General features: G+C 55.9%; 1 protein-coding gene across 1 annotated transcript; it reads right to left on the bottom strand.

Annotated features, from left to right (window-relative positions):
- Nucleotides 1–40,197: 40,197 nt before the first annotated feature.
- Nucleotides 40,198–69,387, bottom strand: MAP2K3 (mitogen-activated protein kinase kinase 3). The gene is made up of 12 exons (XM_003996355.4): nt 69,161–69,387; nt 54,091–54,157; nt 53,659–53,707; nt 52,506–52,619; nt 52,210–52,329; nt 50,770–50,886; nt 49,455–49,506; nt 47,901–48,028; nt 47,359–47,436; nt 43,041–43,180; nt 41,855–41,900; nt 40,198–41,226 (listed from the first exon to the last, which is right to left on the bottom strand). Exons 1-12 carry the CDS (start codon nt 69,207–69,209, stop codon nt 41,143–41,145), a joined length of 1,044 nt encoding a protein of 347 aa, XP_003996404.1. The 5' UTR covers nt 69,210–69,387; the 3' UTR covers nt 40,198–41,142.
- Nucleotides 69,388–70,173: the final 786 nt, after the last annotated feature.

Genomic DNA, 70,173 nt, shown 5'->3' with positions numbered 1-70,173 from the left:
ATCCACACAGAAGGTGGCAGGGGCCCAGGCTGTTCCAGTGATGGGGTGGGGACCGGGTCGCTGGCCAAGGCAGTTCCAGCAGCAAGTGTGCAGGAATCAGAGAACAGAAGGCGAGAGGGCAAGAAACGTGAGCCTTCCTGAGCAGCGCGGGGCCCTGGCAGACGGCACCTGGAAGGGGGACTCGTGTGCCCGGCATAGCCACTCACACCACTCAGCGCCCCGGCCCCACTTTAAAGACGAGGAAACTGAGGTTTAGTGGGGTCATCCAGCTGCTACCAGGGGGCAGAAAGAAAACAATGAGCCAGACCTGATACCCTGGCCGGCTGGCTGGTTCATCACCTTCTGGAGCAGCAGGCGCGTGGGGCCCCTTTCTGCTCCCTCCGCCCCTGAGGGCCGGGCCAGAGGCAGTACAGCACAAAGCAGAGGGGGTCTGATGGGGGACACGGAGGCAGGGACATCCCCTGGGGTCCTTCCCCCAGGACCTTCAGAGAGGGTTTTCACGGCTGGAGCAGAGAGGAAGTTGCACCCCATTCTCCCATGCCCACCCTGGGTCTCCTCCAAAGTTCCGGGACTGAAGGTAGGAAGGAGCCCCCCGGGTACTCGGCGTGGCCCTCAGAACCTGAGGCAGCTTCGGTGCTATTTCCCCAAATGAAACAGTGACTCATCCTCGTAGAATACGTTCAGAGGTCAGGAAGTCCAGGTCCCCAGCCCGCTCCGACCACCTCTCAGCCAGCATGACCGTGGAGACCAGTGTAGGATAGACTAGACCCTGCCTGCCCTCTGCCTGGGGTCACGCCGAAGCCTGTGTGCAAGGGCGGGGGAGGCGGCTGGCGACAAGACCCTCCCAGTCTGGCCCCAAGCCCTGTGGCTACTTCGCACTCGTGGCTCCTCGTCCACTCGGCTCTAGCCACGCTGGGCTCCCGGAGCGCCCAGATGAGACGCGGCTCCCGGGGCTGCCGTCTCCCTGAGACCGTGCCCTGGAGGGCCCACCGTGGAGCCCCACAGCCCGAGCCCCCGGCTTGGCCTCAGGGACGGGGGGATGCGATGGGCCCCCACCGGGTGCATGGTCAGCACTCCAGCCACCCTGGGAGCCTAGGGGAACCCTGCTTCGAGAAGCCTCCAGGCCCCAGCAACGCAGCAGCTCCACCGCTCATTTCGCCTCCCAGCGTCGGACAGGGACGGGCACCAAGGGACACGGCGTTTGTCTCCTTTTTTCCGGCTCCCTTCACCCCCAGGCTGGGGGGCCCCGCTCTTGGGGAAGGAGCCGTAGGGAAGTTGTTCACTGCTACAGGGCGGGGGGGGGGAGTCGCTGCTTGGCTCATCACTGAGACCTTGGGCGTGAGCAGAGGTGCAGCACGGGCAGCCCGACCCCCACAGGCACGCAGTTAGACACGGAGATAGTAGTAAGTGCTCCTCCCCTTCGCCCCCTCCCCTCCCTGTTGGAGGCCTTGCCCTGTGACCTTGGGTGGACTTCCTCTCTGAGCTCGGGGCTTCTACTGGGTCCTCCGAGGGAGCTCTGCCAGGATCTCTGAGGTCCTGGGATCTGGGGGCTCCCCTCTGTCTCTGCGGGGGCCATACTGTGCTGACTGGTGAGCCGAGAGGGAGGAGAGGGATGCTCTCAGTCCCCGCAGCGCCCTCCCGGGGTGCCCTCTCCTTGGCCTAGTGGCTGACGTGGGACTGCTACGGGGGAGACCGTCGGGGTGTTTGTGGAGCGAATGGGCGCTGGAGTTGGGCTCAGTGAGGGGCAGGTTTCCCAGAAGCAGGCTGGCAGCCGCGAAGAGCCTGGGAAAAGTGATGACAGGTGAAAACATCTCCAGCCTTGGCTTGGTGTTGAACTACCGCTACCTGGTACTCCACTTCCCTCGTGTCAGATGGGAATAATAACCCTCCCCTACCTGCCTCAAGGGCGACACGGGGGAAAGGAAAGCCCCGGTCCTCCTCCTGATAGCGCCATTGCGCCCCTCCGAGCCTCAGTTTACCCAAATGCTGAGCGAGAATGGACCCGTGGCTTCTGGCCTCTCATTTGGGGCCTGGAAAGCGCCCCCCACCCCAGGCAGGGAGAGGGGCCTGAATGATGGGGGAGGCGAGGCCAAGCCCCAGCCCAAGCCCAAGCCCAAAATAGCCTGGGATGGCAGGATGATGGAGGCGGTGCCGGGCTGGGTGGCAGGAGCTGGTAATTGATGGCTCCGCGCCGGTCGTGAATAAAACATCAGCCTCCGCTCTGTTCTGGGTTCATTATTTGCTATAAGGGGGACAGGCCTCGTTTGTTAGGGTCGCCCCTTCTCGCCTCCCCCCGGGTCCTCCCTTCTCCCTCTCCTGACTTGGCTGCCCAGTGCCCAGAGGACAAACTGAGGCGCTGTGACACGGCCTGTCCTTATCCCCTGCAGCGCAGACAACAACCCACCCTGCTTCTTGAATCCACCCTGACTTCCACCCCTGCCTGCCTTTGCCGGTGTTCCTCGCCCGCCCGGCTGCTTTGCCCTCTCTGTCGCACCTAAGGGAATCCTTCATGCATCATAAGGCCCTGCTAAAAACAAATCTTTCAGGAAGTTTTGTCTGTCCTTGAAATGCACCCTGGACATGTGCGGGAGCCCTTACCCACCCTGAGCATGGTCAGTGCTGTCCTACCCGTGTGACGGCCGACTGCCTGGCCAACGGTCCCTCCCCCCAGCCCCCTACCCTCTACTGGGCCAGCTCTAAACAGGACAAACGAAATACAATCTACCCTGAGGGGCCATTTTCACCCTCAGGTTGTCAAAGACCTCAACACGGCAGATGGAGGTGGGTCCCACATTCATCGCTGGTCAGATGGCCGCCAGGGAGTTTAGGCAAACTTGCCAGAAACCGCTGGCCCCAGGCCCACTGAAGACAGCCCACGGATATCATGCTCACTACAACCTGTTCGCGAGAGCTGAAGGCCACACACCAGGATGCCCACCACGGGGGGCGGATGTGACAAAGGTAGGTGACGTGTACCACAGAATGTTATAGGGCAGAGAAAAAGAACGACGTGGCTTGATCATCCTGACGTGAGGCACCGCTCAGATATCTCACTATCAAAGGAAAGCAAGACGCAGGGTGGCACTCACACATGCTACACCCTCTGTTAAAAATAAGAACCACAGGGGCGCCCAGGCGGCTCAGTCGGTTAAGCGTCCAACTCTTGATATCGGCTCAGGTCATGATCTCACGATCGTGAGATTGAGCCCCACGTCAGGCTCTGCGTTGACTGTGGAGCCTGCTTAGATGCTCTCTCTCTGTCCCTCCCCGACTCGTGCTCTCGCTCGCGTGCTCTCTCTCTCCCCCAAAATAAATAAATGAACATTAAAACATTTAAGAACCACAGGAAATACTTCGTATCAATTCTGTGTGTGTGTGTGTGTGGAAGCCTCTGGAAAGCCACACAAGAATCCAGGGGTTGCCTCTAGGGAGGAGAAGTGAGAGGATGGGGACAGGGAAGTGCAGGTGACACCCACACCGCACCCTAGTGCTCTGGGCACCGTGTGTTCAGTACAAATTTCCTATCAGCACACAACCCACGGACCCGTTGGCCCAGGGATTTTACAACGACGCACGAACCTACTGGAAGTAATCGGGGCACGCGGGAGTTCTCAGGGCGCTTCAGCAGCATCGTTTCCACGGCAAGTGGTGGAAAGGGCCCGACGCCCGGCAGGAAGGGCCAGTGTACAGCACGTGTGAGGCCGAACCTGCAGCAGCCAGGACAGCCATCCACGCAGAAGGGGCTGATGGTCCAGAAGGCACCCCCAGAGCCAGCGACCCGGAAAGCAGATGGCAGACGGCACGAGGAATAACAAGGCCTGTGTAACGCCAAGAGAAGTATCTGGAGGCAACATCCGATGGTAGCGAAGCTTGTCCCAGGTTTTTGACCTCTTCTTTTCGCTGGTGGGGTACAAGGACCTACCCTAGGCTCACTGCCCCCGCACAGGCCGAGGCAGGGACCCCATAGCACCCCTGAGCCTACCCTGACACAGCCTGGGCTTCGTGGGGGCGTGGTTAGCGATATCTATGCGCTGTGTCCTGTGTGCCCGCACGTGCGTGTCCTCCCTGCTGGCTCCTCCGGGACAAGGCCACATCTGATCATCACTGTCCCCGCCACGGGGCTGGACATCAGGGAAGGAGCCAGCTCAGGCCACCTACCGGCCCATCCTTCAGGCTGCCACCCCTGGAGCCAGCCACTGGGTTCACATTAGCTGAGACAGCCCCCCCCCACCCCTACCCCTGCACAGCTGAACCGGCCCCCTGACCTCTGGTGACAACGGCCGTCATGCCTCCTGGCCTCACACCCACACCGAGAAATCCATGAAGGAGAGAACCAGGGCTCACGAGGAACTTTGAAAGGCTGGTCACCCCCTCACACTGCACCGTACCCCCTGCATCCACAGACAGGGCCCCACACGGTGCCGTCTGAGGACTCGGCCCAGAGGAGGCTCGAGTTCCCACCTGCTGCTGATTGCTGTGTGGCCTCGCACAAGGTCTGGCGTGACCATGGGCAGAACAGGCGCTTTCAGTCTGAGCACTCAGGCCTCATTGTGCCCCACATCCTGAGCTTCTGGGGAAAGAAGAGAAATGGGAAGGAGCGAGAGCCTGGGAGGCATCCGGAGACCACGCACGGTGAGGGCAGAGGCTACGTGACGGCAGCAAAGTGGCTCAGCTTCTGCGGGCAGCCCCTCTCTGAGTGTGTGACAGGACCCCATGAGCTCACACGCCAGGGCTTTTCGAGATTCCCGGAGCTGCCTGTGCGAGAAGGCCCTGCCAGATTCAACCACGGGCCCTGGGATGCGGAGACGAGGCCGTAAAACACACCCTCTGAGCTCCCCAAACACCTGGAGCTGAGAACAGACGGGGTTTAAGGAGTAAGTCAGGCCCGAGAGGTATGAGGGTTTTGAGCCTATAGGAACAAGAATGCAAAGGAATCCTGGGTCTGAGGCTTGGAGCCCCTCCCACCTGCTACTGAGGGAGGCAGGAGGTGAAGTCAGGCCCTGGTGGCTCGGCCAGTCCTCTCTGCCCCAGACACTGGGGGCCAGGGGTCTCCCACCCAGCCTCCTTCGTTACTAGGTGAGCACATGCTCCCGTTCCAGACACCGGGACCCGAGGGCATGTCTGCTGGAGCTGTGGCAAAGGGAGCCCTGTCTTCTCAGGAAGGATGCACCCAGAAGACGTGAGGCACCACTCATTCCTCAGTACTCGCTGAGCACCTGCTGTATACCAGGGCCGCTGGGTCAGGCACTGTGGTGAACAAGGGGGCCTGGTCCCTGCCACTTGGCACTGGGTAAGGACGTAGGGAGGTGATCCCAGTTGGTGATAAGAAGACTGCTGGTAAGCCCCCAGGTGCGAGCAGATTGGGATAGCCTCCCCGGGGAGGTGACATTTATCCTGAAACTTGAAGCCTGAGTAGGAGAGGGGTGTTCCAAGCTGGGGGAGGGGGGGCGGGGGGGGGGAAGAGCGGGGCAAAAAGCCCGTTGCTGGAAAGAGGTTGGGATATTCAAGGAGAGAGGGTCACACTGGAGCAAGGGCCGAGGGAATCCGGGCGGGGGAGTCCTGGCGGAGGCCAGCTGTCTGAGGGAGAAGGATCCTTTATCTCTGGGACAGAGACAAATAAGTCCCTTTTAGCAGGTGGGTGGAGGGAAAGCAGAGACGCCGGCCCTTGTCTCAGCCCTGTCACCACGATGCTCATGCCCATCCCTGGTCCTCAGCTGCCCAGGGTGGGAGCTGGGGGGACAAACCCGGAGCCCATAGGTCCCGGCTCAGTTCTCTGGCTGTTGTTCCAAGCCAAAGTCTCCGGCTGAAAATGGGCTGAAAATGGGCCGCACAGGGGGCTCTGCCCATGGATTCGGGGCCAGACCATGGTGGGCAAATCCCCAGCAGGCCAGGGACCCAAGCCTGGCTGCCACCCCCCGCCCCAAACACGCACAGAGACCTGCTTCTCTCATTCGTTCACGCATTCATTCATTTCTTGCATCCTTGCAAGAAAGCCCGTCTGACACCTCCTCCAGGTCCAGCTGTGCAAGCGAGCCCAGGTCCACGGCCACCATGTAGTAGCCGTGCAGCCCCCGGCCAAGTGTTCGTCCTCCTTGTGCCTCAGCTTACCTACCTGTTAAAACACGGTGAGGGCTTAGAGTGCCTCATGGGATAATTGCAAAAGGGAAATGACTTAAAGGTGTGTTACCCCATGTGATTTCTAGACGCTACCAACCCAGGAAGGAAGCGGACCATCCTGATCCTCAGGTTGCTTCCAAATCTGGAAAAGAGAAAAGAGACTCCAGAAACAGAAGCCCCTCTAAGGTCTCCCGGACAGAGACCCTGGCTTCTAGAGTAATGAATCCGTGGGGGACAAAGTCTCTGAGAAGCTGAACGGGACACGGGACAAACACCAGCTACTTGCAACAGCAAAGCTGCCCCACTCCGAGACCGGAGGCGAGAGGAGAGAGAGAAAGTGACCAAGTACAGGGTGCGTTCACACAGCAGGAGCTGGAGCCACAGAAGAGGTGCGGCTTCCAGAGATGCGGGCAAAGAGGCAGGGAGGGAAGCACCCTCTAAGCTCCAGGGGGCAAGGGCAGGGGGCCACAGCAAGGCCCTGACCCCCAGGGGCCTGACACAAAACAGGTGCGCAAGGATAGGGGTTGAACAATGAAGCGGAGATAAGGGCAGGTAGGAAAGGAAGGAGGAAGGGAAGCAGAGAGAGTGCATTAGATCCCAGATCCTGGGGCCCTGAGTGCTGGTGTGGGTTTGTTCTAGAAGCTGGCGTGCCCCCAAATCTTCTCTTTTTGACCCTAACTCGCAAATGACCAAGACTTTTAGCCCCAAAGCATCAAAGTCCCTGACCGCTCGCATTTCTGTCCTGAGCTAGATTCATCAGTGTTTGTTTACTCCCATTTTCCGGACAGGGGCACCGAGGCACAGAGGTAGAGTAACTCAGCTGAGTGACAAGGCAACCTGCCCGAGACTTTTTGGTTACAGGGGCAGCACGGGCACAGGAAGGAGCCCCCACACCCTTTCCAGGGGTAGAAAAGCTGCCGTAAACTGCCGGGGACCGGGGAGACCTACGGAAACGACACGGCATAACCTTTCAATCCTGCCCCATGTGGTAGAAACGGGGCTTCCATCCTTCAACCACCAACTCCTCTCCAGACGGGATGAGAGACACAAGACCTGTGATGAAGCCCGAGCCTTGTGAGCCCCGGGCCCCCAGCACCCGGCGGTGACCCTGGCCAGGGGCCGCAAATGTGAATCGTACAGACTCAGCGCATGAGGACAGAGCAGGTGAGCAGCCACGGGGGTCAGAGGGCTGGATGCTGTTGGCTCCAGCCTTCCAAACCCAGGGCTCAGGATCGTCAGCACTTTCGCTTCTTAGGAGAGGCTGGAAATCTGGAATTTTAAAAAATTGTTTTAATATTTATTTATTTTTGAGAGAGAGAGAGAGAGAGAGAGAGAGAGAGAACGAGTGGGGGAGGGGCAGAGAGAGAGGGAGACACAGAATCCGACGCAGGCTCCAGGCTCTGAGAGGTCAGCACAGAGCCCGACGCGGGGCTCGAACTCACAAGAAGCGAGATCATGACCTGAGCTGAAGTCGGCCATTCAACTGACTGAGCCACCCAGGGCTCAGTCCCCAATCTGGATTTTTGATGGGGAAAAAAAAATCTCAGATTTTAAAATGTTGGCCATGGGGGGCCCGGGGGGCCCAGTCGGTTAAGCGTCCGGCTTCAGCTCAGATCATGATCTTGGAATTCGTGAGTTCAAGCTCTACGTCGGGCTCTCGCTGTCAGCGCAGAGCCTGGAGCCTGCTTCGGATCCTCTGTCACCCTCTCTCTTTGCCCCTCTCCCTGCTCGCACTCTCTCAAATATAAATAAAACATTGAAATAAATAAATAAAATGTTGGCCGTGAATTCAAATTTTTAAAACTATCATGAGAGCTAACTCTCTGCAGGCCAAACGGAATGTGCCTGAAGGCTGGACCAAGTCTGTGGTCTCTGCCAGTTCTTAGGTAACTTCCTCAGACGTGTCAAGCGCTCGCCAACCTCTGGGCCTTTGCACGTACTGCTCCCCTGCCTGGAAAGTTCTTCAGAAGTCTCATGGCTCACTTCCTCACTTGGTTCAGGTGTCTGTTCAAATGTTATCTTCTCCAAGAGGCCTTCCCTGACTTTTTCCATCCCATCTCTTTGCACCGTTTGTCTTCATAGCCCTTAAGTCCACCTGGTATTTTAGAATTATCTCTTTTCCTGATGAGAACATCATCTCCACGAGGTCAGAGCCCCTGTGTCAGGCATACCCTGGATACAGAAGGGCTACCTTACACGGCGTAGATACTCAGTCAACAATTGTCAAGCGAGTGGCTCGTCTCCTCCCCAGAATCCTGAGGCACTCATGAGGCACTAACACAGGGGCTGGTGTTCGTGGCCAATGGGACACCAACGATCCAGGATTCAGGAACATGGCAGCACTGGGCCCATGGCCTAGTCAAAGGAGGCCGACTAACGTCTGGGGCGGGAGCCAGATGAGCTGGTTCCCAACCCATCCCCACCCCCACAGCCTTGGTGGGTAACCTTGGAAAAGCCCAAACCCACTGGAGGCCTCAGTTTCCTCACCGGCACAGCGAGGCAGTGGCAAATACCCCCATCTTGGGGGCCACTCATGGAATCCCAAGATGGCTGCCATTACCAGCTACCTCGGCCAGGCCAGAGGGACAGATCCATTGATCAGTTCGATATTTATGGAGTGTCCACATGCTGCTCAGAGGGGGACAGGAGGGACAGGGAGAGCAGCCAGGGCCCCCGGAGGAAGGAAATAAAGCCGCAGCCCCAATCCATACCGAAGCCGATGGCAAGGAGGGCCATGCTGTGCACAGGTGGGTCTCTTTCCTTGCCACCTTAGGACTTCAGAGAGTCTCGAGTGAGCTTGGGGCAGCCGGGCAGAGGCGGGAGTTGGCCACTTCTCTTTGGAAGAAGAAGGGGAGGGCGAAGATACCAGCGAAGTGCACACCCCGAGGAGGCCGCCCGAGGGTTTTGTTCCAATTTTAGTATCTGTGCTGCTGAAGCAAGCACCGTCCGGGAGTTCCGATCACATCCCTGACACTGAGCAATGGGGGACTGCAGGGGATGGGTCCCTGGCGTGTCTCAGGCCATCAAAGCCAGGACATTTCTTGGATGCCTGTGACTAAGGATGAAAAATTCTTGTGAGCTTGGCAGTGTGCTGCAGAATCCAGCTGGGGTTTGTTTTCGCATAGAAGTTTCACATCCTGCCTCAGATCTTCGAGGAGAGCCGATGTCCCAGGAAGGTGGGATGTGAGTGTTCTGTGGCTCGGCTTTTTCCAGGGGTACGGTCCCCACGTGCAGGGACACGCAGTAATGACGAGAGCCGGGACTCGGGGGTCCCACTGGCCTGGGGTCAAAGCCCAGCTCGTGTCCCTCTCACTGGGCCAGACCCCTTTCCTCTGCAGGCCATGAACTTCCCGTCTGCGACCTGGTCCCTCAGAGCCCTGGGCTCCTGGCCAGAGCCCCGGTGATAAGGAAGGGAAGCAGCCAAGCGCAGCCTTGCTCGTTAGCAAGCAAACACCGGCTTGTGCGCATAAGGAGGACACATGCAGGGTCAGGTCCGCAAGGGGAACAGGAGGGACACGATGGGTGTTGGGCACAAGGCTTGTTGTCAAGTCCTCTGCCAGCAGGTCCTTGAAACAGCAGGCCTGTGACCCAGTCACTCCCCCGTGAGGTCTCTGCCCCCCAAAACTGAAACCGGTGTTCACACAAAACGGGCACGTGAATGTTGCTAACGGCACTCTTCACGACGGCCAAAAGGCGGAAACGACCCAAATGTCCATCCACACATGGATGGACGGATAAACAAAATGCGGACTATCCGTGCCACGGAATATTGTTTGGCCCTAAAAAAGGAATAAAGTCTGACACCTGCTACAATGCGGCTGAACCTTGAAGACATCAGGCCAAGTGAAATCAGCCAGACCCACAAAGCCACATGTGGCATCCGGGTCCCTCTGTCCAGGTTCAAGTTTCGGCCCAGCTGCTCGCCAGCTGTGGAACTTTGTCTCCCCTCAGATGGAGAGGGAGTCAGGCTCGTGCACCGGGCCGACGGCAGTGATGAAGCGGCAGGTGAGGATTTGGATCCCAGCTGCACCACTTCCCAGCCCTCCACCCCTCGGGTCCCGGTTGCCCCAGTCAGCCGGCCTCTCTGTGCCTCAGTCTCCCCGTCCATAAAATTCGAATAATAATCGCAACTACTTTGCAGGGTGTTGCGAGCATCCAGTGAGTCTGTTAGAGCAGTGCCTGGCCCTCCAGGTGCAGATTCTTGCGTGTCTGCCTCTGACAACCACCCGTCCTTCAGGTGAGGAACAGAGGGTCATGAAGGGAGCTGGCTGCAGGGGCGAGGATTGAGAGCCCGGGCCATGCCCCTTCTGTCCTAAGCAGACTGTGCTAAGCCCGGGTCCCCCCAGGACTGGAAATGCAGGCTGGCAGGTAAGGAAGGAAGGGGGCTGAGGGAGGGAAGCGGGTAGGGAGCTGCCCCCCCACCACACAGGAAGCCCGGAGTGGGGAGTGGGGAGGGGGGCGGCGTGGCCTGTGCGGAGCGCAGATTCGGCCCTACCAGCCACACTTTATAAATTTTGCATCATCTGGGCTATGAATAGCTTCCTCCGCAGCAAGACAGACAGTTCAAAGGGAAAAGAAGGGCCTGAGGCAGGGAGGGGGAGGGGTGAGATGCACCCCAAATCCCTAACTCAGGTCTGGAGAATTGGAGGGACAGGGAGGACGAGACGAGCACGTCAGAGGTAGGGAAGACCTCTCACCACGCCCCACAGGGGCCACGTGAGTTTCCAAGTCCAGGAGGGGACGCGGCACAGGGGTCCCCACGGAGCCCAGGCGGCCCCTCGAAGGCTTCCAAGCCTGGGCCCGGGAGGAGGCAGCAGGGGGGCAGGGAGGAGCCCCAGAGCCCGGAGTGGCACAGGAGCCCATCCCGAGATCCCCACCCCCTCCCAGCCCTGTGAGGCCGCAAGGCCATTTCTCAGACAGGAACAATGAGGCCCGGGAGGCCATCCTCCACCAGAGGCCTGAGGCCCTGGCCTGGGCCTGAGGTGAACGCACGAAGTGGCTGACTGAACTGAAAGGGAGAGGTGAGTAGAGCAACTAGACGGGGTAGCTGGGCCCTGGGGAGTGAGGTCCAGTGGGGTGAAGAGAGAGGGCTTGGGGAGACCATGGCGAGGCTAATGTGTCACAGTGACTTCCACAGCCTCTGTGGCCAGAGAGCCCAGGTTCAAATATCAGCTTCAGCCCTTCCCGGCGGGGTGGCCCTGGGTACGACACGCAAACGCACGCAAACCGCTCTGTGCCTCAGTTTCTCCAATAATAAACATAATAAAATAATAAAAGTACCCACTCCGTAGGGTGGGGGTTAAGGTGCGGCCTCTGGGCCCCTCCGCGTGGGTTCAAGCCCAGCTCTGCTGCCGACCAACCGTAGAAGTTTTGTCTCCCAGCTCAGTTTTCCCATCTGCAGAATGGGCTGACACTGCTCCCTTCCTTGTATGGCTGTGAGAGGATTCGACGAGTATGTCCAGCATTTAGAACAGGCCTGGTAAGACCTAAGGGCCGTGTGAGCACTTATCACCATTGTTAATTTTTGATCAGTGAAACATGAAAGGGACCTTCCCTGGAAAAGACAGTCACTACTGGGCAGTTTTCACTTGCCACCAGGGGGCGCCCCGAAGCGTCGGAGGCTCAAGTTCAGTCCCCATCAGGTCCCAGTAAAAGGACGCTCACGTGCTGGCAACTGGCCCCAGTGGGTGAGCATCAGGCAGGCAGGCAGTCCCTTCTGATGGAGGGGGAGGGGGCGACGGGGCCCTGTCCTCCTGGGGCTCAGCGGGGCACCCACTGCGCATGTCCTGACTCAGGGCGCTCAGGCCACCCCCTTAACCCTGTGCCTGGGTGCTGGTCTGCACACTGGAGAGGGTGTGCTGCCACGTCATCGGACTGCGGTGACGAACGTGCCCAGTATCACCTCCACGCCAGTTATCAATGTCACTGTGACAGCCAGCTCTACTGAGCACTTACCACGGGCTGGACAGGCACCGTTCTAAATACTTCAGATGTGTTAACGCGATCCGCAAAGTGAGCCTCTGAGACAGGTGCATTCCCTTTTACAGATAGGGAAACTGAGGGCCGGGAGGTGAAGGAGCTTGCCCAAGATGTGGGGCCTCACCCTTGTCTCTCCATCATCGTCGCCTTCTGGCATTTTGGTCCTGTGTCTTCCATTCAAGTGTCCGAAGACCAGGAAGACGTCTTGCGCCTTCTTGACAATGTCCAGGAGTGCCGCGTCTGGGGTAAAGGGAGCAAGATCCTCGTGCGATGCCTGGCCTTCCCCTAGTAGCTGGAGGCGAGTCCTTAACACTCTCTGTGCCTCTGTTTCCCTCTCTGTAAAATGGGAGCATAGCAGCTCCCGCTCCCGACACTAAATGAAGCAAACGCACCGAGTTCTCAGGGCGGCGCCTGGCCCTCGGGACGCGCTCCGGAAACGAGGGTCTCGCTCTTCTTGTCGTAGCGTTGCTGTGAACTGAGGGGTCTCCAAGGCCCCGGACCAGGGAGGACAGGGAAGCTCCAGGCCGCCAGGACCCCTCAGAACAGACAGGTCTGGAGTCAGGTCAAGCTTCCCTCCGTTCTTCCCACAGCCTCCCGCCCGCCAGAGCCCCACCTCACACGAGCTTTTCTCTTCCCTCCGGCCCAGTCGGAGGGGACCCCGAGGAAGCAAAAGTTAAGGCGTGAACCTTCCCCAACGGGAAAGGTGGCCTCACCGGTCCCTTGGAGCTCCGCCCCCCAAGCGGCAGCTGGCCACGTGCCCTGAAGCCTGGACCACACGCTTCACATCCGGGACTCTTCGGAGCTCCAACTACTTGGGTCTGATTCCGGGCTCTGCGCCTTATCCGCTATGTGACCTTGGGCGGGTGGGGTAACCTCTGAGACCGCAGGGGATAGCAGCCCCGCCCCACAGAAGGCTGTGGAAGCCCCGCACCGGGACACAGACAGAGCAGCTGGCTGGGCCCCATGGGGCCCCACATCCAGGCTCCTGAGACCAGTCAGCTTAAGTGGGAAGGAGCAGGGCCCCGGAGGGTCGGTTCCCCGGTCCACACCTTGACTCATCGCGTGACCTTGGGCAAGCCACTTCACCCTTCTGTGCCTTGGTTTCCTCATCTGCAAAGCAGACTTAATGATACTTACCCTGGGATGCTGTCAGGACAGTGAAATGAGGTGAGGCTGAGACCGACTCGGCAAACAGCGCTTGTGGCTAATATGGCTGCCCTGCTCCCGTGCTCCCCATGCCCAGGGGATGCCAGCCGCCCACCCAAGTCTTCCTCTGGGCAGGCCCCAGCCTGGGAAACACAGGACCTTGCCATTCGCCTCAGACTGAGCCTTTCTCCTCAGGTAACAAGGACCGGCCGGCGGACGCATCTCCCCCTTTCCCAACTGACACGTGACAAACACATCAGAGAAGAAAAGAAGGTCACACGGGACAGCCGTAAGAGCTTGGTGGCAACATGGGACAGAGTAGGGGCGAGCGAACCGGTGGCTCCCACAAAGTGGGGCTTGTCTGGGGTCCCAGGGTGTGCATCCTGGAGACCTTCCTACGGCCTCTATTTTGGAGGCTCCAAATGGGTTCGGCCCGGCCTCTGTGCCCAAGTCCCCAGCCTCCCCGCCCACACCTGTACACACACCTGGGTGTTGGGGCCCAAGCATCACTCGCTTTCCTGGGAATTCTCACCTACTGAATCATTGGGTCAAACAAAGTCAGGTGGCCTGGGACAAGTGCAAAAAGCCAGACACCCTTAGGTTCCAATCCTAGACCTGCCTCAGGCTGTGTGACCTCACCTGCTCTGGGCCTCAGCTAACAACCCGAAGCCAAATAACCTGAAGATAGTCATGAACACCCCTGGTAAATAATAAATGCAAAATCAATGGTCGCTCTCATCCCCTAGAGCCGTAAGGCACTTTATAGTTTAGAAAGGCCATTAGAGTTTATTCCCCACGTCCCACCTCCATGACCTCATTTCTGTGTTAGGCCAAACCTTCCCCTTCTAGCACCTTGGATGTCCCCCCCATCTGACTATGTATACCTCCTCCGTCAAACCAGAGGCTTCTGGAAAGCAGAAACTGAGCCTGATTTCCTTCTGTGGCCCCAGCAACACCCAGCATAAGACGTGGGAGCCCAGAACATCTTTACTGATGGACTGCATGACTCCTATCAGCCGTGTGTAAATTGCAAACACAGCCCCAAATTCTTTGCAGCAACTTCCATCAAGAGCTAGGATTCAGGGGCACCTGGGTGGTTCAGTTGGTTAAGTGTCCGATTCTTGATTTCGGCTCAGGTCACGACCTCACGGTTTGTGAGTTCAAGCCCTGTGTCGGGCTCTACACTGACAGCACGGAGCCTGCTTGGGATTCTGTCTCCCTCTCTCTCTCTGTCCCTCCCCTGCTTCCTCTCTATCACTCTCAAAAATAAATTTAAAAAATAAACTTTAAAAAAAAGAGAGAGATAGGACGCCTGGGTGGCTCAGTCGGTTAAGCGGCCAACTTCGGCTCAGGTCATGATCTCACAGCTCGTGAGTTCGAGCCCCGCGTCGGGCTCTGTGCTGACAGCTCAGAGCCTGGAGCCTGCTTCCGATTCTGTGTCTCTCACTCACTTTACCCCTCCCCTGCTCATGCTCTGTCTCTCTCTCTGTCTCTCAAAACTGAATAAATGTTTAAAAAATTGAAAACAAAAAAAGAGATAGATCCTGTCCCCTTGAATCATGGGATTTGCAGGGCCGGTAACATGAGAGGCAGGTGTCAGACGAGGCCAGGCCAGGGGTCAGACGAGGTTTCAGGAGGCCTTGCGGCTCCCACTGCTGTACTGGAGACCCTTCTGCCACATGGACAGGCCCGGCTGGCCTGCCGGAGGGTGAGAGGCCTCTTGGGGAGGGGGGCCCAGCCGTCCCAGCCGAGACTGCACATGGTGAGCCATCCCGGCAGAGAGCAGCTGAGCCCAACCCAAATCGCCAATCCACAGAATTGTCAGCTAAATGAAATTGTTGTTTTGTACCCCTGCGCTTAGGGGCTGTTTGTTACGGTGCGGTAGCTATTGACATCCCCCATGTCCCCACTCGATAGTGAGGAGATCAAGGTTTCCATGGGCCGAAGCTCAAGGCCTCCTCTCCCTCTGAAGAGGGACATCCGACCTCCCCTCCCATCCAGAGGAAACCAAGGATGCAGCCCATGCGAAGTGCCCACCAGGGGATGGGTGGCCGTGACAGGTTCTGCCAGCAGCTTCGGTGGCATCATTAAAAGCCTCGTTCATACAGATGTATCGTGGACGATAAGGCTCATGCCTTCTAATTGGCCCTGACATTTCTGCACTGGCTGCTCATTGATTGAGTGGCAGCCGAGCCCCTGCCAGAGAGACTGAAAGAGCCGGCATCAGCCTCCTCCCTCTCGACTTCGGGGCCACGAGGAGGGGGCTCCTTGTCTAGCTGGAAAGTCAGCTGTGCTCTGAATGGTGGCCAAAGAGAGGAGAGGAGAAGGACTCTGGCTGGCTTGGCTTCCGGCCGGCTGGCAACCATCCCCCTCCCGCCTGCTCCACCCCCCTCCCCACCCCGTGCCAGCCTCCCCGGGGCAAGTTCAACATTTTCTGCACAGGCCACACACCTTTGCAACTGCTGTTCCTTCTGCCCGGTGCACCCTTTTCTTCTTCCTCGCCAAACCATGGCCCCACGCGTATGCGATCCTCAAGGCCCAGACCAGCTTCGCTTTTTTGGCCCTGCTTGCTCTCCTCTGATCTCAGGTAGGACTTATCTCTCTGTGACCCCTCGGTCCCCAGCGCTGAGCTAAAACGATCACTTCAGCCCCACCTCTCCTACTACCACAAGAGTCTTCGGGCGGCAGGAACCATGCAGGGAAACCGAAGCCGGGCACCGTCTCTGACTGCAGTTCTCCAGGAAAATGCATTTCTGAGGTGCTGCGTCTGTTCCCACCGAGTCAAACCCAGTCGTGGGTCTGAGTCACTGGGTGGGGACGGGGGGATGAGCGTTGTGAAAAATCATGGGTCATGGGGCCCCGCCTCAGACTGCAAATCAAACTCCGCAGGGATAGGGCTCCAGAATTTGTATCTTAACAAGCCTTGCCCTCTCCCCACGCCCGTGACTCCCACACGCGGCCAGGGCTGGGATTGGCTGGACTCCAACAAGGGGGGGGGGGCCCGCCAGCCTGGGTTCCCCAGCAGACTGCTCGCTCAGCCAACCTGGTCTCTCTCCATCCCTCCAGTAGACCTGGCTCGTACCTCACCGCAGGCCCTGTGCACGTGCCCCTGCCGGGACCACTGTCCCCTAGCTCCCTGCATGGCCGGTTCCTTCTCATTATTGAAGCTTCGACTCTTTGTCACCTCCTCTGACAGATTCCCGCACAGCTCAGCCAAATGCTGGACAGCCGCCCCTACCCTCTTCCCTCTCCATGAACACCTCTTAGGCCTGTAATTATGATTATTTATTTCTTTGATGTCTGTTAGCTCCACAGGGGCAGGCTGTGTTCGGTGCTGTGTCCGCAGACTGTCTGCTCACAGCGGGGCCGGAGGAAACGTGTGGAAGGAGTAAGCGAATAAGTAAATGAGTAAATGAATACATGAATGGATGGCCAAACCAAGAAGCTCCTGAGGTTGCAAGCAGGAATGGAGGTTTCCAAGCAGCAGAGGCAGCGATCAGCAGGATGAGGGAGGGGGGGCCTGAGGCCTGCGCAGGGAGTGGGGGTCGTGGATGCGCCGGGATCCGGAGATGAGGGAAACCAGCGCCGCCAGTAAGCGCTCAACAGCCAGCGTCTCCTGGAGGGTAACCGTTAGGAGCCCGGGCCAGGAAGCAAAAGCACCAGCGTTCCAGCGTGTGTGGCCTTGCGCCCGTGTCTTACCTCGTGAGAGCGGCTGCCCACGCAGTCGCTGTGGACATGCCCTGCGGGCTGGTAGGGAGAGAGCAGAGCCAGCCACACCAACGTAGGAATTGTTTCTGAGGGTTTGCCATGGGCGGTGGCAAGGCCCACGCCCACCCCGCGAGGTAGTGCTCTGTATGATACCGTTTGGTGGAGGAGGAAACTGAGCCCAAGGATGTATCACTGATCAGAGGTGGAGCTAGGCTTCTAGACAAGTCTTCACTCCAGAGCCCAAGCGCTTCCCCCACCGCGGCAATAGGGCACCGGCGTCTGGTGGCTTTTCAGCTCTCAACTCTGCCCCCCCCCCCCAGCACACCCTCCCACACACATACTATGTGACCTTGGCTACGTCCATGCCGTCTGAGCCTCGATTTTCCATCATCAAGTCATGGCTCATTGCCCCGCCCCGACTCCCTGGGAAGGGCTGGTCAGCCAGATGCCTCTGCCCACCACTTCGCCCATTTATCCTCACTGATGGTGCAGAGCAGCGCTGGGCTCTCAGCTCGCAGCCAGCGAGGTTAAAAATACACCCAAACGATGTTTCCATTGACTTCCCCCTGAGTTATGGGCTGAGGCCTGCGGCTGCCTCCAGCTCTGACTCCAGAGGCCTCATAGGAGACCATACATGCTCTGGGTGAGCCAGACCAGGTGCACATTCCAGCCCGGTGGGACAGCTTCGCCTTTCTCGCCTGTGAAATGGGCTGGCGATGCCCCTCCCTGAGGGCGGCTCACATTCGCATTTCTCCAGACGACGCATCTGCAATTGGCTCCTCCCGTCCTCTGTGGTCCAGCAGGCCGGAGCAAGTTAAAGAGTGTGACTCAGGACAAGATAAAGGACGTTCAGAATTATGCCGCTGTGTCAGTTTCTCTGTATTCTTCAGGCCCTCAGCCCGAGAGACCCGACGCGGGGCTGGAGCGTTTAATAGAGGCAGGAAATCAGAGCTAGAGGGGCTTCGGAGATACTGAAGAGGAAATGGGTTTCTATAATGCTCAGGACGGGGCTGGAGGTCTTGGACGTGGTGAAGCCACACCTTCGGTTACTACCCACTCACCAGCTGCCTCCCTTCTCCCCCGATAAACCTACCCAGACCTTACTTAGCCAAAGGCGAAGTGCCCAGACCCTAGCGCTGTGCTGTCCATTACAGCGGGCTCTAACCACGTGGAGCTATGTACATTCAAATTAATCAAGGAGCGCCTGGGTGGCTCGGCGGGTTAAGCATCCAACCCTCAATTTCCACTCAGGTCATGATCTCACAGTCGTGACATCGAGCCCCGCATCGGGCTCCATGGTGAGGGCGCAGCCTGCTTGGGATTCTCTCTCCCTCCCTCTCTCAAAATAAATTAAAAAACATTTAAGTGATTAATCACAATTCAATTCAATAAAAATTCAATTCCCCAGTCTCCCTAGCTACGTACAGTTCAAGTGTTCAATGACCACTCGTGGCTAGTGGCTACCATATTGGACAGCCCAACTCTAGAGGATGAATCCTGTTGGGCCTAAGCCAGTCACGAATCTCCTCCCGCATTGCCAGGCGTTGGTCTATGGTTGTCGTGGGACTCGTTCCGATCAGTGAGACCGAAGGGAAGGCTGGGGAAGATGGCATTCCTGGAACAAAGAGAGAGATGCCGGAGGAGCGGACTCTACACATCGGCTACCCCGTGGCCTCCAGCCTCTGGAGGCCGCAGTGAAAGGATGTGATGGATGAATCTGAGGCGCCCGTCTTGCAGCTGTAGCACAATAAGCCTGTGATGGAGGCGACACACTGACGGGGGGCAAAACTGAAGGGTGGAAGGGGGTGGGGCTCCATCGAGCTAAGCAACCAGCTGCCTCTGAACTTCATATGATCATTCAAGCCACTGTGGCTGGGGACCTCTGTCACCTGCAGCTAAATGCTTTCTAACCGACCAGGCAGGGAATGATAGCTGCGTTAGACTTTCAGGCCTGTGGCTTGGTTGTTCTCTCAATGTCTCTCTTCTTAGCTCTTTACAAGCTCCATTCAGGTGTTAGGGCCCAGATCAGGGCCACCTTCTCTCAGAAGCCTTCTCTCCACATCCCTCACAAGCTGGAAGTGACCACTCTGTCCTCCGTCACGGGCAGAGTGAGGGCAGGGTCTACATCCGTCTTCACGGAGCTGCACCCCCAGGCCCTAAAGAGTTCCTGGCAGGTAGCAGGTCCTCGATTAACACTTGACGAATGAAAGATGAAATGCTTTCTTTTGGCATCTCTACACGGTGTACGTTTACACTAAAGCTTGTAAAATGAAGGACTGGATTTCTCACAGTTCTCAGAAGTGGAGAAACTCAGAGTAGGCTGCCCGCCCCTACCTCACACCACACACCCAAATGCACTCCTAGTAAATTAGAGAGTCAAATGCAGAAGCAGAGAGTTGACATTTCTATTTATTTATTTTTTAATTCTATGTGGAGTCCATGGACGGATAAACGGATAAATAAAATGTGGTGTATTGATACCATAGAATATTATTTAGCCTTAGAAAGGAAGCAAATTCTGATGCATGCTACAACATGGCTGAACCTTGAGGACATTATAGTAAATGAAATACACCAGTCACAGAATACAAATCTTGTATGATTCCACTTATATAAAGCACCTAGGGTAGTTAAATTCATAGAGACGGAAAGTAGAATGGCTATTGCCAGGGGTGGGGTGGGGACAGGAGGGAGTGGGGAGTTGTTGTTTAGTGGGGGATGGAGTTTTAGTTCTGTAGGATGAAAGTTCTGGAGATTGGTTGCATAACAATGTGAGTGTACTTAACACTAGTGAACTGTATACTTAGCTTTTACGGTAAGTTTTATGTTCCGTGTATTTCACCACCATTAAAAAAGCGTTTCAATGTTACGTGGAATATACATGCCAAAGGGCATATAAAATGACTGTGTCCACTTTAAACCAGAATGCTAAGATGAACCCCAGTGGGCCCACCCCCCATCTGAAGATGAGAGAGCATCCGTTACCTTTGAAGCTCTGAGGGTCCCTGCCTGGTTCCACCCCACCCTCCCCTGTAGAAGGAATGGCCCCTCAGAATGCCATTCATTTCCTTGCCTTTCTTAGAGTTTCGCTTAAATAATATATAGTTCAGTTTTGCTCAGTTTTAATCTCTGCACAAGTGAAACGAAGAAAGCAAATGCCGTGTCCTTCCTGTGACTTGTTTTTCTTCTGATTATTTTTGGGGTGTGCACTTTTATTGCTATGATTTGTCAAACTTGCATACGTGTTGTGGACTCTTCGGTGTGCCTCATAAATGTCACGGTTACAAAATAAATACACAAAGTGCTAAATGTAAAGATTGAAGTTCTTTAAAACGTAAAGGAATCTAGGTGACTATTTTTATAATCTTCAGATGAGGAAGGCCTCTCCAAGCGTAACACCAAAGACAGCAATCACAAAAGAATCAGTTGACATGGTGGATGACAAAACAGTTTACAATGTCTGTGGATGAGGGGCGCCTGGGTGGCTCAGTCCGTTGAGTGTCCAACTTCAGCTCATGGTTCATGAGTTCTAGCCCCGCATCAGGCTCGCTGCGGTCAGCATGGAGCCCGCTTTGGATCCTCTGTCTCCCTCTCTCTCTGCCCCTCCCCTGCTCATGCTCACTGTCTCTCTCAAAAATGAATAAACGTTTTAAATAAATAAATAAGTAAATAAATAAATATGTCTGTGGATGAAAACACCCTGAGCAGAGTTAAAAGGACAAAAAAAAAAAAAAACCCACAAAACAAAAACTGGGAAAACTATTAACGATGCATAAGACACAGAAAAGACTGATATCCCCTTTATACGAAGGGGGTCTGTCAAATTACATGAGAAATTTCAAATTACATGAACATGCTACCATACTGTTGGTGCCCTTATGAGTCGGTACAATGGTTTAAGAAGGCAATAGATGTCAATATATCTCCAAAGTCTAAAGCAAAGTCTGTACCCTTTAACCTGGAATAACTTCAGGAACTTCACCTTAGATAATGAGTGGAGACGTGCACTGCAATTCACGTACAAGGTGTCCTTCACAGTCACACCTACCATCGGGGAGATAGACAAGTGACCTCAATGTTAAACAACGGGATGGTTTGAACTATCAAAACCACTGAAGTCGTGTCTCGGAAAAACGTCTCCTTCAGCAGGGCAATACTAGTTAAGTTGGAAAGCAGGTTATACTCTGATAGACTGGAATCCAAAACGGTACAGCCACGTTGGGAGAGGCTAAAGTCTCTAAAGTCAAACACACATGGACCATACAACCCAGAGATGACACTCTTAGAAATGGAGCCGAGAGAGATGAAAATGTGACCACAAAAACTTGGGCGCAAATGGTAATAAGTTTTATTTGCAGTAGTCAAAAACTGGAAATAACCCAAATGTCCATCGGGTGATGCAGCCATGCTGTGGACTTCTAGTTGACAATAAACAGGAACAAACTTCTGGATGAATCTCAGAGACGTTGTGTTAAATGAATGAATCTAGACACCAAAGGCTAGTTGCAGTGTGATTCCGTCGATGTAGCAGTCTGGAACAGGCAAAGCTACAGTGACAGAAAACGAATCAGTGTGGGTCAGGAGCTGGGGTGAGAACAGAGTTCAAGTGCAAATCAGCAAGAGGGACTTTGGGGGGAGGGGGGTGAAGGAAGTGTTCTCTATCTTGTGGTTCTCTATCTTGTGGATTCTGTGTTCTCTATCTTGTGGTTACACAGCTGGGTACACTTACTAAAATCATCAAAATGACACTTAACATCGGTGGAGTCTATTGTCTGTAAACGATTTGATTTATAGACAAATATTTTAATTTTTTTAATGCCTAGTATTTTTGGGAGAGAGAGAGAGGGAGACATACAGACAGAGCATGAGCAGGGGAGGGGCAGAGACAGAGGGAGACACAGAATCTGAAGCTGACTCTAGGCTCTGAGCTGTCAGCACAGAACCTAACATGGGGCTTGAACCCACGAACCACGAGATCATGACCTGAGCCGAAGTCGGACACTTAACCTGACTCAGCCACCCAGGTGCCCCTACAGACAAACATTTTATTATCTGTAAATTGTACCTCAGTGAAGCTGATTTTTTACAGTTTTTTTTTTTTTTTTTTGAAAGACAGAGAGCAGGGGAGGGGGAAGAGAGAAAGGGAGGGAGAGAATCTTGAGCAGGCTCCACGCTCAGCACGGAGCCCAACTCAGAGCTCGATCCCACAACCCTGGGATTGTGACCTGAGCCAAAATCAAGAGTCACTGACTGAGTCACCCAGGCGCCCCTTAACAGTTTTTTAAAAGCATGCTATAAATAACCTGGCTGGTAGGCTCGATTTTGGGTGAAAAAAGTTTACTACTTATCTCTGTTGGCCAAGAAGACTAAAGATGTGCTATGGTAACAAACCCCCACAATGTTGGTGGCTTGACCGAAGTAAGGTTTTTGTCTCATCCCCATGTCTCAGTCTCAGATAAGTTGGATGACTGTCCAGAGTAGCTCTCTCCTCCACGTGGTGTCCCAGGCGTCCAGGCAGCCTCCATTTTCTGGCTCCACCATCTCAACACGTGACTTCCACAGTTACCACCACCAACGGACAAACGTTGGGGGAGAGTTCCAGTTCTTATCTGGGTCAACTTGAAATTGACCCAGGTCGGGGTGCCTGGGTGGCTCAGTGGGTTGAGCGTCCAGCTTCAGCTCGGGTCATGATCTCGCGGTTCGTGAGTTCCAGCCCCGCATCGGGCGCTGTGCTGACAGCTCGGAGCCCGGAGCCTGTTTTGGATTCTGTGTCTCCCTCTCTCTCTGCCCCTTCCCTGCTTGAGCTCTGTCTCCCCCCTCTCTCTCAAAGATAAATAAACATTTCTTAAAAAGGTCTTTTTTTTTTTAAATAGAAATTAACCCAGGTCACATCTGGGATTAGTCCGTGGCCAGAATGAGTCACATGACTCCACCCCCATGGCAAGGAAGACTGGAAACACGGATCTTCAGCAAGTGCTGGTTGTCTCTGCCATAACACTTCAAATACGGCCTGCCCCGTCCTTCCTACAGAGAATACACCCCTCCCTTAAGGGAGAACACCTAGGTCCCACCCAGTCACTGCCTCCCGCTGAGAGTGCAGGGTCCATGGGCAACCTGCAGTGGTCCCTCCTCTTTGTCCAGAGCCTTCTGAACTAAAACCGCAAGTCACATACCCCTTTCCACACACACCCGATGTATTCCAGTGGAATAGGGATCCGATAACCACAATCTGCATTCCTGTTTGGAATCCATCAAGACATTTCAAAAATTCATCTATAATTTTTAAAAATTTTTTAATGGGGGCGCCTGGGTGGCTCAGTCGGTTAAGCGTCCGACTTCAGCTCAGGTCACGATCTCACGTTCCGGGAGTTCAAGCCCCGCGTCGGGCTCTGGGCTGATGGCTCGGAGCCTGGAGCCTGCTTCCGGTTCTGTGTCTCCCTCTCTCTCTGCCCCTCCCCCGTTCATGCTCTGTCTCTCTCTGTCTCAAAATAAATAAACGTTAAAAAAAATTTTTTTTAATGTTTAATGTTTATTTTATTTTTGAGAGAAAGAGAGAGACAAAGCATGAGCGGGGGAGGGGCAGAGAGAGAGGGAGATAGAATCTGAAGCAGGCTCCAGGCTCTGAGCTGTCAGCACAAAACCCGATGTGGGGCTTGAACCCACGAACCGTGAGATCATGACCTGAGTCAAAGTCAGATGCTCAACCGACTGAGCCACCCAGGTGCCCTCATCGATAATTTCTAATAAAAAAAACTTCTAGAATTTGAGAAATCACAGCAATGTTGAGAACTCACCAGGGATACTTTGTGCAGCCCCCACCTTGAGGGTGAGAAGTTTCCTGACTGCAGCCCTGACTCCTCCCTCTGAGAGAATCTCCAAGTCCAATGTCCTCCACGGTGACTTTTGGGACTCTTCTTTGCCCCCTGGGTTTTATTCGCCTTCTTGACCATTTCTGGAGCGAGTTTTCTCACGTTCTCAGTCTGCTTCCTGTCTCCTAGGAAGGGTGAAGGCTCAAACATCATTTCATTCCATTTGAAGTCTCGAATTATCAAAGGCTTTTGCAGGCCAGGCATGAGATCTCATTGGAATTACAGTCCCTTTAAAAATCTAGTAGGCATCTGACTGATTTGACTCAGGTCTGTTCTATGTGCACATGCTCACCTTGTGTCTTTGCTTGATCACCTCTGGGCCCTTTCTCACAATTTAATGGCTGAATCCACCTGAAACGACAGGTGAGAAGGCCACGCCCTACTCTCATATTTACCCTCAATCACCTTGATCAACTGACAGATGTTGCTGGGTTTTAGGCCCAAAGCGTCTTAAATACCACCTCAGACTGCTGGGAATCCAGAAGGCCTGAGTGTGTCCGCCCTACTCCATCCTGACCTTCTGATTGATCCCAACTCCTTTCCATTCCTTTTGAGCTGATGTCTTCCTCATAATCCTCACCAGATGCAGCCAACAGCAGTGAAGAAACTTTATGTGCATCTTCTTTTCCAACCTCTTTCTCTAGAACTATAAATCCAGGAGGTACTCGTACTTTCCAAATGGTCACAGGAGACAGGCTTGTGAAATGTGTAACGTGGATCTCTGCCTCTCTGGCCTCTGATACATTTCCTTAGCACCTGCCCCTACGGTGCTAAGCCAATACCACCTCGTTCAGAGCTTTGCAATGCCAGCATTTCTCTTACAAATCAATTTCTGTGGGAGTCACAATCGGACAGGCTGTGTGAATAAGCCCCAAAGTTCAATGACTTACCATTACTCTTTGCTCACGTTCAGTCTGAGCAAACATAGGGACAGATGAGGGATCCAGGACTCAGAGGGGTCCGGGCCCTTCCATCTTAGATGAAGCTCCGTCTTCCAAGACGACCACAGCAGTGAAAGAAAGAGGCAGAGGGGCAGACCCAGTCTTCGCGGCTTCAGCCAGGAAGGGATATATGCTTTGTGGAAACTGGGAGGACTCGGCACACAGCTCCCAAGTGTGGGTGAGCGCAAGTGGCCCACGGAAAGATCTGAGGAGGCTGCAGCAGAGTGGACCCTGTGAACTCTCGATACTAATGAACTGAAACTCCACTTCAGGGCAGGGCCGCAGACAAGAAGGAGTAGGAGACAAACTGGACAAAACAGAGACAATAGAAACCCAAAAGTAGACACAAGAGGAAGAGAAAGAAAGAAAGAAAGAAAGAAAGAAAGAAAGAAAGAAAGAGGAAAGAAGGAAAGAAAGAAAAGAAGGAAGGAAGGAAGGAAGGAAGGAAAAAAGAAAGGTCTACGTAGAAAGGAGAAGGGGGATATGAGACTTTTTTTTTTTCAACGTTTTTTATTTATTTTTGCGACAGAGAGAGACAGGGCATGAACAGGGGAGGGATAGAGAGAGAGGGAGGCACAGAATCGGAAACAGGCTCCAGGCTCTGAGCCATCAGCCCAGAGCCCGATGCGGGGCTCGAACTCACGGACCGCGAGATCGTGACCTGGCTGAAGTCGGACGCTTAACCGACTGCGCCACCCAGGCGCCCCTGAGACTTTTTTTTTTTTTAACATTTCATAGACACAACAGAAGAGGGGACTATGGAGCTACAAAGCTGATTCTGACCCATCCCTCCTCTGGAAAGTTCAGAAAAGTCCTTTCACATAAACACGAGCATCAGAAAATGATTACTGTAAAGTTATCGTAATAAAAATGAGAATAACAGGCAACGTCCCTACAGATAATGAGGGCATCCCAGAAATGTGCGCCCATGCAACACATGCCTAAGAACATTAAAAAAAAAAAAAAAAGTATCCTGGTATTTAAAAATGAGTCAACAGAAATTTTTTAAGTAATAAAAGATACAGAAGAATATTCAAAATGAAAAGACCTCAGAAAAGTTGTGCTAGAACTGAGATTGAAATTAGAAATAAAAGGAAAACCTTATTAAAGAATAAAGCCTAGGGGCACCTGGGTAGCTCAGTCAGTTAAGTGTCCTAAGCATTGGACTTCAGCTCAGGTCATGATCTCGAGGTTTGTGGGTTCGAGGCTCGTGTCAGGTTCTGTGCTGACAGCTCGGAGCCTGGAGCCCGCTTCGGATTCTGTGTCTCCCTCTCTCTCTGCCCCTCCCCCACTCGCATTCTGTCTCTTGCTGCACAAAAATAAATAAACATTAGAAAAGAAGAAGAAGAAGAAGAAGAAGAAGAAGAAGAAAGCCAAAACTGAACAGAGCGTCAGAGCAAATAAACACAAAAGACATGCCGAAGAAAGTCAGAACATAAGTGGTGAAGCATTAAAAAAAAAAAAAAAAAATGGAAGGGGCACCTGGGTAGCTCAGTCAGTTAAGTGTTCAGCTTTTGATTTTGGCTCAGGATGATCTCACAGTTTGTGGGATCAAGCCCCGCATCAGGCACTGTGCTGTCAGCACAGATTCTCTCTCTCTTTCTCTCTCTCTCTCTCTCTCTCTCTCTCTCTCTCTCTCTCTCCCTTTCTTCCCCTCCTCAGCTCTCTCTCTCAAAACAAAGAAATAAACTTTTTAAAAAAGTGGAGGAGAGAAGCTGGATTTGAGAAAAAGTGTCTATACAGAGAGCAGCCAGAAAGACCTAACATATGTGTAATAGAAGTCACTGAAGAAGGTAATCAAGGCTAAAGAATCAAACAAAGGTCAAACACTATAATTAAGAAACAAACAAACAAAACACCTTCCTGAAATAACTAACTTGAAACAACGCTGGGTACCTGGAAAAACTGACCCAGAATATCCAACAGAGAGATGTCATATTCTACGACACAGTCTGCAGATGCCTTTGGGAGTCCAGGCAAAAAAGACACAGTCACTTCTCAGGAATATCGGGTCTTTCTCAGACTTACCCACATCGACACTTCCTGTCAGAAGCAACAGAAGGCGTATTTGCAATATTAAGGGAGAACAGCCGGAGCCAAGGGTGGCACATCCAGCCAAACCAATTTTCGAGCGTAAAGGTTATGAACACTTATCAACAATCAAGGACTCCGAGAATATTGTTCCCGTGGGCACCTCCTGAGGACCCTATCGGAAAACCAGTTCAGACAACTAAAATGACCGGAGACACACAAACAAAGGGGCTGATGGTGAGTGGTAGTCGTAGGGGGCACATAGTTACTTGTACGGTTGAGACCAAAGAGTGGCTGTAACAGACACAGGATAGGGCGCTGCGGTACAACCATCAGATGTTGGAGGGAGCGTCAGAGGAGCGTAGAGAACCTGGAAGAAGCTTACTGACTGGTCAGTGTCTGGGAGCAAACCGGTGTTAATTCGAATCAGAGGCTGAAGAGGATCATAGCAAGTTTCAGTATCGCCCGTGGTAGAGAGCCAATAGACAAAAAGAGAGGGAACTGAAACTATTTCCTACGGAGATTAGTGTAAAGGGAGCAACAGTTAGAGCAGAGGCGCCCGAGTGGCTCAGTCGGTGAAGCATCCGACTCTCGATTTCGGCTCAGGTCATGGTCTCACGGTCCGTGAGATCGAGCCCTGCGTCGCGCTCCACACTGAGAATGGAGCCTGCTTGGGATTCTCTTTCTCCCTCTCTCTCTGCCCCTCCCCTGTTCTCTCCCTCTCGCTCAAAATAAATAAATAAATGTTAAAAAAAATGTAACAATTGGAACAAAAATATGAACCTTTCCTAAGTACCAAAGAGATAAAGTCAAAGAGAGAGAGGAAATAAAAAATATACCGAAAGACAATTCGTTTTAAAAGCTTACATAGGCATAAGTGTAACATAAAACAATATGACAGAACTGAGGCTAAACATATTGATTCTGTGGTCTTAACTCACCTATTAATAGAAAAACGTTTTTAGGTTGTCTAAGAAAGGAAACTTTCTTTAAATCTCTCTGGAGTGGTGGCCAGAACATATACTGTGTGGTGAAAAAAACGTGAGGTGGAGGGAAGTGACTATGGTATATTTTATCTATTAAAGGAGGGGGATGCATGTGGATATGGCCAGCTTATGTTACAAATCCGAAAGGAAGAATGTTCTGATTATCTGTTGTACCATGAACTACCCCAACAGTAGGCTTAGACAGTTATCTTGTTATTAAATTGTTTCGTGGGTCAGGAATTCAGGGAGGGAGGGCTGGCTGCCTGGGTTTTGCTTTTCCACATGGTGTCGGTGTGGGTCACTCACTGGCATCCAGTTGGAGGTGAGCTGGCCTGGAAGGTCCAGGATGGCTTTACTCACGTGACTGGCATTTGGTGGGGCCAGCTGGCAAGCTGGGCTTCGAGGGGACTGTGGATCGATGCGTGATACCCGTGGCCTCTCCAGCAAAGACCCAGCAAAGGGTCTTGGAGCAGGGAGGGGTCCAAGCATCGGTGTCTTGAGTGAGTCAGTATTAGGTTCTGTGGCCGTGTACAACCGAACTCGGAAGGCCCAGAGAATCACTCCTGCCGCACGCTGCTGGTGGCCGAAGTGGTCACAAGTCACCCAGAACCAAGGGGGGGGGGGGACATAGACCGCATCTCTCAGTGGCATGAATGTCCAAAAATGTGTGGCCCTGTTTTACAAGTGCCACCAAGAATAAACCGTATATTTTTTTAATGTTTCTTGATTTATTTTGAGAGAGAGAATGAGCAGGGGAGGGGCAGAGAAAGAGAGAGAGAGAGAGAGAAAGACAGAGAATCCCAAGCAGGCTCTGCACTCTCAGTGCAGAGCCCAACCCATGGCTCAAACTCACAAACCATGATATCACGACCTGAGCAGAAATCCAGAGTCAGAAGCTCAACCGACTGAGCCACCCAGGGGCCGCTAAACCATATATTTTTTAACGATTACATGCAGGAGAGAAACCCCCAGTAAGGGTGACTCTCACAACCAATTGAAATATATAAAGTATCTTTGAATCCAGGCGTTCAAAATTATTTCTTCAATCCCTGTTTGGTCACCGTGGGACGACGAATGTAACTTAGAAAACTACAGGGACTCCACAAGCAGGCCCTCCACCTTTTCCTTTACAACCTGTATCACCAGGTAGGCAAATAGGAGACGAGGGTGAGTTTCTCTCTGCAGAAACATTTCAGCTAATGAGTGAAGAAGTGACAACAGAATTAGGATGTCACCAGCTTGCAACCACTAACAAATGACCATCAGCAGCTGCTCACGCCGCAGAGACAGCGGGACTCCGTGCCTCCCACAGGAGGACCACAGAGCTCTCTACCAAGCGTTCTTGCCAACGAAAAATTCCAAGCTGAATCTGATCAAGTCTCTAGACCCAGCTCCCGGTTTGCAGGAAGAACGCAAACCACGGGAAACTGTAGGCCTCTCAAGCCCTGTTTCTTCAACAAGTAAATTAAAAGGAGGAAAACACGGCAGGGTAACCTCAAGACGAAAGACACTTGGGAGATACGTCAGCGAGTGTGAGGGGGGGACCTCAGATCCTGATTCAAACTGGTCTTTGCTTCTTTTTGACATTTCGGAGACGTGCTAAGTTTGAACAGAGACTGGATGTTTGCTGATATTAAGGAATGATTGTTACACCTGAAGCATCCAATAATGATCTTGTTACTGTTTTTAAAGGCCTAATCTTTCGCAAGCACACTCTGGAATAGTATTTGTGGATGTAATCATACGATGTCTGGAATGAATGGGACGTAGGCCCTAAGAATTTGGGAGGTAAAGAAGTAAAGTGGGCAGGGGTAAAGACAGGACTGGCGTGCATTGAGCACTCTGGGTGTTGGGTATCTGGAGGCTCGTTACTTGGTCTCATTTCACATATGTCTGGACTTTTCATACTAAAAGGCTCATGTGTGCAAATGTTTGTACAATAAAAAAAATTTACATAGAAAAAGGCTCGTGGGGCACTTGGGTGGCTCAGTCGATCAAGCGTCCAGCTTCGGCTCAGGTCATGCGCAGTTCATGGGTTCGAGCCCCGCCTCAGGCTCCGTGCTGACAGCTCGGAGCCCGGAGGCTGCTTCGGGTTCTGTGTCTCCCTCTCCCTCTGCCCCTCCTCCGCTCACGCTCTGTCTCCCTCTCCCTCTCCCTCTCAAAAATAAATAAGCATTTAAAAGAAAAAAAATTTTTAAAAGAGGAAAAGGCTGGAAAGATATACATCACTTAAACTTACACAGTGCTCTATGTCAAGTACGTCTCAATAAAAATAAATTTTAAAAAATGCCAAGCATAAGTCGTTTTGGCAGATGGGATGGATCATAGGCGAGCTTTCTTTTTAAATCATTCAATATCTTCTAAAATGGCTACAATGAACACGCAGCATAATCTGGGGGAGAAAAATGAAACCAAGCTAGCACACCCTTCCTAGGGAGGGAAGGTTTCTCTCAGGCTCTGCAGGTGGACGGCTAACCTGGCACAGCCGGGCCAGGAAGCCATGTGGCTGCACACACTGTGGCCCTTCCAGGCAAATGTGCTTCCCTTGGCCCCACTTCTGGGAATCGTGCCCAGGGAAATCATCTGAACCCTGAAACGCCAACCAAGCTGCCTGCTCGAGGATGTCCACGCTGGGGTAGTTACCGGAGTAGAAACTTGGAGTCAGAGGCCACATCCCACAACAGGGAACTGCCTTGGCGAAGAACGGAACGTGGAATGCTAAGAAGCCATCAAAATGGTGATTGTGGGACAGAGAGCCTCGGACCTAAGGCCGCGTGAACCAAGGGTGCGTGTTTGTATGTCTGACACGATTCTAGTTTTGCAAACATATGCGGAAAATGAATAGAACCCAGTTATCAGCCTCACAGAACAGCCCATTAATATCTGCCTCTACCCCTTATAAGACAGATTTGGTTTCCTCAAAGCTCCTCCGGAATCCTCGGGAGGCAGATGGCTCCCTTAAACCCCACCTGTTCCAGTGCCCCGTGTCTCTCGCATTCTCAGCTGGGCTTTGTCTTTTGCGACGAATCCCCCCACTGCCTGCCTGGTGAGGCTCCCGAGAGCCCCCGGCTCCTTTCCTCAATCTGCAACTCCCTTCCAGGCTCCTGTACGTGTCACACTTTAACTGAAAAGTGGAGAAGCTTGGGTTTCACAGTGAAAGTATCCTCACCACAGGCGGCCCCCCACCCCGGCCACTTCTTGTCCCTTCCTCCCCCACTCCTGGCCCCAAGGTGCCCCGGTGCACCGCACATCTCTAAAAAACTTCACAGCATCCCATGGCTCCCCTGTGCCGTGCTGCCCCCCCCCCCCAGGAGTCCCCTCATCCACAGAATCCTCAGCATATTTTCTTAAAGACCATTCTCAGTGAAAGAAGACTTTTGTTCCAGCTTCAAAGTACCATTTGTGCCCTTATTTGTGGTGGGACTTGTTAGATTTCCCCGTCTCTACTCCGCCTCCTTCTACAGTCATATAGCCCCTGCTGTCTAGGTAGGGCCCTGGCTGCCTACACAAAAACTACATTTCCCAGCCTCCCTTGCAGCTACAGATGAGCATGTGACCGAAGTGCGGCCAATGGGATGTGACCCAATGAGGTACTACTTCCAGGTTATGCCTATATCCAAAGGATGGGATATGCCCGCGATCCTGCCACTCAGAACATGGGGTTTGGAGCTGAGGAACCATCTGGGTCACAAGGATGGAGGCATCAAACACCCTGGGAACAGCAGAGCAACAAGATGGAAGGAACCTAGGCCCTGACACCATGAAGCGGCCACTGTTGCTGCAGATCACTGTCCCTCAAGCTGTTACGGGACAGAGAAAAATAACCATCTCTCTGGTTTAAACCATCATCAGTTGGATTTTGCTGTCGGTGTTAATAAGCAGCCAAGCCTGGGTCGTAATGCTAAACCTGCTCTATTAAAAGGCGCCGTGGCACCCAGCGCCAGCAGGCTCGCTTGTGTCAGGAACAGCCTGGGACCAGGATTCAGGAGCAAGTGCTTCATGAAGGAAGTGCTCCCAGCAGAAACCAGTAAGGGAGGGAGGGAAACAGGAGAAATGGGAGAAGCCGAGCAACGGTGCGTTTCTGCCCCCTGGCCGGGGCCTGATCCTGGGGAGCTCTGGAGCGTAGGTTATACTCCGGAGTATTATCCGGAGGGGATCCGGTATGAGACCCCCTGATGGGGGTCGGCAGCCTCTGGAGCCTCTGGTCCCCACACGTGGGGAGCTGAAGCCTTCCAGGCCCTCTGTGATTCCCACCCCATCGACCTCTTTCCCCAGCCTGGGCCTGCCCTCCTCATCCAAACAAGATGAACAAGGACAACCCCAAAGATACCCGCCCTGGAACCCTTAGCCAGGAGTGCTGGCAGATGCCATGAGACCCACAATTCGGTTGCCCAGTAAACCACACCGGCATTTGCCCAGAGAAAGCAACAGGGCCCAGCACACGGAGCTCAGGATGTGGAGAATCAGAGAGGTGCAGCGACTTACCCAAGGCCACACAGCCGAAGCGGAGGGACTGAGGTGGGTGGGTGAAGGGCGGAGCAATGTAACAGAAAAGCCTACGGCTGTGAGAATCTGTGGGGAGCTGGGGGAGCTTCTGGGGGCAGGGTGGCCCCATGTGGGGTAGGGAGAACCCCTGTAAAGACTTCAGGTGGCATTTACTGAGCATTTCCGCGGACTGACAACCTGGCCTCTGTTAGCATCGGCTTTCCCCGGTAATTCACAGAGGCGCCACCTCCTTCGGAGCGCCCGCAGCAGAGGCTGAGAGAAGGATTCGGGAGCAAGGAAATCCTGGGAAAGACCCACAGGGAAGTGAGAGCCGGGCAGAAAGGAGCCGATTTAGGTGCGCTCTCGACACAGTTCCCCGGGGCTCCTGGAGCTCTGTCCAGCTGGGGAAGCCTGGGACAGCGATGGCCCGTGTCTTGTCTCTCCAGCAGCACACTGGCCACAGAAAGCTCCTGGGCAGAGCCCTGGAGCCTGAGGCAAAGGACAGGCACAGGAGCCCCTGCGGCGGGTAGGCGATTTCATTCCCCCACATAGAGGGGAGGGGCCGCTCCTGGCCACGCGGGCCACACTGGGCAACACTGCCGGCCCAGGTCCGTCTGACCCAGGGCTCCAGAAGTTCCCACTCGCTCCAGCTCTTCCTCCCTCTTCCTCCTGAAAATAGCATTTGCCAATGTTTTGAGACCCGTGTGCTTTCTTCATTTTAACAGCTTCAAGACCTGAATGACTCGGAGCTTTTCATTTACACACTGGCATTATATTTACTCGGCTCCATTAACCCACTCTGGGGCGGGGAGGGAGGTCTTCAAACACCTGAGAGGAAAAGGGCAGCTGAGTGGCCAGACCCCTCCCTGAATGGGGCTGGACTCTCCCTCACTCACCAGCCCTTAGAGCCAGGCTACCTGAGTTTGGATCCCAGGCCCGGCCCTCACCACCTCTGTGACCTTGAACAAATCGCCTCGCATCTCTGTGCCTCGGTTTCATCATCTGTAAAGTGGGAAAGGCAACAGAACCCACTTCCTAGGGCTGTTGTGAAAATTCAATGCAACAACCCACGCAAAGTGCAGGGAGCAGTGCCTGGCAGAGGGCAAGTGCTTGACAAATGCCAGATCGACCTGTGTTTCAAAGGAGCAGAGTCGGCTGCAGGAAGGGGACTTGGACATAGACGTGGCCACACCCGGCGCGATTGGGGCTGGAGAGAGGGAAGCGAGGTGCTGTGGGAACCCTGAGAAAGGAGTGATGAAGACAGGAAAACCGCACAAAGGCAGAGCTGGAGGAAGCAGGTTTTGGGGGGTGAGTAGGAGTTCACAGGCAGAAAAGGGAAGGTGTAGTGAATGTGTGTGTTGGGGCGGGGTGGCTGTCCCCCATCTAAACCTCTTCTTAATTGAGAGGAGCTCCTGTGTCGAGTCCCGGGTAGGCAGCACCCTGTCTCCCCCTGCAGAAGCTGAAACGGCCAGACTTTGGTTCGGTGCGTAGGCCGCTCCTGCCTGGGACTTTGAAGCTTAACACTGGGCAAGGGCCATAGTGGAGTCCCGGCCCAGGCTGGCTTGGATGCCCAGGCCCCAGTATCTTCCTCAGTCACTGAAAGTCCTCACATCCACTGGGTAAGCCCTGAGACTGAGCTAAGAAATCCGCCCTTTACCTCGGGTGGACAGTCACCTGCTGTTGCTTGCAGCCAAGAGTTCTGAAGGGAATCCCTGGCAGAAAGACCAGAACGAGACAGAAATGGAAAGGAGGACATCTCCAGTGGTCCTGACCCTTGCCCCCACCCAAGGCCCCACCCCAAAGCCTGCCCCCCCCCCCCCCGCCCAAGCTTTCCTCATCGACATTCACTGAGATCATACAAGGAGGCAGGCTGGTGGGCGGACGGACCTCTCCGCTCCGTCACACAGGCAACAAAACTGAGCCCTGAGAAGTAATCATTTGCTGAAAGGTGCCCATAGATGGGAAGGCCCAAGTAGGCTCTGATGTAGGGTCAGACACCTGGCCAGGCTCTGCACCTGCTGCAGTCAGAGGCGCCGGGACCCTGAATTGGGCACCTGCCATAGAAGCCCTTGGAATCTTACAGTCCCAGGACAGATGGTGAGGCCAAAGTTTAACAGGCAAGTCTCTCTTCGCCATGGCCACATATCCTGGGGGGACTATGGTGAACGGGGTTTTCGTTTCAAGGCAATTGTGAGACAGAGAACGGATTTGGAGCCTGAGGAACACAGTGCCTGGTGCTCACCATCCACTGAAGTGGCCCGAGAAGGTGCTTAAGAACAAGAACCAGAGGGACAGGTTCATTAACTGAGCACCTACTGTGTGCCAGGCCCAGGATGCCCCTCCGGGGTTTCATGGAATCCACCTACAATCCAAGATCAGTGTCAGCACCCCCAATTTGTAGAGAAGGCAACTGAATCTCGGGAGGTACTGTGACATCTTCAAGGTCACACAGCTTCGACAGAGTCAAAGCAGGGCGATCTGACCCAAGAGCTGGGGACGGGGTAGGAGGGGGTAGATAAACCTTTGCAGGGGCATGGAGCCGGACTTTGATGACAAAAAGGCATTTATGTAGCAGAGACGAGGACATTTCAGAAAAAGTGTTATTGTTCTTAGCGCAAGTCTGACCGTGTCTCTCCTCTGCTTAAAATCCTTCGACAACACCCCTTACACCCTGAAAATAAAGTCTAGAGTCTTTGCGTGGCCTGCAGGGCACCGTGTGATCTGCTCCCAGCCCTCGATTCTCTTCAGCGGCACCAAGTCCCCTCCCTCCTCAGGACCTTTGCACAGACTGCTCCTGGAATGCTCTCTCCATTCCTCGCCTACTTAATTCCTTCTCCAACTGCTGCCCCCTTACATGGAGTCTTCTGAGGCCGTAGGCTGTCTCCCATGGCCGGTACCCAGTAAGGGTCCCACCCTCACGTCTCCCCTTTTCTTTCACGACGCTGACTGCGTGCATACTCGTAGCCATACATCTGGCAAAAGTTGGCTCTTGGGGGAGTGACAAAATGCTTAGGTGGTACAATTATTTGTGGCCCCCACATGGCAAAATCTTTATTCCTTCATACTGTGTCTCTCGTTCAGGAGAAATTACATTTAAATAATTTACCTAATTAATTGAATTTAATTACTTAATTATAATTAAGTTTCACAAAGGTAAATGATTTAATTAATTAATTAATTTAATTTGATGCTTCTCCTTAGGGAGTGATGATGTAAGAGAAGTAGGAAATGCTTCTTTAAGCATCTGTGAGTTTGCCTTGTGCTGTGTCTGATGCCCTGGCGGAGCTCACTGAGGGCAGGCCCAGGTCGGCCTCAGCCCTGCTGGAGCTCCAGTTCTAGAACACTGCCTGGCACACGGCGGGTGCTCAGACAACACCTTCCATGCGCCGAGCCCTGCAGCAAACAATCCAGACAAGGCTCTGCTGCAGGGAGTCCCCACTGAGTTCCCTTTGCCTGGACCCTCGGGCAATGGGGAGCCGTGGAAGAGAAGAACTCCCTGAACTGGTGCATCCCAACAGAGGTCACAGCTGCTGCCGCCTCCTAAGCCTCCTTCCACCCAAGTCTCTCCGCGAGGCCAGCCCAGGACGAGAATAGAGCAGCCCACGGCTTCAGCAAGGCTGGCGGGGGCGGATGCAGCTAAACCTGGCTTTGGCAGGTGGCTCCCTTGGGTAGGGCCAAGCTTGGGCCGGGGGTGGGGAGTGGGGCAGGACTCCAGGGTTTCTGGGTTCACCCAGCCCTGCCTCACTGTCCGGGGGGGGCGCAGGCAGGACCAGACCCTTGCTGAGCCTTCGTCACCTCCAAGAGAACCCGAGTCCCCCGGGTGTGAGGATACACGGGCTACGATAAACATAGCACAGCTGATGTATATATAGACCCTCCCACCTGGTTTCCAAAAGGATTCGAAACGGCTTTCACAAGAGGCGAAGAAATGAACATTTGCAGCGTGCCAGGGTTTACACATGAGGCGCTCACGTCACAGGCCTCAGGGAGTAGAACCAGGACAAGTAGAATCTCTGATCCCTCCAGGAAGCACGTCTAAAGGGGAATGAGCTCCCCATCGGGGAAAGTGTGCAAGCAGAGGCCACAGACCCTAGGTGGGGGGTTTGGCTGGGGAAGGATCGGTACACGGATGAAGGCTGGGCCAGATGCTAAGTCCCTGCTGGGAGAGGAAATGATACCAGCCCTGCTTGCTCAACCTCCGCCCCTGCCCACGGGCCGCCAGGGATACAGCCCAAGATGAAGCTGGGCGTTGGGAGCCGTTTGCTAGCCCCTTCCCCCTTCCCTGGGCCAGCGTTACCCAAATAGGCTTAAAAACTGGAGCAGGGGAGTAAACCTTAATCACGGTTCTCGGGACTGCCCTGCTAAAGTCTGCAGCGTCACTGGGAGTCCTGCCTTCAGACACGGAGCGAGGCAGCTGATGTTTGGGAGACGCCAACTGAGCCCCGGGTGCCCAGCTCTCGTTGCTGCTTGCCGTGTGGCCTTGAGCTCTTTGCTTCCCTTCACCGAGGTGCAGGCTCCCCACTCAGTACGATGAGGGGGTTACCTTGCTCCTAGAGAGCCCTCCCAGGACTGATGCCCCAGAATAAATAGAACTACAGCCCCACCCTCACCCCCCAAACCTCGGCACAGTTCTGGCAGGGCTGGGCTCCCAGGGCCCCACTGCCTTGGTTCTAGGTTCAGCCTTGAGGCCAGAGGGCACCTTCCCCGCACCTGCCCTTTCCTCTGTCATTGCCAGACCCTCCTGGCCCCATTCCAAGCTCTAAACAAGACAGACCCATCCAGACCCTAGAAGAGCTCATGGTCTAGTGGGAGAGGTGGCCAGTGGACAAAAATGTAAATAAATAAACGTGAAGAATATAAGCTAGGGTGAGGGGACAGAGTGACAGGGTGGTCAGGGAGGCTTCTGCCAGGAAGCCACATGTGAACAGAGATATTTGAGCCAGCCAGGAGGACACCTACAGAGAGTGTTCTGGGCAGAGAGAAGAGCTAGTGCAAAGGCCCTGAGGTGGGTCCAGGTTTGGTGTGTTTGAGCACCGTGTGGCTGAAGCTCAGAGAATAAGTGGGAGCGTGTTGAGAGGGCAGGCCAGCTGGCATGGGCATTGTGGGCCATCAGGAGGTTTGGACTGGGGAGGGGAGGCGGGAGCCACAGCACAGTTCTGAGGAGAGGAGAGACTGGGCTGATATTTAACAAGGGAGGCTGCCTCCCTGGCTTCCAGAAGGGAAGTCACCAAATCTTCCTTCTGGGGCTGCCTTCCCATTCCCAACCAGTCCCAAATGCTGCATTTTAATGCTACCTAATGAGGAGGCTCTCACAACTGTGATTGAAACAGAAAGTCCACGTGCCTCTGCCATCTGTCTATCAGTCCAGAGAGACTCATTAACTCCGGGGATAGGCACCTCTGAGTCCCTGCTGCCTGGAGGGAAATGGAGACATCCAGCCCTAGCAAAAGGGCCTCTGACCTCCGCGTCACAGCCTGGGGACAGGGAAGAGGGGGCCCTGCCACTTTCAGTGAAGAGCAGGCAGGAAGCCTTCACTGAGGTCATGGGTTGTATAAACCGTCCAGGGCCTGGGGACTGAGCAGGTCCTTTGTAAATGTCAAAATTATCTGCATACTGGCTTCCCTTGCTCAGATGCCTGAACACCCTGTAAAAGCTTTAGGATCCCATAAACGGTAATGGAACCTGTAAACAACTGGTGTTTGCACTCATATGCAAACTCTAAAGTGCTTTCCAGTGGGGAGAGTGCTTGGTAAACTACCTGGTAAACTACAAAGTGCTTTATAATCATGTACAGTCTTGCAAATGTAAATTACCCTGTAAACGATTTTGTAAAGAGCCCCCAGGTCCGCACAGCGCGAAGTCCTTTGTACGCTGTATCACTCTCTGTAAACCGTAGAGCGATTTGCCAGCTATGGAGGGGGGTGCACCCATGAGCTTCTGTAGACGAATCAGGCCTGTACCCTGTCACTCTGCATCAGCCCCAGACCTCCCAACAGGGCCCATGCACGCAGGGAGAGGGGTGGGTGAGCACAGGCGGGCCAGACAGCTGATGGTGCAGGGAGGGAGAACTGTGCTGAGAGGGTCGGACGCCGGCGCTGACCCCTGGCCCACCCCGAGACCCCGCCCCGGGGCTCCAGAGCCTCGAGCGCGGGGTTGGAGTGTGGGGAGTAGAAGGGGCGGGCGGGGCGCTCCGAGGCCGGGCGGGGCTCAGGGGACACAGGGTCAAAGTCAGGGTTCTGCCGCCTCCTGGCGGCGGCAGGAGGAACTACTGGGGCCGCGCCCCTGGGACTCAGGGTCCGACGGATCCCGTGCGCGCACACATATATACATTCGCGCGCGCGCACACACACACACGTGCCCGCGGGCCGATCCGCGCACGCGCAGACGTCCACGCGCGCACCTACACACAGAGCCTCAGAATTCATTCACTCCCTCATCCTTTCCTTCGTGTATTCATTCATTCGCCTTTTCATTCAACAAAGGTTGACACAAGCCTTGCTAGATGTCAGCACTGGGGACAGAACAGTGGCAGGTCCAATCTACCCAGATAAAGCTGATAGAGATTAGCTACACTGGCTGGACCAGATGTGGGGAGGCCTCCCTGAGGAAGGGACATGGTCAACCAGGAACGGTGGTGGGGTGCCAGGCAGCCACAGGATGGTGGGTGAAAGGGATTCCAGACCCAGGGCTCAGTGGGTGCAGAGGCCAGAGCGGGGAGAGGGAGGGAGGCGCACAAAAGTGCCTTGAAATGATGAAGTGCTGTGCCAGGGAAGGGTTAATAGGCAGAAACCTATCCCAGACTGGGGACCAACTTGGGGACAAAAACCAGACCTCACTTCCGGCTGAGCCGAAGATGAGAGGCGTGTGCACGAAGGCAGAGTAGAGATGGATCCCAAAGGGATCAGTGCCTCCTTCTGGGAACATGCCCCCATTTCCCATGGAGGACGAGGGAGACCTTGCTCTCAGACCCTGAGATGTGAGTAGGTAGGTGGACTCTCCCGTGTGTTTGTTCCTCCTGGCCCGTGATTGGTTGGAGGATGGCCATGTGACCTCTTCCTAGCTAAAAGATCAGCCCTGAGATGGGGGCTGGAACTTCACTAAGCTGGGGGAGCCACTGGGTCCTGACTTGCCCTCATGAGGGAAGCATGAAGCCCAGACAGAGGAAACAAAGCTAAGCTGGACACAAATTCCTCGGGATATTAACCAGGTTCCTGGATCTAACTGTGCCTGAAGCCAGACACAGTTCTTATACAAGCAAACACATTCCCGTCTGCTAGGGAGGGTGTCAGCCCTAGCCCAGGCCTCAAGGATCACAGGATCACAGAGCCCCACTGGACCCTGGCAAGGAGGCCTTCCTTGAGCTGCCCCCGGCTCTCCTCAGAGCCCTCTCCAGGGGGCCTATCCCTGTCCCCAAGCCTCAGTTCCTCCATCTCCCAAGGTGTGTGGCTTTGAGCAAGTCACTTCAGCTTTCTGGGCCTGTTTTCTCGTGAACCGGGGAGAACAATGTTACCTGCGACAGGAACACAACACCCTCGAGGAGGTGAGTGTGCCAAGGCTGATGCAACCTTCAATGGCGGCGGGACGGGCCGTTCCCCCAGTGGATCGGGCCTGTGTCTGCTCTGTCCAGCATCCAGCACAGGGCCTGGAGCCTTGTCTGGGAGCTTCCGTGTCCTCACATGGGGAAGGGCCTGTCAAGTGCAGGGCCCTGGGGAGTTCAGCAGGCACCCCCTCCCCCAATCACACTCCCCTGGCCCTGTCCCAGGATCAAGGGGTCCTTCCGTGGGCACAGATCTTCACCAAGGAGTGGGGCTCGCCGCTATGACACACAGTCTCACACAACCTGTGTCCCACTTTTTTTTTTTTTTTTTAAATTAAAACAACAATCAGGTAACTGCCCCAACCCATCAGGGAGAAGACCCTGGGCAGTCTTTCTTCAAAAAAATATATTTTTTTCTTTTTTTTTTTTTTTTTAAACAACACCAAAAGCAAATCCACAGCCCCTGTTGAGCCGGTCCCCAAGGAGAGTGAGCTAGACAGCTCCCCTAGCACCTCTCTGAGCAGAGACCTTGGGCCCGTCCCCCTAGACCCCAGCCTGAGCAGAGGCAGGGGTTCTCCACCTGCTGGTCCCTAGGGGGTGAGAGAAACGTGATCGGCTCCAAACCATGCAAGAGAAACCAGGCAAACCCACAAAGCAAGAGAAAAAAAAAAAAAAAAAAGAGGATAAATTAAAACAAAAAAGTGAAACAACCCTCCCCCACTCCCGAGGCAGTGGGCGGGGCTAGGTTGAGCCCGAGTGCCCTTAGAGGCCCTATTTGCCAGTGCTGGGGTGAAGGCTCGGGCGGCTCTGTCCTCGCACTCGTGGGGGCTCTGGCGGATTCACATGGCTCATCCCCCGATCGTGTCCCCCACACTGATGCCAGGACAGAGGTGTGGCCACCCTAGGCCAAAGTGTGCAAAGTCCATTCGGTCAAGAGATAAAAAAATATACAACTTGGGTGGCGTCCAGGGCTTGGGCCAAGGCAGCTTCCTGAACACAGGCACTGGCTGCCTTCTCTGCGAGGGGCAGCGGGGTCCGGTGGAGGCCATCCAGGCCCCTCCAAGTCCAGGATCTCGGGGGCTGGAGACTTGGGGTCCTTGGAGCAGCAGGGGCAGAGGCACTGGTGGGGCCCACGCGGGCCTGGCTGGGGGCTCTGGCGGTCTGGTTCTTTGGCACTCGGGACCAATGGCCTGTTGCCAAGCCAGACACAAGCAGCCCCCTTGATTCCTCCCCAAACACCCAAGGCCGGGGTGGCAGTAGCTTATGGGTGTGGGCAAGCACTGCCCTGGCAGGGAGGGCTGTGGGGCGCTGGAGGGCCAGAGCGGAGTCCACGGCCCCACCCCCTACGAGTCCTCCCCCAGGATCTCCTTCACAAAGGCAGCAATGTCCGTCTTCTTGGTTTTGTGCAAGGTGAAGAAAGGGTGCTCCTGGTGGGACAAGAGAGGGCAGTCACCTCGGGTAAGGGTGAGGAGGCGAGGTGGAGACGCCCCAACGTCCCCAAACCAGCCCCAACCCCTGGGTGCTCCTCCTGCCCAGGACACCTCTCTCCTGCCTGGCCAACTCCTACTCATCCTTCTAGGACCTCCATCTTCAGGGAGCCCTCCTTCTAGAGACAGGTTGACGGCTCCCTCCTCGGCCCTCCTGCAGCCATCCCCTGGCCACACCACACTCCCTTTCCCCACACACGCCAGGCCTCCAGCCAAGTGGAACGCCCTCTCCAGCAGCAAATAAATCCTCATTCACCCTTCCAAACCCAGTTCACATATCACCTCCTCTGTGAAGCCTTCCCTGATGCCTGGGGATAAAATGGCTCGCCTCCCGCCACCGTGCACCACGCCCCGCCCCTCCGCCCTGTGTGTCAGAGCGTGGCCGTGTGCCCCTCCACGGGGCCTGGTGTGGAGGCGGGGGAGGGCGCCAGGGTACGTCCGAGCCAACGGCTGCACACCTGAAGGAATCAAGACAGAGGCGGGCCGAAGGCGCTGCCCATCTCTGTGCACAGGGAGGCAGCCCCCTCCCCAGAGCCCCGCCAATCCGCTGCCCGTGCCCCGCACTTACCATCAGCTCCAGGTAGCTCATGCGCTCCGCGGGGCTCTTCCTCAGGCTAGGAGAGAACAGGGCAGGCTGAGCCAGGCCGGCATAAAGGAGGTCTCTAGGCCGGCCGAGCCAGGGTGGGCTCACCTCTAACCGGGCACTTAGAACACACGTGCTCCTGGGGCAACGGCGAGGGGGCGGCTATTCGGGCGCGGGGGGGTGGGGGGAGGGGGGTCCTGAGGATGGAGTGGGATCTGTGGGTACAAACTACAGAGACTTGGACGAACTTCCCGTGCCTCTTGGGGTATTCGTTTTTTTGCCTCTAGAGAGGTCTAGGGAGTTCTCCATGACCCCAATGCCAAATGACATTGAGATGCAATAGTTAACAATCGTGTCGTCAGTATCCTGACTCAGAAGGGAAATTCCTTATCACGGGTCTTGGGAGAGGGGAGGCCTCAGTGTAAGGGATCAAGGTGACCAGGCACTCTGTTTGTGGGGCTCATTTGTTTTTGGTCTTTCTTATTTTCTAATAAAAGAAATAAAGAATACAAATCTTCCTCTGAGTTGCTCTTTGCCCGCGACACATAGATATGTTGATATGTTCTTTCACTTCTGAATACTTTGTATTTCTATTTTTCAAACCTCTTTCAAACCCCAAGAGTTGGTCACAAGAATTTACTTTGAATTTCCACGTATCTTTTTCCTCTTCAGTTATGCACTTTTTGTTTGATTTAACTACAGGCAAGGAACATGACCTATATGAGTCTGCCTTTTCCCTTCTCCCCATTTCCTTTGTAATCTCTAACACGATATATATTTTTTTACATGAAGCTCACACGGGCATTCTTTAATTTGGTACAAAGTTCTCAACAGCAATAAAAGCAACTCTGTTAACGCTGTTCGAATCCTGTTTTTTGTTTGCTTTTTCGGTCTACCTGGTCTGTCCATCTCTAGGACTGTCCCCCTCTAGGACTCTCCACCTCCGGGACTGTCCCCCTCTAGGTCTGTCCACCTCTAGGACCACAGTTTGCCAGATTTTCCTCGTGTTCTATTTCTGCCTTGCATATTTTGAGGCTATGCTGTTTGGGGGTTTATCTGCTCAAGGAGAAGGGGGCCAGGCGAGGGAAGAGCGGGAATCTGGCCGGGGCAGGGAGGGGTGCTGACCGGGGCTTGGGGAGGCCCCAGAGCCACCGCAGGGCTGCTCACTCACCACTGTGCGGTGAAGTCCACAAACTCGGGAGAGAACGAGTCAGCTGGGAGCTGGGGAGATGGCTCCTCCACAACCTGTTTCAGCTGCTGGAACGGGGTCCCCCAGGATTCATAAGGAAACCGTAGAATGGCCATCTCGATCTGCGGTGGGGACAGCGGCACGGGGTCAGATGCGCCCACACTCTGCACCCGGAGACAGAGCATTTGGGGAAACCTGCCTGTCTTGGCTTGGCGCCCCAAGCCGGGCCACAACGCGGGTTGTGAGAGCCGGGGTGACACCAACAGCCGGTTCCTGTAACCCAGCCGGCACAGACCACGGCTCACGAAGCAAATCTAGGACCGGATTGTAACTGGCTTGAATGTCATCGGGCTCTTAAACAATCTAAACGCAGAAAGTTTTACGTAAAAACCCAACTTCCAGCTAGTCTGGAAAAATCAGAGCAGCCGGCGACCCTGGGACACCTGCCACAAGGCAGCCGTCGGCAAAGAACTGCCACTCCTCTCCCTAACGTCTCCACAAGGTCTAAGTATCTGCTGCCACTTATTTGGACGGTTGTGGTTATGACAGAGCAGGCAAATGGGAAATGGAATTATTCTCAGAAGCCGATCTCTCCCCAGAGCTGTAGACGGTGAGGCCGGCACTTGGTCAGCTGCTTCGTCTCTGCAACAGCCCCTCAGGCCCGTCGAGGACTGAAGTTTGCAGATGCCCCTCCTCCTTCTCCCTCCCCCACCCCCACCCAGCGGTGTCCTGCAGGACTCATTTCCAATGCCTCCTCCTCCAGGAAGACCTCCCAATCCCTGCTGACCCCCTGGACACATGGCCATGGTGGCCTTGTCCCTCCTCCTGAACCCGGGCCTGCCTGCAGGTGACATCAAGGCCACCTGGCCTCGGCACCCGTGCCAGGCACCTAGTTGGTGGGAAGTCATTTGTGGAAAAGACCAGCTATCTTACGATAAACTCTGGGTTCCGAGTTTGACTGCCAAGATTAAAAAAAAAAAAAAATCAGGTCAGCCCAGGCCCCCGCCTGGAATAGCACAGAGACTGCTCACTGACAGGCCATAATCACCATAATGAACACAAGAGACCTCGGCTCAAACAAATGCTTCGTGTTGGCAACTGGCGCCTGAACAGATCACTAATTATTGTGCTAAGAAAGGGCCTTCCCATTAGGCTCAAGGCCCCTTTCCAGCCAAGACATAAATAAAAACTCTCAGATGGAGGGTGTGCGCAATCCAGCGGGAATGGTGGTGATCCTGTGTGTATTTTCACGGGACAAATTCAGGGTGCTTTTTCCTAGAATGTGCACCGACTCCAACCAGCAGAAGTGAGGATCCTCTACGGGTTTCCAGGGAAGGACCCTGTGGCCTACTAGAGCTCATAATTAGGAAAACAGAAAACGGTCCAGACTCTTGACCTCGTAATCTTTTTTCCCGGTAATTTTTTCTAAAGAGCGCAAAGTATGAAACCCAAAACAAAACAGCCTCTGGGCACAAAAATGCACGGTGTGGTGTGATCTGTAATAGTGAACATTAAGAAGCAGTCTAAACACCCAGTGCCGGGGACTGGCCTGCCGCAGGGCGGCTGAGTCTCGGCCGTACCCGTCATTCAGGTGTTCACATGATCGGCACTTGATCAACACTCGTTACAGCCCAGAGCCTTCCCAAATATCATGCCATATCTATATGTTCCGGCTGTGGTCAAGTGCCTGCAGAGGGCCTCTCGGGGTGGGCTCAGAGCACTGGAGAAGACCACCCAGAGTGACAGGCCCGGCGCACAGCGCTTCACCGGTCACTCCCCCAGATCGGCCGGGGATTTCAAATGGAAAGAAAAAACCAGAAACGAGTGAAACGCCTCACATTAGGGACTGAGTAGATGGTGGCAGTTGGCTGTGGAGTCTCTCGAAGAGATGCCTACAGGGATTTGTAACTACCCAGAGGAACACGAGTGATGAGATGCTAAGTGAAAAAAGTGAAATAAAAACCATAGAGGTTTTTTAGAAAAAGGCAAAACATCTAGAAGGAAACGCACAACGTTGGCAGCTGACAGCAGGAAGAAGGGGCTGTGTGTCTTTGAGAACAGTCACACTGATTTTTCTTCCCCCTTTTATTTTTCTTCTGTATTCTTAGATGTTGTTCTATTACCTTTGTAACTTATGGGGGGAGGGAACCTAACCTGTACCAAGGCAGCCAGTTCCCTAAGCTGCTATTACAGCTTCTCCTGTGAGCACCTGCCGGCCCCCCGATCTAGACCTGGAGTTCATTCCTCCTTGAACCTGGGCTGGCCTGTGGCACTATGACCAACATAATGAGGCAGAGGAGACATTATGCCAGTCCTCTGACAAGCACGTAAGAGCTCTCCTCTCGTGGAAGCCACCACAAAAGATTTCAACTACCCTCCCCACCACGTTATGAGGAACCCGGCGGGCAGTCAGCCAGGAGGAAGCTGCGTGAAGGCCCCACGTTTGCAGAGCCCTCTTGGACCTTCCGGCCCAGCCCTGACCCCAACCAGAGCCAAGTGTAGTGGAAGAACTGCCTGGCTAACCCGGTCCGGAATACAGAAACAGCAGAAAAAATAAACTATTATTGGTTTATGTCACTAGGTTCAGGCCCACTTTGTTACGCAGCATTTGCTAACTGAAGTACGCACTAAGCACGCACTTGCCCAAGTTCCACCAGAGACACCAGAACGTCACCGGGATGCGGTGGGTCCCCAGTAATGACAGATGGACAGATGGATGGGAGGCAGGGATGGATGGGGGGGAGCAGGGGGGTGTGTGTGTCAAGCGGTCATGAATGGGGTCTCTAACATCCAACCAGTTCTGTGCAGTCTGTACATCCTGCAGGAGTTTGCTCTTATTTTTTTTAACTCAGGAGGCGAGAAGCTCTTATCTGCAGGCACAGCGTGCACCTTTAGGCTCTGACTACTCCTCTCTGCTCCGAGAAAAAACACACAAGTAGAAAACGATCGTGTTGGCACTATCAAGCAAAACCAAAGGCATCACCCGATTCTGTGTCTCTGACAAATGATTTTGATTTTGGACCTTTCCTGGTTATTGCACACAGACACAGCTTACCAGTCACAGCGAGGAGGGGGAACAGGATGATAAAGCTGCATTATCGGTAAGATCCAAAACATCTACGTTGATCCTGAACTCCCGCCTCGCCCTTTTCTGATCTCCCCTCGATTCTGGCCCCCAGGCAGATACTAGGCACACCCCACCTCAGGGCCTTCACCCAGAAAGCCCTGTGGGTTCCTCCCACACCTCCTCAGAAGATTAATGCTGCTCCACTCGTACCTGAATCTCTCCTCTCCACGCCCCTTCCCACGAGGTATTTTACTGGTTTGATTTTTGATTACCAATTATACCCTGTCCCTAAGAGCTGGCGGCCAGAAGGGCTGGGACAGGGAGGGTGCTGACACCAAGCAAACATCAAGGGCTAATCCACACCCCAGACACAACCCATTAGTCCCAATGGTTGGGATCGGAATAGAGGCTGATGACCCCTCAGCCAACGGAGTCAGTCCCGTGTGCATACTGGGGCCACCATGACAGTAACCTTTTCCCAGGTATTCTTGCGGGGGGCGGGAGGGGTACTCGCATCCTGGTCTTTTTCCTGTCCCTTCAGCCCATTCTCCACATGGGTACCAGAAGGGGCTTTCTAAAGAAATATATAAATAAACCTTGACCTACACCGGAGCCAAGCCCTGACTCAGGCACGAGCAGGCGTTGGCTGGGCAGTTCTAGAAAGAGCATGCAGCACACGAGCCCCGCCCTCCTCTTGGACCTCGTGCAGCCACCCCAGCTCTGCTGGGCACCTGCCCCACCCCACCCAAGCCCCCACAGCCCAGGACTGAGAGCCCACTGCCCCATCCTACCACACTCAAGGAAATGCACAAGGACCTCACAAGCAACAAACTTGTTGCTATGACAAAAAAAAAATTTTTTTCTTTTAATTTTTGCCATTTTGCTTTTTAAATTATTTGGGTACCAGAAGCCCACTTAATTTGGACTTGCCTGTGATTTCTCAACAAGCACAGTGAGCTCTGGAGAAAGTCTAACGGACAAATTATCACAAGCCATCAAGAACTTTCATGGAGGACACACCTCCCCACTAGGGAAGGACCTAATGCCATCTATAGATATTCTCTTAAATATACCATAACTTTTGATGGTACATTTTCTTCTCAGATTGTGAAGCCAACACTTTTTTCCAGGCCTAAACTATCTGATGGGCCCTCCAAAAGCTCATGGACTGGGCCCGGCCCCACCCTGGCCCCCGCCCGACCAGCAAGGGCTGGACCCAGCTCCGAGCAGTACCATGGTGATGCCGAGGCTCCAGACGTCGGACTTGACGTTGTAGCCCTTCTGGTTCAGCTCCGGGTTGATTCTCTCGGGCTGTAAAAGGGACCAGTGAGACATGAACACACACACCCTGGTGAGGGGCAAGAGGAGGGGCCGCCCAAGGTTCCCTCGGCTGGGTCTTGCCTCTCCCACCCCAAACGGAGGGGTCAGTGCTCATCCTATCCCACTCCCCACCCCCCATGGGGCAGGTGAGAAAACTGAGGCCAGCGAGGGCCAGGGTCTTGTGGTGAACGCCCAAACCATGCCTCGCAGCTACCCCTGCCCAGGCCACTGGGACAGACTTGGGACCCACAAAGATACCACAAGCCACCACCATGTGGCTGTGTATGAAACTTATCACCCAAACGGGCACTTTGGAGCACAGCTAATACCCAGGGTAAAGAGGGGCTCTGGCCACCCCAATGGACAGAGGACATGGCCCGACGATGAGCTCCCAGGCACGTCCCTCCTGAACCTCAGCTGTGGTTTGGGACCCGGAGCGGTGTGGGGCCACTCACAGCCATGTAGGGCTTGCAGCCAGCATCCAGCGTCTTGGCCACAGAGTCCACCAAATAGCCGCTAATCCCGAAGTCGCACATCTTCACATGACCCTCCTTGTTGATGAGGACATTGGACGGCTTCACATCTGCCAGGGACAGAACACACCTTCTTCTTCATGTGGGGTTGTGAGTCTCCGCTGGAGGCCAGCAGGCTCCTCCTACGCCCCAGTCACCCAAGGGGCACATGATGCCAGGGAGTGGATGAGAGATAAGGCTCTGAGAGGCTCCGCTCCAGGCCAAGGTCACAAAGATGGAGGCAGCGAAGCCAGAATGTGCCCTAGTCACCGGCCACGAGTAGGGAAGGAAGTGAGTCTCTACCAGGACCTCATCTCTGTGTCCACCATCAGCACTTTGGACACAAGGTCCGGGGGCAAACCTCACACCCGCCGGGCAGCCCCACAGCCGGACTCGGCCTATTTCCTGGTATAACTTCTAGCTCTGGGGTCCTCCCGGGCTGGGGATTTGGTGGGGCGGAGCATCACTGACAGAAGCCAGAAATCACGCGAGCATCTATGCTGAGAGTTTCGGCCAGGAAGCACAGGGCAGCAGCAAAAACACAGGAGAGGCGCATGAAAACACGGAGCCCACGCCATGACTCGAGGCCCACACAGAGCATGCCACGGGGCACGCAGCAGGGAATCGTCCAGCAAAAGCACACACAAGACACATGTAAACCGGCATGCTTTCCTGTGTGCGTCAGGATAGAAATGCATAGGAAGAGAACCACAGGTTCCATACTGAACCACCACAGGGGTGACCTGGGGCCGGAGCTGGGATGGCGACTGAGTGGTCAAAGCAGGCCTGGTCTAATTTAACTTTGCAAAAAACAGTACGTCTGGGATAGTGAACTACTCAGAACGAAAAGGAAAGAACTGTGACACACACAGCCCCGGTGAACCTCAGAAACATTAGGCCGAGTGAAAAAGGGCGGAGAGAGGCCATGTGAATCCATTCACATGAAGTTCAAGGACACGTAAAACCAACTTACTGTAGGAAAAATCAGATGAGAGGTGCAGGGGGTATGCAGGGGCGGGGGCTGACCAAGAAAGGCACAGAGAAGTTTCTGGGGGTGCGGAAGAGGGTGGAAACATCCTGCATCCTCAAAAGGGCCAGGGTTTCATGTGGATGTAAACTCTAAACAGACTCATTGAATGGTAACTACAGATCTGAGCATTTCATGATATATAAATGATACGTCGAAGCAAATTCAGCAGCATTCCCAGGACGAATGTCCAATTTTTGCTCCGAGCACCAGCAAACCTAAGGGAAGCACATGGGGGCATGGGGGGGGTGGGGGGGCGGAAGCCAAGGAAAATGGTTTGGAGAGGTTGACAGTGGCCTGGACTGGGAAGCAGGCTCAGCTCCTGACCCCAACGGGCACATGACTACCTATCACCTGAGAAGGTGGCTCATCTTGGAAAAGGGGAAGGTCCGCCCTCCTTGCAGGACTGGGCGGGACCGTGTATGAGTAGCCTGCAGGCCCCTCCCGGATGGTGAGTGGCAGGCACTGACCTCTGTGGATCACGGACAGCTTGCTGTGCAGATGCTCCAGTGCCCGGACGATCTGGCATCGGCGCAGGAGGAGGAAAGACAGACTGTGTTACTTCCGGTGGCATCGACAATGACAGACCAGGAAGACCCCTACCCTCGTCCACCTGTCTCCCTCTCCCATACACATGGCCCGGCCCCTCGCTACCCCAGGCTCGTGCTCCCATCCCCCCATTCACCCTGCTGTCATGGCCTTCTTGGTGCAGGCACACCCAACCTCCTACTTTTCTCCCACCAACCCTAGAGGGCCAAGGTCTCAGGCCCAACCAAGCCTTTACCAGGGAAATGATGTACCCAAGACCCTCAGAGTCCCAGACCTGTGACCCCTCCAAGAGGCTGTCAACACCTCCTACCAGGCTATGGGGTAAAACCTAGCCCTTCTGCAGCATCCCTGGCCCCTCTCCTTCATGAGAGCCAGTGGGCTATATGCTTAAGCCATTCCCCTCAGGGAGACACAGGGGAAGCCTGGACAATTACCCCAAAGATTCTGACTCACTACCCTGGCATGGGTATGTTTTAAATGTTCCTGGATGTAGTCAAGATCGAGAAGCACCCCTTTTCCCTCTGGCTGCCAGGATGCTCAAACCCAGGGTTGCTACCCTCCTTTAGAAATGTTCAACCTCAAAAGGTGAACATTCTGAATGCTAACCTTCCCCCCAACTTAGCTTGTACCTCTATGAGCTGTCTCAGGGCATCTTTTGGCATGAGGAAGTTGCAAGTACTAAGTTCTTTCTTTAAAAATGGTCTTGGGGAATCTGGGTGGCTCAGCTGGTTAGGCATCCGACTTCAGTTCAGGTCATGATCTCATGGTTCATGAGTTCAAGCTCTGTGTCAGGCTCTGTGCTGATAGTTCAGAGCCTGGAGCCTGCTTCAGATTCTGTGTCTCCCTTCCTCTCTGCCCCTCTCCTGCTCACACTCTGTCTCTCTCTCTCTCTCTCAAAAATAAATAAACGCTAATAATAGTAATAATAATGATAATAAATTGGTCTAGAAAGCTCAGGCCTGTACACAAAGGCCTAGAGGCCTGAGATCTTCCAAATCTATGTGGCTCTGGGAGCCCCAGCCTCTGGGGTCTCCTCGCAAAAAGGCTCTGACCCAGAGTGGGAGAGTTGGGTCCCTGGAGGGCAGTTACCCAGGTTCAGGGCCACACTGGGGACCCACCTACGCCCAAGTTATCACCATTAGGCTGAGCTCTGTGCCTACTGGGGCAGGGCTGGGGCCTCTGGCTATGTAACTGGGACCCCCCCCAGCCCCACCCAAGCCTGAGGCAATTACTTACAGACACGGCAATTTCCCCCAGGATGTCCTCTGGAATGGTCATGTTTTTATCGAGCACTTTCCGGTAGAACTTGTCCAGGGATGTGTCCATGAGCTCCATGCAGATCCACACATCTCCCTGTGGAAGGACACCTGGAGGTCAGCCTGGGTTACCTGAGGCTGCACCTGGGCCTGGACAGCCCGCCCTGGTGCCAGCGTCAGCACACGCCTGCCTCCCCCGTGCCGGTCAGGCCTTCCTACAGACACGTCTGCCCGCCCACCTCAGCCCACAAAGATTTACTGAGCTCCCAGCTCCACCCTTTCTGCCCCCAAAATCTTTCAGCTTCTGCTTCTCCACCTTCCATGCTTGTCCACACTACTAGGTAGGTAGTATACCCACCAGCCTTGCCCACCTCTTTTGCCTCTGGTCTCCCCGATCTGATCCCTAATTCCATGGCAGTTTTCTAGAAAGAAGTGACTGAAACACACACCTAATTATGTTCCTCCCAACAAGGGCTCCCAGGATCTGGCTGCAGCTCAGCTCCATGACCCTGCCCTGCAGACCCCTCCTGACCTCAGCCACTGCGGCCCCCAACACGCGTGGGTCACCCCAGCTCTGGCCTTGATGGACGGTTCCCTTCTTCTCCTGCAAAGCCCTGCCTCCCCCACGCCCTGTTGCCCCACAAACGCCCACCTATCTTTCAGGACAGCCTTCTGGGAAGACTAGGTATGGCATCTCCTTGGGGTACCCACAGGACCCCGTGCCTCCCTGCCAACTCTGACCCAACGTGCAGTGAGGCCCAGGTGTGTGTCCTTACCCCCAGCAGCAAGGGGATGACCAGCCTGCACCTGGCACTCAGCAGGTGCTGAGCCAATCAGACAGGTGGATAATGAGGGGCTGACTCACAAATGGGTCCACCGCACCCAGGAAAACTGGGAACCCAGTAGACGGTCAGGGAGCATCCCGCGGGAGCCCATCCTTCCGCCATGGCATCACCCTGACCCCTCTCTCACCCCACATCCAGACCTTCCCACAGACTAAGAGTCGGACCCTCGCATACCTCCATGACTGCCCCTACCTGGAGCCCCGCCCTGCCAGCCTGGAGGCCGGTGAAGCACACAGGCAGAGTGTGGCCCTGGGCCACATCACTTCAAACCCATGCAACCTTTCGAGGTGGACACAATTACTGGCCTCATTTCACAGGCAAGGAAACTGAGGCAGGAAGCAGGGGAGCCAGGCAGTTTGGCCTCTGGGCCTGAGCTCTCAAGACCCAGTATGTACCATCTCACTCTTGTGCCTGGCACCTGGCACACAGGGGCACTCAGCAAGTGTCTGCTGGGGGCCCAGCATGAGCAACAGCGGACCGCAGGCTAGACGGAGTGGGGCAGGTGTGCAGAAGAGAGGTGGGGGTGGGGCAGCGTACCCTGGCACCCACCTCCCACCCTCCCACCAGGGCCGCACCTCTCTGAAGAGGGCCCCATAGAAGGTGACAGTGTAGAAGCAGTCGACCGTGCGCATGTTGATGTCCAAGTCCATGAGCAGACGCTTCTGCTCCTGTGAGTTCACAGTGGCCCGGATCCGCTGCAGGAAGAGAGGGTTACGGTTCAGGCGCCACACGTCAGAGGGCGACCACCCCACCAACCCTTCAAGGAGCTTCAAGGGGTGCCCTCAGCCTCCCCTTCAAGGCTCAGCCCCCAATGCCTCCTCCAGGAAGCCTCCCAAGTGTCCCCTCCCTGACTGGCTGGGGCCCCGCTTACCTTAACGGCCATGATGGTGCCACTCTGGGCATGCCGCACCTTCTCCACCACCCCATAGGCTCCACGGCCCAGCTCTGAGATGGTCACCAGGTCATCGGCCTCCACCTCAAAATTCTTGGGGGACAGAAATGAGAGAAACCACAAGTTAGGAGCCTACCCTCGCACCTTGCCCAGTAGAGACAGCTGGGGCAGCAGAGATTAAAAACAGCCAGTGAGACCTGGGCTCAAATCCTATACCAACCACCTTCTGCCGTGTGACCTGGGGCAAGTCACTGAACTTCTCAGACTCACGTCACCCTCTACAAAACTGGCACAGCCCCAACGTCCAAAGGCTTCCACAAGGTATAAGTAAGACCACCTATGAAATGCCCCCGGCAGGCACAGAGAGTTCAAGAGATGCCCTTCCCTCTTGTCCCCTAGCCCATTCAGGTGGTAGGACTAAATCTTTCATTCAACCAGTATTTACTGAGCACCTACTATGTGTGAGCTCCTGGAGAGAACAGAACAAGGTCTTGCCCTCACAGTGAGCAGTGTGGCCCTAGGCCCTCTACTGTAGGGCAGACAAGAAAGGAATAAACAACTAGATGAACGGGACAGCACCCAGTGACAAGTGTCAGAGAAGGAAAATTAGCCTGGGAGAGGCTGTCGGCCAAGAGGAGGCCTCTACAGTGGGGTCTCTGCCTGGAGACACTTGGTATCTCCTGCGGGTGAGGCACTGTCCCGGAGCCAGGATCTCAACCACTGGTGTCCACGCATCAGGAGGTGCATGTGAAATGCAGGTTCCCAGGTGCTGGCTCTGAGGACAGAGCCAGGAGTCTGCACGTTCCACACACCATTCCCACAGGTGAGGTGGACGCAGGCAGCCCCACGACCCAAACTCTGAGATCGGGAAACTTCACACTGCTCTGGCTCTCCAGGGCTCCACGAGGCAGGCCGACTCGCCCCAGGCCAAATGTGGCGGTCTGAAAGTGGGCAGCCCAGGGCCACACGGCCACCATCTGGAGCGTGAGGCTCCTCTCCCAAGCCCAGCTCCTTCCACCTCCCAGAGCCACCTCCAAGAGGCCCTACAGAGTCAGCGTGGGCTCATCTGTCATGAAGACACCGAGATTCAGAGACACGAAGGCCCCACTCCAAGTAGGCAGCCAGCACCTACCCTGTCTCCGATGGTGATGAAGGTCCGAGAGTCCAGGTTCCGGGGGGGTCTGTGGGGAGGAAGCACACCCCATGAGCCTCGGAGAGAACCACATCCTTCCCCGAGAGAAGGAGCAAACCAGGCTGGCACGGGAGCCAGAGACACGTCCTGTCCCCGGGAGGCAGCGTGAGGGAGGTGGTGCTCTTCAAGGCACCTAGTCTCAGTCACTGAGCTTCTGCCGTACCAGACACAAGGCGTGGCCACACAGACATGGCCGGAGCCTCGCCTTCCCATCTCTGAGATGAGTGAGAAGGGGACACAGAGCGGATGTGCGACGCCTGTGAGCCCTGTGGCCACCCTACCAGGGCTGTCCAGGACACGTTGCTCCCTGCTTGCTCCCCTCCCCTGGGCCCTCTCCAGGCTGAGCCAGGGGAAAAGCTGAGGTGGACTTACGTAGGGTTGGGTACAGGCGGCTTGGACATGCAGGATATCCGTAAATCCTTCTTCCTCTTGGATTTCCCTAAGATGGAGAGAAGGTCAGGCATCTGGTCAGCTCAGTCTATCAACATCCCCTGGGCACTCCCTAGGCCGGACAAACCTGGGGACAGAAACGGCTCAGGCCTCCGGCCCTCAAGGGGCCCCAGGTGCAGACACAGATGCTGAGGGTCAGTGTGGGCAGGGCCCTGATGAGGCCTGGAACCTCCGGGCACCTACGGGATGTTCCTGGTTCAAGCCCCACTGGCCCTCCCGGCAGTGGCCCTCGGGTCCCACTGGGCCCCGGGCAATCACCCCCCCCCAAACCACCCAAGAAAAGATGGCGCCTCCAGAGTACGCCTCCCGGGAAGGTGGCTCCATTGCAGATCTGTCCCCCGGGCCACACATCAGGCTGCCACTGAGCACCCGCCTCAGGGAGTAGGGCCGGGTCTGAGCAGCTGAGGTTTCTGCCGGGGCCCGGTGCTCCCACCCTAGGCGGAAGCCCTGTTCCTAAAGTTTCTGGTAAGGGTTGAGCTGCGCCCCCTGAAAATTCATGTGCTGAAGTCCTAAGAGTGTCACCCTATTTGGAGATGGGGTCTTTACAGAGACGATTAAGTTAAAACGAGGTCATGAGGGTGGGCTGTAATCCAGTATGACTGGGGTCCTTACGAAAAGGAAATTTGGACCCAGAGACAGGCATGCACAGCTGGAAGGTGAGGAGACACAGGGAGAAGATGGCCACCTGCAAGCCAAGGAGCTCCTAAGGATACCAGAAGCTAGGAGAGAGGCCCGGAACGGATCCCTCCCTCACAGCCTCAGAAGGAACCAGCCAGCCAACACCTTGATGGGACTTCCGGCCTCCAGAACTGTCAGACAGGAAGTTTCTGTGAAGCCCCCAGCCTGCGGTGCTAAGAAACAGATACAGCCTCCTTCTCCCACTTGTGCTGCTAACCTTGGTGGGGCGGGGGTAGGGGCAGCATCTGAGGCAGAGAGAACTCCTTTCAGATCCCAGCTCTGCTGCCCACCCCTCTTCTGAGCCTCAATTTCCCCAACTGTCACCTTGGAACGCAGACGTCCACCTCAGGGATGGCTGGGAAGCCCGAGCGGACGCAGGCTGGGGAGTTGCAGGCCGAAGCCTGGTGCCTGTTTCTGTCCCACCCCCACGAAGTTCTTGCCTTTGCTGCCCCCTCCAAGAGCACCCCAGGAAGCCCGCTTCCCTCCCGAGGGCTCCGGGCAGGCCTTGAGTCCCGAGGCCGCACCTCCCTCACCCTCACCCCTAAGGACGGGAGAGGGGCTTCCCTTCTCCAAGGCCCAGTGCCCACGTCTCCCGGGCTAGCTGAGAAAGTGTGGCCGGGTGCCCTAAGGAAGAATCCACATTCTGGAGCGCTGGACGCAGCTGGAGCTGGGCACAGCGGAAGAAGCTTCATTAGGCCACCCTCCCAAAAAGGTACAACGCCACCTCACAGTCAGGAAAGCAAGTTGAGGGACCTCAGGGAGCCCAGCGGTGAGGACCGAGGCAGGCCTGAGTCCCCAGCCCCTGCTCCCAGGCAACCGGAACAAGGAGCTCCATTTTCCAGAGCAGAGAAGTAACTTGTCCAGGCCACCGAGGATGTGGGTGGCAGAGCTGGGACTTGACCGTGACTCCCCGAAACCTCCCAGGGCACTTGCCAGCTCCTGCAGGAATATCCTTCTCACCTCCCAGGCAATGCCCTGCCGTCGGCTCTGCCCTCCCTGCCAGCTTCACGAGGCCACCACAGACATACCACTGGCCACCCAAGGAACTGGGAACTGCCCAAGGCCCTGCACCGCCTGCTTTGAGTGTGCACAGAGCACTAAGAGACCTGAACCCCTGAAGCCACCTCTGAACTGGGTTCAGATCCAGCCTCCATCACACCGTGCCGTGCGGCCTCAGTGCCCCATCTGGGAGCCTGGCTTGGGGGCCTGGACCCCGCAGCCGGGCAGAGCCTGACGCCACTGTCGAGTGATGGGATAGGGAAGACGAGGCCCAGCCTCAGCTGTCCTCAGATGAACCACCGAGAAGTAGAACGGCCCCAGTGGGGATGGGGGTCCCAGTGTGTGCACCGGGGTGGGTGGGCAGAGCACTGGGGGTGACGGAGGCAGACACCTGCAGCCTCCCCACAGCAGCCGCCCAAGGCCCTCCAGACGCCTGGCTGCGAGGCAGGTCTGCCTGTGCCCCAGCAGCCGGCGACAGAGCCACAGTCCCAGCCAAAGGCCCTGACCCAGGGGACCCCCATGCCGACTACTAAGTCAGTACCCCAATGGCACAGTCCTCAACCCCAGAGCCGGGAGTGAGCCTGCTCACTCCATTCTGGCCTCAAATTCAAATCCCGCCTTTGCCCCTTGGAGGCTGGGTGCCCTTGGGCAAGTCCTCATGCTTCTCTGAGCCTCAGTATCCTCATCCAGACAATGGGGATAAAGAAAGCGCCCGCTCGGTAGTCATCACAGAAGGCACTCAGAACAGCACCCTGCTGCCATCAGAGCTGCTTGACCCCCCAGCCCGGGCCTGTCCAGGACCAACCCGGAGGCCTCAGGAAACAAGCTTCTACAAATAGTATTCACTGGGATCCACCCTCTGCTCCCTGTCGCTGGGATAAACCAGTCACCTCATCATGAGCACACGTGGGAGGTGTTTTCATCCCATTTTACAGATGAGGCAGCGTGGCCAGTTGTCAGGGGCTGGGTGGGTCTCTCTCTTGTCCAGCGGCAGCAGCAGTCAAGGTCACACGAGTGGCCCTTCCCATCTATTCCAGATGTTCCAACAACCCTAGAGGGAGGAATTCTCAGCCTTGCTTTACTTGAGGAAACCGAGGCTCAGAAGCGAAGATGCTGCACGGGGAGTCAGGGGACCAGCCGGGACTCCCTTCTGGATTGGTCCACTTGGAGACCACAAGGGGCTCGTGGCACCCCGTCCTGCTGGGGAGGAACTGGCAGGCTGCACTCCCCCGCGGAGAGCACTGTGCCATCTTGTGCTGAGCAGAAATCTAGAGGCTTCCCTGGGTTTCCCTGGGCCCAGCACATTCCACATGGCAGAGGAGAACAGAAAAGCCGAGGCGTGCGGGGCCTTCTGGGTCAGACTTCTGTGCTGGCCCCGGGTCAGGCTACATCACCGCTGACCTCTGGCGTGGGAGCAGGGGCCCGGGGCCGCGGGGCCCGAGGCCTGAGGAGGCCACTGGCCAGGCTGGTGCTGCTGACACCGCACTTGGCACGCGACAGCCTCTGCCTGAGTCCAGCTCGGCGCCCCTGCTGAGACGCGGCCCTGGACCCGTCTCCGCCCCTCAAGGCCCACGTCTCTGAAGCAGGAGCGCCGAGAACACGCGCCCCCTGCGAGGCAGGCTCGTCTGCAAGGTAACTGGCACAGGCTGGGCACTCAGTAGGTGGGCCTACGTGATGGCCCCTAAATGGTCACTATAGTTATTATAAGCCTGTCCACGGAGGTGAAAACATCTACCCTACGTAATGAGAATTATGGGTGGCTTTAATTCTTCACTTGAAACTTTTTGTAACCAGAAAGTAAAACATTTTGTGTTAAAAATGAACAACCCACTCGGGGGTCTCCTGGGGCTCACGGCCGCACCCGTGCCCGTACCACCTCGGCTCTTGGCCCTGCTTGCCCCTTGTTTGGCTCTAGCCTACGCACCCATCCCCCACCCCAGGATCTGTGAACGCCGTGAGATGGGCGCCCCCTCGCCAGGCCTCAGTTTCCCTAGCTGTCAAGGGAGCTTCTATGCCTGCGGCCAGGCTGGGGGGGGAGGAGTAAACAAGAGCTCCCATCTGCCCCTCCTCCCAGGCAGGCCTGAGGGCACAGGCTGCTCCAAGCACCTGGGTGGGTGGGTGGGAGGAGTGTGGTCCTGGCCTTCTCACCTACCTGCCCATCAGGGCCACCGGGCCTGCGTCCGGAGGGACACGCACTCTGTGGGGCAGCTGTGCCAGCTGTCAGAGGGAGTGGGTGAGGCCGCCATGGCGACAGCACAGAAACAGGCCGCGGGCCACCAGCCGCTGCCACCGTCCGTCACACACGTCAGCGCTGGGCCCAGATGGCCAGGCAGCCCGGGGCTGCCCAGGTGTGGACTCAATGTGACGACCGTCACCACAACAAACAGAGGTTCACAGGCTGCCACCAGCAAACCACAACAAGCCTGCCAGCCTCAGCTTGCAGGGCCTCTGGCACAGGTGGGCACAGTGCCAGGCATCTGTGTGTCCTCGGCCCTCTCCAGTCTCCCAGCGGTACCACGGGCAGAGAGCAAGGAAACCAGCCCCTGACCTACGGGACAAGCCAGTGGAGAGAGGCACCCCACGCTCCCACAACTCCTACCCCTGCCCGGCCCTGCTCATCATTCCTTGCATAAGTCACCTTCTTGCCTGTCTCGGTACGTTTGCGCGTTCTGGTCTCTTTGCCTAGAACGTTCTTCCCTGCAACTCTGTTCTAGGTGGTATACGATCCTCACCCCTCGCCTAGTCAGAGAGGCTTTCCTGATCACTCCAGCTAAGCCCCCTTGTCCCTGGCTCTCCCTGTGTCCAGCCAGCTTCTCTCCTGTCACGTCTCACGTCACAGTTCTATAGCTACTAGCTCAGGGGCAGCTATGGAATTGTTTAGGAGCACCGACTCTAGAGCTAGGCAGCCTGGGTTCAAACTACAACTCTGCCACTGCCTAGCTGCGTGCCCTGAAGCAAGTGTCTTAACTCTCTGGGCATCATAGACTCCACTGTGCAGCGGGGATAACGGCCCCACAGTTATCCCAGGGCTACCAGGCATGTCCTACCAGGCTATCAGTGCCCTGCTGCAGCGGTGGCTGACATGCAAAGATTAGACTGAACCAAACCCGCAGGACCCAAAACAACACTAGGCCCTCAGCCCCAGACAGTCACTCTGTTCATACTCTCCGCAGCCCCACAGAATAAAGTGCTTTCCTGTCTGTACCTGTTGTACCAGGGCGGGGGGAGGCGGGGGTCAGAGAGGAGAGGTACCTTGACCAAGGTCACACAGGGGGAGTCTAGCAAGGGGCAGACATGAAGACGGGTCTGCTTAGCTCTAATGAGCAAACATCAACAGAAAGCCCGAGAGAGGGCTCTCCCCACCCCCTGCGTCACCCCTGCCCTGGGACCTTGGGGAGATTCCAAATAGACTGGACTGTGCCACTCCGTCTCAGGCTGTGTCCACGGTGGGGGGTGGGGGGCCCTGCCACAGACTCCACTCACAAAGGGAGCCCCCCACCCCTCATCGTGTTCAGTCACGACCCCTGGTTTCCCATGACAAGCGCATTGCTCCCTGCTGCTCCCAAACGGTTACTATTCCTACCCCTACTTTGGGGTACTTTCAGTGCTTCTTGTGGTTTCCAATTCCACCGGAAAAGTCCCAGGCCCTGAGCGTCCGTGCCCGCCATGGAGATGTGGGAGGCCAGATGTCCCAGGGCCACCGATGCCCCCTCCCAGCCTCTGCCCCACTGTCCTATGGGAGGGTCCCTCACAGAGAGAGCGCCTGGACCAAACTACTCCCGCGGCGCAGGCAGCTATGGAATAGCTCTTGTCAGCCGGCACGGCATCTGATGCTCAATGCCACCGCCCACTGCAGCCATCGCACCGGCCCCACACCTACCGCCCCGCGGGTGAGCGCAGCACCCAGTCCACGGACCGGCCCACCGAGGCCCTGCGATGCTCAGCAGGAACGGCAGGGCCGGGCCCGTCCCACCTGTATCTGAGGCTGCAGTCTCCGCCCCCTGGTACCCTTCCCTCAAAGAGGCCCCTGAGGAGCTGGCGGGGACCACCACCACCAAGTGTCGGCAGGGAGCAAGGACAGGGCCGGCTCCCCCAGGCAGGGGGCCAGTTGGGTCCCCGGCACGGTGGCGCCCGCTCCCCAAGGTCCTGAAACAGATGAAGGGCTCTCTCACTGACGGGTCCCCTATACACGTGGCACCTGCCAAGGGCACCGTGTACCTCATCCCACAGGCGAACGACGGGCTGCGCCACGGGGGCCGCTCAGCCCATGGCCCTGCCCTGTCTCCTGCTGTGTGCTAGTCACCTGGGCAGGCCCTGGCCTCTGAGGCCCTCGGCACCCCCTTTCCCTTTACCTCTCAGGCCCTTCCTCATCTGCAAAGCACGTTGGGGGGGATTCGGTGCCTGCCGACCTCACGGCATCCGTCCCTCCCTCAATGAGCAGACCGCGCCCTGCCCTCCGAGGTCATGCGCCAACCGCGGACCTGTGGCGATGTCTGAAGACGTTCCGTCAGGGGGGTGCTACCGACATCTAGTGGATAGAAGCCAGAGATGCTGCCCCACAACCCACGGTGCACACTCAGCCCCCACAACTGAGAATGATCCAGCCCAACAGGGCAACCGTGCCAGGGCTACAGCTGGGGCCGACAGGAGAGGCAGGACCACAGGCAAACAGCAAACTAGCGAACAACACCAATCTGTGTAATGTTTACACAGAATCCCGTGCGCGCTAAATGCTCTACAGAATAAAGGGAGCTGGGGACAGGGACCTTTGTGAGACGGGATTTGAGCTGAGGAGGAGGAAGGAGGAAAGCTCTAGAGCCGCGATGGTCCAGGCACAGGAGGCGAGTGCACAGGGACGTGGGCCTAGAAGAGGGAGGGAAGGGGGAGAGGCCGGGACCAGCGGGTGCGGGTGGGAGACCTGGTCTCACCTGGCCTCGCGGGCTGCACTCGGGGCGCAGGGCACAGAGGGCAACCAGAGTCCGCCCCCTTGCTGCTGGGAGTCGCGTGAGCTCACAGGGCCACCACCTTGAAGGCACCTCGGCACTGTCCAAACGCCCACTGACCCAGAAAAGCGACCTCAAGGAACTCATCCCTAACGTACAACTCCCACGAGACAAAAAGAATAAAGAGCCGCCGACACTTGGCGAGCACCTACTGTGTGGCCTGTGCTAAGCGTTTAATCGCATCTCGCCGGATCCCTTCAGCAACCCCCAGAGGCAGGGATGAACAGGATCTCCATGTTACAGATGAGGACCCTGAGGCCCAGCGTTTGTAAAATCAAGAGACTGGCCCAGGGAACTGGCAAGGGTCCAGCGGGCCCCTGGGCAGGATGGCGGGGCGAGTGCTCTCCACGCAGGAGGAGGAATGCAGATTTTGCGAGAGAGAGAAAACGAGGGTCTCTCCACAGAGGATTCCAAGGAGCAGGACACTGCCTTTCTGTACCTTTGAGATGATCCTAACCACGTGTATGAGCTGCTTAAATGCAAGTGAATTTAAATTAAATAATCAGAAAGAGAGAAGCCCTGTGTAGACCTTGTGTCCTGGGCTTCTGTGGGTCTGGGGCTCAGGCTCCTCCTCCCTCCGAAAGGGGTAGCCAGGCTCACCGGTGTCCTTCGTGGGGGCTCTCAGCAGCAGGGCCTGCTGGGAATTGGATGGCGCCTCCGAGGCTGGCCAGCCCGGATCCTGGGGCCAGAGGCCTGGAGGCTCGCACGGGGTCCCATGCCAGGGCAGCAGCAGAACCAGGACTTCGACACTGACCCCAACTTCTCGGACCGGCTCTTCTCCCCGGGGTCACCAGATCCTGGCTTCCCACACCTCAACCGCAGCCACGACAGCATCTCGCAAGCCGCTGCGGTGGAGGCCAACAGACAGTGAACTGAGGAAAGACAGGCTTGGGCACCGGGAGATCTGAGCTGCTGTGTGACCAGGGGCAAGCCACACCCCCTCCCTGAGCCTGTTTCCTCCCTTGATGATCTGGGGAGCGCAAAGACCTTGACCTCCAGGAGAGGACGAGTCAGGGGTTGCTAAGAAAAGGCCGGGGCAGACCTGTGTGACCTTGGGCATTCACTCCCTGCTCTAGGCCGGCGTACTTGTAAAACTCAGGGATGACAACACAACCATGTTGCTGGGTAACCATGACAGCTAAGAAAGATAGTGCACGCAAAATGCCTGGCACAAAACGGATCGGATCAGCGGCCGCCCTGGCCCAGAGGCCTTCAGTCACCAAGGTGGGCCCCAGACTGCAGAGTGAGGCCCCCAGACCACAGAGCCCACGCCTCGAGGCTAGGGGCAGGGAGGGACGTTCCCGGGTGGCACCTAACCTTCCCAGAGCCCCAGGGAAACGGGCCCCTCCTCTTGCTTGGACGCGTGGGCTGAGCTCCTACAGGTCTGCACTTGGGGCCGCTGTGAGATCACCCAGGCCACCCGGAAGCACTGCTGGGCCCCATGCTCCTGCCCCTGCAAAACGGTAGCAGCACCTTCCCTTAGCAAAGACCACGCTTGCTTTTATCATCATTTGTCTCGGAACAAAATCTTACAAAACATGGGAATAACGGAGAGAATACCTAAATGGGTATTCTTGGTGACAAAAATGCTAATACATAGCTCAAGTTCAATTTCAGCACCGAATGGGCACCTACGGTGTCCCTGAATCTGCCAGGTCTCATCCCTTCTCACCCTCGACAACAGCCTGAGAGGTGGGTGTTTCCATTCCCTTGGTTCATGTGAGAACACTAGAGCCCAGGACATCACAAAGGGAGTCGGGGCAGAGTTGGGCCTCGAACCTGGAAGTCCCCCCAGGCTCACCCAGCAAGGCTCTACCAGCACTACCTTGGGGTCTGCCCCAGGCGGTTGGGGGTGGGGCTAGCTGTGCCTGCAGTAGGGAGGTATGGGGTAACCCAGAAGGCTAAGACACAGACCCGCTGAAGGACAGGGAGGGCAGGACACGCTCCCCAGGCCCCACACCCAGGGCCGTCTCGGGCAGGCCCCCCGCCCCTGCCTCAGCAGGCGCTGACCACCAGCAACGAGGACCCACTTAGTGGGAGCCCAGAAATGCTTCTCAGCTCTCTGTTTACTTCCTGATAGAACGCAAACATCTCCACTGACATGCAAGGCCCTTCCCTCATCGCTTCACACCCGCTGGCTCAGGCAACCCTCAGGACACGCCTCGCACAGTGATGCGGATAAGGAAAGTCAGGGCCCGTCAGGGTGTCGCTACACAGGCTGAGCACAGCACAATTCGGGCCCGGGAGTTTAAGATTCGCTTAAAGCAACAGTAACAGCTGCAAACGCTCGTCCACACCAACTCCGAGCCAGCCCCCATGCCGAGCACCTGCATAGGCTAATGCAGTGAGTCGTCACAACAGCCCTGCAGTTTCGATTCTAGGAGCATCCCCGTGAGACAGACTGAGGCCACACGGCTCGGGAATGGGGGAGACGGGCGTGAACCCAGCCAGCTGGCCGCAGCCCCTCCCCGCCATTACGTGGCTGTGCAGGCCCCATGGGCCGCAATGGGGGCCAGCCTAGGGATTCTGAAGGACAATGAGCCGAAACATACCCCTCGTACCTTAGCACTAATAAAGAAGCGATTATGACAAAAGTCAGGACGGCTGTATGGGAGATGCAATACTGGGGGGCACTTTGGGGTACAGTAACGTTCAATTTCTTTAGCTGAGTATTGGGTACACAGCACTCATTCGTAAAAATACGGCGGTACCTTCTATATACCCTTTTGGTGTCTGCAGTATAGTTACAATTTGAAAGTTTGAAAGGGACGGGCTGGGAGCAGGGCAGCTGGACACCGCCTCCCAGAGAAGCCAGGGCGGCCCCTGGATGCCAGCTCAGCCACAACACCCCAGAAAGGGACAGGGTGACAGGGACCTGCGCCCGAGACTGGGGGTAGGGAGGAGAAAAGCTCCTTCAGGGTGAGCCTGGTGACCCTCTCCTGACTTGCATACAGCCCCCGGGCTTGCCGTCTGTGAGCGGCAGAGGGGCCTTCCGGGTTGCCACTGCCCAGCCCCATCTGTTCTTCATGACCTTTGTGTGAAGCTTTTGGGGGCTGCCGTGGCCAGTGCTGGGGAGGGCATCTACAGAAACAGCTGGGCAAGCAAGCCTGACTTGTGTGCGCAATGCCGAGAAGGAAGGCCAAGGGGAAGCATGGGTGGTCCCTGGAGGCTGCAACCCCAACGCTGGGAGCTGAGCGGAAGGCAGGCCGGTCTCATCACCCCCATCTGAGCGGGAGAGGGCTCTCTGTGTGGCACCCTCTGTGCTGCCCCCCGGTGTTCCTCCTCTGGGACCCAATCATGACACACGGCACCCAGCCCGAGACCCTGACCACACTCCACATGGCCACCAAGGCCCTGCACCCAGGCAAACCCTGCATCGAACTGCTCCCCCCTTCACCTCGGCCCCCATCCACCCACACACTTGGCCTTGGGTCTGGACTCTCAGAACCATGACTCCCAAGGCCTCCTCCTGCACCCCAGGCAGAACTCTGTGAGAGCCAGGGTGCTCCTCGCTCACCCCCTGTATCCCCACAGCCAGCACCATGCCTGGCAGTGATGAAGTTCCACCAGCTAAGGGGCTGGCCTAGAAAGTCCCCATCCTCCTGATTCCCTGCCCCACGCCTCCCTATGCTCAACGGAGGCGGACCTGAAAAAAGAGGCCAGCACCCAGTCCTCTCTGTTCCCCACAGGCCCTCCCCAGGAAGGCCCAAGAGGCAAGGGGAGCCCCAGCTCCAGCTCGGGGACCAGTGGGGAAAGGGCCTGGCACATTCTGCCGACATTACAGGACCCTGCAGCCACAGAGTCCCACGTCACAGGGCTTACGAGTCTGTCACCAGAGGTCAGGGTCCTACTTATTCATCCATCAATGAACACCTTCCATGACCATAACAATAAGAAAATAATAGCAGATGCCATTCGTTAGGCAAACACTATCTCCAATCTTTACCACCACCCTGCAAGGGATGGGTGTTTACTCCCACTTGACAGAAAAGGAGACTGAGGGTCAGAGAGGGCACATGAGGAAGTCAGGAAGCAGCGAAGTGAGTCAGAATTTGAACTCGGCCTGTCTACCCCCTGAACGCAGGCTCTGCACCCCCTTCCTGTCTCGCCAGGGCTCTTTAGGGACTGAGGACAGTCTTGCTGGCCCACTACCTGACACTTAGCAAGAGTGCAATGAGGCTGTCCACAGCCATCCTCGTGGCTGCTAGCAAGACAGGAGAGGTCCCTATTCCCCTTCTGCAGGTGAGGAAACGGAGGCCTCTCATCTGAAAGGTAGGCCATGCCCAGGGGACTGAAATCACTTACAGAGTGCAGTGAATGTACCTTTTCCAATATCACACAGCAAAAGAGACTGAACTGAGATTTGACCACAGGCACCCCCACCCTGTCTTTCGGGACTTCAGGCCAACCCTGCACCCCCTCTCCTCCCCCGCATCCCGGAGCCCCCAGCAGCACATCTGAGCCTGAGGGTTCCCTGGGCCAAGGGTGGTGAACAGCCGCCACCACCTGCTTCTGTTCCGTGAACAAGAGGAAGCAGGGCCCTTGCCTAACAGAGGAAGTTCCTGGGCGGGGCGGGAGTGGGTCCAGGAGGGCCTGCCCAAGGGTCCCGGCCCAGTCTGAGGTCCAGGAAGGGGGCCACCTCTGATGCCCATCTCAGGGCTAGGTGTTGGCCTGAGAGGTCGGGGCTCACAGCCCCCTACCCATCAGCCAGCCAGCAGGCATCGCCCCTTTAAGCAGCAGCCAGTTGGGCTGGCATGCCCGGCGGGTGAGTCAGCACCCAGTGCCCGCTGACTCACCCACCGGAAGCCTCCCGCTGCCCCAGCCCTCTCCCCACACAGGCAACTGAGAACTTTGCTCCTTTCGGGCCCCGAGCCACGGGCTGGCTGATAGAGAGTTTCCTGTGCGTCACGCCAGGGGTGGGGGAAGTCCCCAAGGTGTCACCCTCCAGTCTTTCCGACAGCAGGGATGGGACAGGATGGGGGTTGAGGGGGGACAGTGGCCATGGCAGGCAGGACCGGGACACGGTGCTCCTGAAGCCTCGGTGCCCACACTGGGGAGCCGGGAGCCATGTGAAGATCAAATATGAAGTGCCCGCACTGGTGGCACTCACAGTGCAGCGGGGACGGTAACAACATGTGGTACCCCCGAGGACAAGCGTGGCTTGAAGCAGCAGACCCAAACCACGCCAACTAAACGTGCCCCTGACCACTGGCCCCAGTGCCAGCTGCCCTCAGCCTCTGACCCCAGCCAAAGATGGCATGTGCGAGAGGAGACTGGGGAAGACCAGCAGGGCTGTGGGACCTGGGGTCTCATGGGCTCATGGAAAACTCCCCAGGCCTGCGGCACAGAGGATGGAGCAGGGCACCAGCTGCAAGGCAGGAAGGTCAAAAGGAAAGCTCCCTTAAGGTCAAGTGCCAACCACGCCCTGTTTTGTTCAAATTCCTCTGAGAAGGTGGAGAAGAGCACAATGCTGGGGGCCCTGTGCCCAGGACGGGAAGGGCAGCCAGGTGAGAATCCCAGCTCTCTGGACTCAGTCCAGCCGCTCCCCTTGTCTGACCCCAGTTTTGTCATCTGTCAAATGGGACGGACTGCGGTGAATATAAAATGTGCCAACTGTAGAGGGCTGTGTACACGAAAGGCATCACCTCTGGCTCAGTCCTTCCCCCGGGTCAGGCACGGCCTGGGGGAGACGCCTATGAGACAAAGACGTCATGGAGAGTGCCACTAGCTGGGACAGTGGGACGGTGGGACGGCGGTTGGCAGGGGGCAGCGGGGCGGGGAAGAGGGGGCCACCCAGCAGCTCAGCTCAAGCATCTAGCACAAGAATGGAACATAAAAGAGCACTGGGGAGACCTTTGGAGATAGACAGTCCTAGATAGGACCCTAGCTCCACCTGTCACAGCTGTATGACCCAGGCAAGGCACCGAACACCTCTGAGCCTCAATAAATGGGGCTGTGAGGAAGAAATGAGAGAGCACCTGGAACAGGGAAAACAGCTTGATAAGTGGCAGCTGTCAGGATTTTTGGTGAGGTGGTATCGCGGCTCCCCACCACATCCTTCCGCAGACCCCAAAGAGGTTGACGGGGTCCCTAGGCCTTGCAGAGGCTCCTGACCCTCCATCTAACCCACCCACCATCATCTATTATCTGGACCCACAAAATGGAATTTCATCCCAATTCTCTCTCTGCAGAGAGAGGCTCAGAGACAGCAACACCAGGACTCCAGTCACACAGCGTATGGGGACCAAGCAGTGCCTCTCCAAAGTCCCTTTCCCCTTCACACCTGTCACCTCTTTTGTCACACAATTCCACAGCTTTAACTTTGATTTGGACGAGGCATCCCCCCTGGAAGAGCTGAAAGGGCATTCAGAGACAAACATTGCTTCCGAGCTCTTCCTTCTGCCCATGAAAACACTGTGGCCCAGAGAAGGTGAGGGACCTGCCCTAAGTCCCCCAGCACCGACCAAGCCAGGCACACACCCCAAGCTGGAGAAGAGAAACGTCTAATTTCCTGGGTCTCCAGAACGGAGAAGCGTATGATTTCCCGGTTCCCGAGCTCCACGAGGTCCGTGCAGTCCAAGTCCCTCCCCAGCCACCTCCCCCCTCGAGTGCCTCCTGAGTTACTCACAGTGGTTGGGCAACGGTCAGGGCTCCGGCCTCCCACTTACGTAAGACGTAATTACCCTGCCCACCGGGCCAGCAGGGCTCTGGCCCGCAGCCACCACAGCCGCTGGCGGCAGGGGCAGAGAAGGACCCGTGCCCTCCCCAGGACCCCACATGCCCTCCGGCTGCCGGGGCCCCTCCAGAGAAAGAGAGGGAGGAACAACCTCTGGTCAGAGGCCCATTAAGTGCCATGTGTTACCTTTCTCCACCTCACTCTGCAGCTGCAAACAGAGGCAAGGCCTTGACACTGCAAGACTGAGGCCTTCCCAGCAAGAAAAATGGTAAAACCGGGGTGCAGCAGCTGTCCCTCCCTAAGCTCCTACTATGTGCCAGGCACCATGCTGAGTTCCTTGTCTCCTCAGCCATGCTTGCTTAAAACTCTTCAGTATTTGCTACCTCGTATCATATCCAGAACGCCACACAAGGCAGGTGTGATTACTCCCATTTTGCAGATAAGGAAACTGAGGCCCACAGACACTCCTGCTGCTGGGGTGAGGCAGCAGCAGGTTTAGAGAGCCAGGAGGCAGCCCATTCACTACAGCTATGTCCGGTTTGGAACTCTTACACAGCCCAGCCTGCTGAGGCTCCCACATGCCAAAAACATCCTTTCCTCTTCCTGCAAAAAAAAAAAAAAAAAAAAAAAAAAAAAAAAAAATCCCCCTTTCACCCTCCAAGTTCCCACCCCCACCCCCACCCCCGCATGACAAATCCTGCTGCCGCCCGCAGCCGCCACCTCACAAAAATTTCCAGGAAGGCCAGCTACTTGGAGAAGACAAGAGCAAGCCCACTGCACGGCCAGCACGCCGGCCTAGTAGTAGCTGGCCCGGGACCCAGAGGCAGCAGGGACAAGCCTGGTATCGATCAATCCTGGAGACACAGGGGAGCAAAAAGCGGTGAGGTCCCCAAGTGCAGAGAGAAACTTGCAAGTCAAGACAAGGAGAGCTGATGGAGAGGGCTCTGTGTGTTAGGGCAGGCTCGGAGGACAAGAGAGGTTCCTGGGGGACAAGGCTGCAGGGCTGCAAGCCCACCAGGGATGGGGCAATGCGGGGCCTACAAGGATGGAGAGAGTTAGGGGAGAGGAGAGAGTTCTTAGCTGGAGTGTAGCCAAGGCACTCACATGGTGGGGGCGGGGGGGGGGGTGGTGAGGGGGGTGAGGGTGGTTACAGTGATTCCCCAGCAGGGCAGCACTGCTGGGGTGTCAGTTAAATCCCAGTCTGGCTACAGCCCTGGGACCAGGGAGTGGACGGAGAAGGAGGGGGGGAGGCGGCTGGGTGCAGGATCACAGTGAATCCCCCTGAATCCAGCTGAGGTACCCACGTTGGGAGAATTCATGTTCTGGGTGCAGTTAAGGCCTAAATGAGGAGGTCAGAGTGAGGTTTCTGACCTGGAGCGGGGTAATCAGAATTATCAGAAGGAGATCCTAGCTTGAGTTCGGGCCCGAATGCAGTCCCAAGGCCTAAACTGGGGGTCCAAGTGAGGTCTAAGCTGAGACCGAGACCCAAATAGGGACGGGTTCTGGGCCGATGTGCTGCGTGGGTCCGGTACGGTATGGAATGGGATCACACAGACGGAGATCGGGGTTCGCAGCCCGGGCCCGGATTGGGCGCGGGGGCGGGGGGCAAGTCGCGCTCCCTAGCAGGGGCTCCTACCTTTGGTCGGGGGCATGCTGGAGGGCTGACTGGAGGCGGGCGACTCCATGGTGCAGGCGGGTCCAGGGGCAGCGGAAGGAACTAATCGAGAGGACGGCGGGCTCTACGCGGACGGAGAGCGCTCATGGCTGCGGGCAGGGGGCCCGGGCGCGGTGGCGGAGCAGAGGCGGCGGCGGCGGCGGCGGCGGTGGCGGCGGCGGCGGCGGCAAATACGCGTCCGCGACGGGCGGTGCCGGAGCCAGACTGGGCAGCGCCGCTGGGGCCCCGGCCGGACGGCGCCGACATCGGCCCCGCCCCCGCGCGTCGATTGGCCCGTCAGTCTCCAGGGCCCGTCCCCTGCCTATCCAACGCCGGCGTTGCCCTGCCTGTCACGCACAAGCCTTGCCCCTGCTGGCCCCAAATCGGGCTCCTCCCACTGTCTGTCAAGCCCCGCCCCCCGCCCGGGAAACCCAGGCCCGCTCCGGCTCTGTCCCCTCCTAGGCTGGAGCGGTGTCCCTCCCGCTGCCTGTCAAGACGCAAGCCCCGCCCACTCCCGGGGACTCGCTGAGCGCGCCTGGCGCCTGTCAGCCTCTAGGCCCCGCCCCCGCGCTCTCCCAGGCCAGTCGTGCTCTGCCAGTGAGCTTTGTGGGCCCGTCTGGGGTGCGTAAGCTGGAAAAAACCCCAGCTATACTGCGGTGGCGGGGCTGGGGCCCCCGGGAGCGGGAAGGCAAAGTGCTGTGCAGGGGTTAAAAGAGCGTCCCCGGGGCGAGACCTGGGCTCAGATGCCTACTTGCCGGTGACCTTGGGCAAGTCAGGTAACCCCTGAGCCTCGGGTTTGGCCTGTGTGAAAAAGCAACCGTAACGGCCCTGCCTCCTGGCGCTGGTCAGAAGGAGACCCGGGCTTTCGCGGACTATCATTGGTGACTGAATGTTGTAAAACGCTGAAAGCACGGTGTCTGGCGTGCGCACGTCTATTCCCTGCTTCTGCAAACATCCACCGAGGGCCTGATGTGTTCAGGCACCGGGAGATGGGT

The sequence above is a fragment of the Felis catus genome, chromosome E1 (genome assembly GCF_018350175.1).
Source record: "Felis catus isolate Fca126 chromosome E1, F.catus_Fca126_mat1.0, whole genome shotgun sequence".
In the NCBI taxonomy this organism is placed as follows: Eukaryota; Metazoa; Chordata; class Mammalia; order Carnivora; family Felidae; genus Felis; species Felis catus.
The sequence above is the reverse complement of the archived record's forward strand: the minus strand, read 5'-3'. Positions and strand labels throughout refer to the sequence as shown.

What these genes read in the sequence shown, in the direction of transcription:
- MAP2K3 (XM_003996355.4), bottom strand. Translation starts at nt 69,209, where the DNA reads ATGGAGTCGCCCGCCTCCAGTCAGCCCTCCAGCATGCCCCCGACCAAA. An exon ending in TCATCACCATCGGAGACAGG is followed by an intron (nt 52,620 to 53,658) that starts GTAGGTGCTGGC and finishes CTGTCCCCCAAG; the next exon opens with AATTTTGAGGTGGAGGCCGA. An exon ending in GTGGACTTCACCGCACAGTG is followed by an intron (nt 41,901 to 43,040) that starts GTGAGTGAGCAG and finishes GTTCTCTCCTAG; the next exon opens with CCTGAGGAAGAGCCCCGCGG.